This window comes from Hordeum vulgare, chromosome 2H (assembly GCF_904849725.1).
Source record: "Hordeum vulgare subsp. vulgare chromosome 2H, MorexV3_pseudomolecules_assembly, whole genome shotgun sequence".
In the NCBI taxonomy this organism is placed as follows: domain Eukaryota; kingdom Viridiplantae; phylum Streptophyta; class Magnoliopsida; order Poales; family Poaceae; genus Hordeum; species Hordeum vulgare.
In genome coordinates this window covers 33143675-33215583 of record NC_058519.1, presented here as the reverse complement: position 1 = coordinate 33215583, position 71909 = coordinate 33143675, and the positions used below count along the sequence as shown (strand labels likewise).

The 71909-nt window shown below is 44.8% G+C and overlaps 2 protein-coding genes and 1 long non-coding RNA gene across 5 annotated transcripts; 1 reads left to right on the top strand and 2 right to left on the bottom strand.

Annotated features, from left to right (window-relative positions):
* Window positions 1-282: 282 nt before the first annotated feature.
* Window positions 283-2080, bottom strand: LOC123425215 (GDSL esterase/lipase At1g09390-like). Its single transcript, XM_045108886.1, has 4 exons — window positions 1699-2080; window positions 1420-1611; window positions 1185-1348; window positions 283-1081 (listed from the first exon to the last, which is right to left on the bottom strand). Exons 1-4 carry the CDS (start codon window positions 2024-2026, stop codon window positions 545-547), a joined length of 1221 nt encoding a protein of 406 aa, XP_044964821.1. The 5' UTR covers window positions 2027-2080; the 3' UTR covers window positions 283-544.
* Window positions 2081-50937: 48857 nt separating this feature from the next.
* Window positions 50938-60776, top strand: LOC123424662. Of its 3 annotated transcripts, none has more exons than XM_045108315.1 (11): window positions 50938-51236; window positions 54388-54563; window positions 54656-54778; window positions 54891-54969; window positions 55070-55166; window positions 55964-56148; window positions 56269-56461; window positions 56586-56745; window positions 57109-57211; window positions 57303-58798; window positions 60383-60776. In XM_045108315.1, exon 10 carries the CDS (start codon window positions 57855-57857, stop codon window positions 58794-58796), a length of 942 nt encoding a protein of 313 aa, XP_044964250.1. In that variant the 5' UTR covers window positions 50938-51236; window positions 54388-54563; window positions 54656-54778; window positions 54891-54969; window positions 55070-55166; window positions 55964-56148; window positions 56269-56461; window positions 56586-56745; window positions 57109-57211; window positions 57303-57854; the 3' UTR covers window positions 58797-58798; window positions 60383-60776. The 3 variants fall into 3 exon arrangements, with proteins under 3 accessions (XP_044964250.1, XP_044964251.1, XP_044964252.1); XM_045108316.1 differs by having other exon boundaries at window positions 55065-55166; XM_045108317.1 differs by lacking the exons at window positions 50938-51236; window positions 54388-54563; window positions 54656-54778; ... (4 more) ...; window positions 56586-56745; window positions 57109-57211 and having other exon boundaries at window positions 57285-58798.
* A 918-nt stretch (window positions 60777-61694) lies between these two features.
* On the bottom strand, window positions 61695-62815 carry LOC123429417. The gene is made up of 3 exons (XR_006622666.1): window positions 62704-62815; window positions 62566-62615; window positions 61695-62474 (listed from the first exon to the last, which is right to left on the bottom strand). It is a non-coding gene; the product is annotated as an uncharacterized LOC123429417 (long non-coding RNA).
* Window positions 62816-71909: the final 9094 nt, after the last annotated feature.

Genomic DNA, 71909 nt, shown 5'->3' with positions numbered 1-71909 from the left:
TCTATCCTCTATCCATCCATCAAAGCATTCATGAGCAAAAATTGTGCTCATGCCCAAATTCATTGGGTATTTAAATACCATGAAGCTCCATGGGCATCGAAAAATGAGAATGAAGTCTTTTCAAAGATCAAATTAACTCATGATCTTTCATTAACTAAGACTAGGTTTAATAATTATGTTAGTGGAGTTGTGGGGGAATAGAGAACATGGCTGGACTTTGACCTTCTGTGACCGCGAGTGACTTGGGGTTAAACATTTTTTCTTAGTTTAGTGTCACTATCATAGAGGACCACGTGTCATACGGGTATCCTTAATTGGATATCCATGAAGCAAAAATTACAACCGTGTCTAATCCGATTTTTCGTGGATATCCAGATCCAAATGCGTTTCATACCCTTGCCTAACCGTATCCAGATCAATTGCCATCCCTATTTCTGCTCCCGTTCATCCGAGAAAAATGACTAATATTTAATAAAAATATGCTATGAAATAAGTACTAGCTCTGTAGGAAGAGGATTTGTGGCTCTCGGATACCCCACGCACCCTAGGTGTCGCCGTCTCCCTCGCACATCGTTTGCAGAGGAAGAGGAGGGGTGTTGTACTCGGCGGACAGTATCTTGTCGGCGACGATCCGGTTCGCCGCCTCGGTGTAGTGCACCCCGTCCCAGCTGATGCGCCTGCCTCCCTCCGGCTCCGAGCAGGCCTTCGCCTTGGCGGTCCCGCACGCGGCGCCCGGCTCGTAGTTGTACGGTGGCCCGCCGGCGCCGCAGCACGCCGTGAGCGGGCTGCTGAAGCGGTGCGCGCTGTGGTTGGCAAAGAGGCCGTACTTGATGGCGTGCATGTCCACGCCGACGCCGGCCGCGGCCGGCAGCTCCGCGGCCAGGTCGTCCCGGAGGCGGCGCAGGCGCGCGTTGAGGGCCTCGGCGACGCCGTTGTGGCCGGCGAGGCACCCCGCGCCATCGAGCTCGTGTCCGCCGCCTCGGCCTGGGCGTGTCCGGTGCTGTGCCAGCGTGCTGGGCAGGCACCCGAACGGCCCCGTGTTGTAGAGCACGAACTTGCGCCCGCCGGCCTCGTACACCGTCTTGGATGGACGACCGATGATGAGGAGAACAGGAGATTACAAGAGATCGTCGTGCCAACGCAATCCATCTGAAGTGTTTGGAGTGGCAGCTCGATTGGCTCACCTTGACGGCGTTTCTGATCCTCGTGGCGATGGCCGGGACGACGCTCCCAAGGATGCCTTCTTGCGTGAGGTTGGCGGTGAAGGCGACGGATATGTCGTTCTGCCCAATGTCGAACGTGTACACGGCGTGTCGGAACTCCTCGTCGGTGATGCCAGACCCGAGCCCTGCATCCAGCATTCCAGACAGATGGCTTTAGTTTTGTTGCGCATGCATGCATATCCATGGACGTACGTACCTAGCGGGAGGAGCTCCGCCGTGCGGGCCTTGAAATGCCGGAACTGGCGCAGCTGCGTCGGTAGGCTGAACTGCCCGGTGTCGGCAGTCTGCGCCGTGGCGGCGCCGGCGGCGGCGAAGTTGGCCCCGTGGCGGAAGGACACGCCGGACGACTCCAGGTACGGGCTCAGGTAGTCCAACCCCAGCCTCTCGCCTGCACGCCACCAAACTGAACTGATGAGCCTTATTTCGTGTGCATAATCCAAGGAGAACACATGCATAGTACATACATTAGACGTACAGAGGAAGTCGATGTAGAGGCGGCCGTCGGAGAACCGGCCGCTGGGCCTGCCGAAGAAGAGGCGGCCATGGGGCCTGTGAAGCCGGAACCCCGCGCCGGCGACGAGCCCTCCGGTGTCGGAGTTGGAGTCTCCGAAGTTGAACATCACGCATCTCCCAGGAGCACGACCATGGCCAGAAGCTGCAGCTTGCCGTCGTGGCAAGAAAGACCAGCTAATGATGGGCAGGAGCTGGCTCGATGTGACCATCATCACGGCTACCACGGCGAGGAACCGGAGCACCGCCGGCCCAAGTCGAGCAGGTGAAGCGTGAGAGCTGGTCAGCTCCATGATTGTCACCTATCACAGCGACTTAATTACTACTGTACTTACCGGAAATAAGCATATAGCTGCACGCTGCATCTATACAAGGGAGTACAGTATAATTATACACTTTGGTAAACGCCTAGCTAGAGCCCTAAACGGTAACGAGCTCTCCTTCTGTTGACCATGCATGGCAGCAAAATATGCCAACTAACTTGATGTAGTTATTGCCTAAGCTGACAGTAAACTACGTACTGATGGCGCATGGTTGGAATGGAATCTATCGATCTGACCATAGAGCGAATTAAAACAGCTGACACCTTCCACAGGTTGGAATCATGCAACATGCGCCTTCAGGGTTATCGATCCATCGTTTGATGATAATTTTGTTTAGTAGCAAGTCAAATGGAACGATATATATTAACAGTTTCATCATCAATCAATTAATATAAGTGATCCTGCTTCTTAACATATTTTTTAATGATTCGGCCACTAATAGAAAACGGGCCTTTGGCCTGGACCATTTAGTCCCGGCCTGCCTCTGGGCCGGGACTAAAGGCCCGGCCACGTCGCCCCAATTCTCAACGCCTCCCTCGAGGCTTTAGTCCCGTCCCGTAAGGAGCCTGTAGTCCCGGTTCGAGTCACAAACCGGGACTAAAGGGCTACGCGGCGGGCAGTGGTGGTGGCAACCGTTCGTATCCCCCTTTAGTCCCGGTTGGTGGCTCAACCCGGGACTAAAGGACTAACACGTGGCATGTCGTGGTTGTGGCGACGGTTGGTATACTTCTTTAGTCCCGGTTGGTGGCTCAACCTGGGACTAAAGGACTAACACGTGGCCTGCCGTAGTGGGGCGACCGTTGTCGTACCTCTTTAGTCCCGGCTGGTGGTTGAACCCGGGACTAAAAGCCTAACACGTGGCCTGCCGTAGTGGTGGCAACCGTTTGGTATACCTCTTTAGTCCCGGTTGGTGGCTCAAATCGGGATTAAAGGCCCAAACGGTTTGCATCACGCGTCGTTTCGGGCGATGAAAAGCACGAACCGAAGCGTACAGTCGCCATTTCTCTGTTCTTCTTCTCTCTCGCGTCGCCCTCTCTGTTCTTCTTCTCTCTCGCGTCGCCCTCTCTGTTCTTCTCCTCTCTTCTTCCCTTCTCTTCTTCCACCATGCCAACTACCTTTCATGAGGTGGTCGAGCATGGCTCGACGAAGCTCCGTGTCGTGTACACGAACCTGAGCACGGAGGTGCCGTTTTTCCTTCAACAGTTGAAGGAACGATGGTTTAACCACGCACCGGTTCATGAGAAGTTCTTCGGGCTGGATCTGGAGTACACGGCCGATCAACGCGGTGTTGCTGTCATCCAAATATGCTTCGCAAGCCATGTCTTGATCTTCCAATGGGCGAGGTAAGTTTTGAGGCTTTCTTTGATCCAAGATAATGACATTGTATAAGTTTATTTGTTTCTATCATAGTTGGTTCCCTTCAAATAGTTGTAGTGCAACAATTTTGATTACTTGAAGGGGAGCACAATCTAATTGGAATAGTGTTTCATAATCTGAAAAATCGTATTAGAATCAACTAGTGTTTAATATGTTCCATTGGAATCATAGTTGGTTCCCTTCAAATAGTTGTAGTGAAACAATTTTGATTAGTTGAAGGGGGGCACAATCTAATTGGAATAGTGTTCCATAATCTGAAAAATCGTATTAGAATCAACTAGTGTTTAATATGTTCCATTGGAATCATAGTTGGTTCCCTTCAAATAGTTGTAGTGCAACAATTTTGATTACTTGAAGGGGAGCACAATCTGATTGGAATAGTCTTCCATAATCTGAAAAATCGTATTAGAATCAACTAGTGTTTAATATGTTCCATTGGAATCATAGTTGGTTCCCTTCAAATAGTTGTAGTGAAACAATTTTGATTAGTTGAAGGGGAACACAATCTGATTGGAATAGTGTTCCATAATCTGAAAAATAGTATTAGAATCAACTAGTGTTTAATATGTTCCATTGGAATCATAGTTGGTTCGCTTCAAATAGTTGTAGTGAAACAATTTTGATTAGTTGAAGGGGAACACGATCTGATTGGAATAGTGTTCCATAATCTGAAAAATCGTATTAGAATGAACTAGTGTTTAATATGTTCCATTGGAATCATAGTTGGTTCGCTTCAAATAGTTGTAGTGATCTCTCTAGGTTCCATTGCATATGTTCTATTTGAATCCTAAAGATAAGTTTCTCTTTAGTTGTAGTGAAACATGTTTCCTTATTGCAGCAGTATGTAACATTTGTTCCATTCTAATTTGTTTCTGTTGCAGGAGTGACAAGCATTGTCCTGGACTCATGGAGTTCCTTCGCAGCGGCGTCACTTTTGCTTCCGTTGACATAAGGAACGACAGGCTGAAGATGAGGCACAGCTTCGGTATTGAGATACCAGCTGGTTGCCTCGTTGATCTCCAAACAATATTCAGGCTTTGACATGACAGGACTTCGATGGCTCATATGGCAGTTGCCTTGATCGACGAGTCATATGGTGATATGAAGACCAGTTTCCCAAAGTATCAGCACAAACTTTGGGAGAAGGACCCACTTGATGATATCAACATTCAGTATGCAGCAAAAGATGCATACGTTTCATACGAGTTGTACCGCAAGATTCGAGTCGTCAACTATGGCCAGCGTCACCTCGAGGAACTTGGACATTCTGATTTAGATGATTCAGACGAGTAGTATTCTGAACGTCTAACACTTGTATATATATATATCTATGGTAGCTATTATTATGTACTGTTTGGGCTAGTATCATGTACTTCTTGGACCAATTTATATATGTCTAGTTTCTGTTTGTGCCATTATAGTTTCCAAATTTGAATGGTTTAGCCCTTCCTAACTTCATTTGCTACTTTTGAATGGTTTAGCCCTTTCTAACTTCATGGTATCATGCATTTCGACCATATATATATACAAAAAGTCTTCAGTTCAAATAAGTTTAGTGCTTTTCAATTTCAGGGTCAACTAGCTCAAAAAAAATAAGTAAATGCACGAAATATACCAAATGAAGTCAGAAATTGTTGAAATTTTGTGATGTGCCTTTGAATGGTGCATTTTGAACACACAAAAAGTATGGAGTTCAAATAAGTTCAAAAAAATGAAATCCCTTTGTAAGAGATGAGTTCTCGTTCGAAATCCTGCTACTTCGAGAGAGATTGACAGTTTTGTACACGAACTGCATCCAGTTTTTGTCGTAGCCCTCTCAACTTTTTAACACATGCTATGTGGGTGAAATGATGATAGCATGCCAACTTTCAACATTTTCAGAGTTCATTTGTAGTGCTTTTCAATTTCAGGGTCAACTAGATCAAAAAAAAGTAAATGCACGAAATATACCAAATGAAGTCAGAAATTGTTGAAATTTTGTGATGTGCCTTTGAATGGTGCATTTTGAACACACAAAAAGTATGGATTTCAAATAAGTTCAAAAAAATGAAATCCCTTTGTAAGATATGAGTTCTCGTTCGAAACCCTGCTACTTAGAGAGAGATTGTCAGTTTTGTACACGAAGTGCATCCAGTTTTTGTCGTAGCCCTCTCAACTTTTTAACACGTGCTATGTGGGTGAAATGATGATAGCATGCCAACTTTCAACATTTTCAGAGTTCATTTGTAGTGCTTTTCAATTTCAGGGTCAACTAGCTCAAAAAAAATAAGTAAATGCACAAAATATACCAAATGAAGTCAGAAATTGTTGAAATTTTGTGATGTGCCTTTGAATGGTGCATTTTGAACACACAAAAAGTATGGAGTTCAAATAAGTTCAAAAAAATGAAATCCCTTTGTAAGAGATGAGTTCTCGTTCGAAACCCTGCTACTTCGAGAGAGATTGTCAGTTTTGTACACGAAGTGCATCCAGTTTTTGTCGTAGCCCTCTCAACTTTTTAACACATGCTATGTGGGTGAAATGATGATAGCATGCCAACTTTCAACATTTTCAGAGTTCATTTGTAGTGCTTTTCAATTTCAAGGTCAACTAGCTCAAAAAAATAAGTAAATGCACGAAATATACCAAATGAAGTCAGAAATTGTTGAAATTTTATGATGTGCCTTTGAATGGTGCATTTTGAACACACAAAAAGTATGGAGTTCAAATAAGTTCAAAAAAATGAAATCCCTTTGTAAGAGATGAGTTCTCGTTCGAAACCGTGCTACTTCGAGAGAGATTGTCAGTTTTGTACACGAAGTGCATCCAGTTTTTGTCGTAGCCCTCTCAACTTTTTAACACATGCTATGTGGGTGAAATGATGATAGCATGCCAACTTTCAACATTTTCAGAGTTCATTTGTAGTGCTTTTCAATTTCAGGGTCAACTAGCTCAAAAAAATAAGTAAATGCACGAAATATACCAAATGAAGTCAGAAATTGTTGAAATTTTGTGATGTGCCTTTGAATGGTGCATTTTGAACACACAAAAAGTATGGAGTTCAAATAAGTTCAAAAAATGAAATCCCTTCGTAAGAGATGAGTTCTCGTTCGAAACCCTGCTACTTCGAGAGAGATTGTCAGTTTTGTACACGAAATGCATCTAGTTTTTGTCATAGCCCTCTCAACTTTTTAACACATGCTATGTGGGTGAAATGGTAATAGCATTCCAACTTTCAACATTTTCAGAGTTCATTTGTAGTGCTTTTCAATTTCAGGGTCAACTAGCTGAAAAAAAATAAGTAAATGCACGAAATATACCAAATGAAGTCAGAAATTGTTGAAATTTTGTGATGTGCCTTTGAATGATGCATTTTGAACACACAAAAAGTATGGAGTTCAAATAAGTTCAAAAAAATGAAATCCCTTTGTAAGAGATGAGTTCTCGTTCGAAACCCTGCTACTTCGAGAGAGATTGTCAGTTTTGTACACGAAGTGCATCCAGTTTTTGTCGTAGCCCTCTCAACTTTTTAACACATGCTATGTGGGTGAAATGATGATAGCATGCCAACTTTCAACATTTTCAGAGTTCATTTGTAGTGCTTTTCAATTTCGGGGTCAACTAGCTCAAAAAAAATAAGTAAATGCACGAAATATACCAAATGAAGTCAGAAATTGTTGAAATTTTGTGATGTTCCTTTGAATGGTGCATTTTGAACACACAAAAAGTATGGAGTTCAAATAAGTTCAAAAAAAATGAAATCCCTTTGTAAGATATGAGTTCTCGTTCGAAACCGTGCTACTTCGAGAGAGATTGTCAGTTTTGTACACGAAGTGCATCCAGTTTTTGTCGTAGCCCTCTCAACTTTTTAACACATGCTATGTGGGTGAAATGATGATAGCATGCCAACTTTCAACATTTTCAGAGTTCATTTGTAGTGCTTTTCAATTTCAGGGTCAACTAGCTCAAAAAAATAAGTAAATGCACGAAATATACCAAATGAAGCTCCGACGAGGCTTATAAATAAGTGTTAGTCCCCCTCGTTGGGCAAGGTGATACTAAACTTATCGTACAACCGAGGAGGGGCTTTAGTCCTGGTTGGAGCCACACCCCGGGACTAAAGACCCCCTTTAGTCCCGGTTGGAGCCACGCCCCGGGACTAAAGACCCCCTGCTTCCCGCCTCTAGGTCTGCCCGAAAAGAGGCCTTTAGTCCCGGGTCGTGGCTCCACCCGGGACTAAAGGGGGTCTTTAGTCCCGGCCCGAGCCACGCACCGGGACTATAGATCCACCTATATAAGCAGGATTTCAAAAATTTCCAACCCAATTCGTCCACTTCTCTTCTTCTTCCTCTCGTTCTCCTGCCCGGCGCGGCACAACGACGAACGTAACCGACGCTGTCAGGCTGCCCGCCGTCCTGCTCGTCGTCGGCCGTCCTCCTCGCCGCCGCGCCGTCCTCCTCGCCGTCGGGCCGTCCTCCTCGCCGCCGCGCCGTCCTCCTCGCCGTCACGTCGTCCTCCTTGCCGCCGCGCCGTCCTCCTCGCCGGCGCGCCGTCCTCCTAGCCGTCGCGCCATCCTCCGCGCCGTCCTCCTCGCCAACACTCCGGCCAGTAAGCCCCCCGCCCCCTCCTCCCCAACACTCCGGCCAGTATAGAAGAAAAGAAGAAAAAGGAGAAGAGAAGAAGAAAAAGGAGAAGAAAGGAAGAAAAAGGAGAAGAAAAAAAGAAAAAGGAGAAGAAAAGAAGAAAAAGAAAAGATTTTTTTGTCATTTAATTCCTATTGTTATTAGGTTTGTGCTAGATTATTAGGGTTAGTAATATTTAGAATTAGGTTAGGGTTACAAGAAGAAGAAATATGAACAAAAATAAGAAAATAAGATTAGGAAAAATGAAAATAAGAAGAGGAGGAGAAGAAAAGAAGAAAAAGTGTATATTGTATAGTGTATATGCTTAAGTGTATAGTGTATATAGTGTATAGTGTATAAGGAGAGGAGGAATTTTGCTATAGTGTATATAGTGTATAGTGTATAAGAAAAGAAGAAAAGAAGAGGAGGAGAAGAGAAGAAAAGAAGAGGAGGAGAAGAGAAGAAAGAAGAGGAGGAGAAGAAAAATGAAAATAAGTGTTAATAGTTTAATTTTGCTATTGTATATGCTTAAGTGTTAATAGTTTATTTTTAGCAAGAAAATTAATAGAACTAGTTTATTTTTTTAGTTCATTTTACGATGCCTATCCCGCATCCTCGTCTTCGACTCAACGGAGGACACCTGCTTGATCAGAGGGGCCCTGTCCGGGACTGGGCTCCGCCCGGCTGGTATTGGGAGGTGCTACCTTCCGGGGGGCGTAGGTTGGTGAGGAGCCAGCCCGTCGTTGACCCGATCCTTGTTTGGTGGCGGTCGCGTGGGCCAGTGAGGGTGCCGAGGCTTCCGGACACCGCGGAGGTGGTACGTCACCGTGTGAGCGAGGAGGATGAGCACGTCCGTCGCTACATGGTTGCGTTGGAGGGCAGGTTCGAGCATACCTGGCAGGTTCTTCGGGGATCTCACTGGAGCTATGATCCTGTGATGGTTCCTTCTCTTTGGGTGTCCACCGCCCGCGCCGATACCCGTCAGGCGCTACGGTTCTATATGTATTAGTGATGCTATATGTATGATAGTATTCGAGGAGTATTAATGATAATATTCGACGATGTACGGACAAAAGTGATGATGTATTAGCTTATAATTGAATGCATGCTAATTTGAATACTACTTTATTTTACGATTTGGTTTTGCTTATTGAATGCTCAAATTGGAAAATTACTCCTACTTTGAATACTATGCATAAATCTAGGAGTCTCAAATTGGAAAAGTACTCATACTTTGGTTTTTGGTACAAAGGTTAAGAGAATCCATTTTTTGCAGAACTATGGATCCACATATCAGGAACCTCGAAGAGGAAGAACTTCTAGAAGATATAATCAAAGACGGCCCCGACGTTGAACCAGTTGAATCTCCGTCGTTATATCTAAACCAGGACGTTGGAATGGAGGTCGAGCAACACGAAGATGAAGCCGATGGGGCAGGAGATAGGTCCAATGACGGAGAAGGTGATAGCTCCACTGATGGAGAAGCCGGTGAAGAGGAGAAGTCCGACGAGGTATACATATGAAGTTCGACAATCACTTGTAATATGTGAAAAATATTGGAGATAGCTCTATATTGTATACATATACATTCATTTGACGAATGTTTCTCCCTCTTAGGCCTCCACATCGAGCAAAACTACGAAACGAGGCCCGACTAGAAAGTTGGATGCACGGACGCATTACACATTTGAGGTGATATTTCCTATGAGCGAACCCAAGCTTCCTAAGAATGCTGCTGACACATTCAAGAAGAAATGCGGAGTTCTCGTTAGGGATCACGTCTCGATCAGCGTTCCAGAGTGGAACAAGCGCAAAGGGGCAGCCGATAGTGACTATGTCGCCGAAAGGTACAAAGATAATCTTCGGAATGAACTCATGTCACATTTCAACCTGCCAGAATGTGAGAATGAAGACGCCGCAGACAAACTGAGGGCCAAAGTCAAGCAGTGGACTCTGAAGAAGATGGCCGAACTGTTCCGTGGCTGGAAGAAGAAGCTATGGAAAAACTATCTGAAGACACAGAAAGTGCCAGTATTCGAGGGGTATCTAGCCAAGCAGGCGAATCACTGGAAGGCATTTCAAGAGTACAAGGAGTCAGAAGATGCCCAGGCATTATCAGAAAAGAACAAGATAAGTGCCGACAAGAAGATATATCACCACAAGCTGGGGCCAGGGTGCTATGAGACTGCCATCCCAAAGTGGGATAAGAAAGAGCAAGATCTTATAGATAAAGGTGTCGTACCTGAACCACTCCGTGATGAGTGGGAATTGAGAGCAAGAAATTGGTTCCTTGCGCATGACGGGTTGTACGACGAAACAACAGGGGACCTCATCTGCAATGACAATCTTAGGATACCGAGGGAGAATTGGAAAAGGATAGTGAAAGAAATTAAGGAGGTTAGAAGAAAGTTCACTGCAGATAGAGAGAAAGATTTGCTCACACTGGTCCTCGGCAATGACGAACATGGAGGACGAACGCGAGGCTTCGGTCCTTCTTACCCGTGGTGGCTTGGGTTTGGCAGAGACCAAGACACTTACAGAAGCCGAGAGAGAGCAAAGAAGCGGCAGCAGGATGAGGAGAATGACAAGTTCAACCAGTTGCTTGCCAGGATTAACGAGCAACAGAAGCAGATTGATGAGCTTAGAGGAGTACCGCGCCAGGAAGATCCTGCAGTTGATATTACCGGCGCCCCATCTAAGCGGAAAAGCAGCGTGGCTGAATCTGAGGCCCCGCCCGACGATGAATGAAGAATGAAAGAGGGCGGTCCCGGCTACCCCGTGGATGGAATCAAGGAGTCAACATCATGTGAACTCCATTAGAAATTCAAGAACATATCCATGAAGGTGGCCGTCGGACAAGCTTTACCTTCTGGCCCTGATGCACGCTGGCATGGCCGTGAGATTCCAGCTGGCTTTGCTAAAGTCGGGGTGGATGAAATCATGACGGGGTTTAATGATATGGAGCTCGACATAGCTGGACCCGAAGATGAGAGGACACTCGAAGAAGTACTGGGTGGAGTCATCCTATGGGACAAGAACTACATCAAGCTTCCAGGCTCGGCCCCAAGGACAACACCGCCTCCAAGTCGTCGCAGGTCTACACCTCCATTACCTCCAAGCCCTCCACATGACGTCGGCCAGCACAACACGAGTCCATCTCGATCACCGCCGCCGGACTTGGGTCGTCCGTCTCCGCCGCCTCCCGCACATGATACTAAGCGGAAGCGTGCCAGCAAGAACGCTTCGTCGATGATTTCTAAGGGACGGAGCTCCCCAAAGCGCAAACTGTCGCCCCTCCCAAAGGTACCTCATGCTAATCTTCCTATCAGACCTTATGATCATACCCCCGAGGAATACGCCAGGATAGCAAAAGAACAACATGAGGCGCAGATGAAAAGGAAGGAACCCGAGCCCCGCCCGAAATACACCGAGAAGAACATAGCATGGGCAAAAGACTTCATAACCACTCCATCACAGTATGACTTACACTATAAGCCTGATGACTATACATGCACATTGCAGAAGGAAGTGAAAAAGAGCAGGTCACATGCAAGTGCAAGTGGGAGCAAATCAAGTTCAACTACAAGCAAGAAAAAATCAGACGTTCCTCAGCTTGGACAACAGGCCAAACAGTCCATCCCACCCCTCAAGGTGTTAACCGAGAATGTTCCCCCTCCGGTGGAGGGGCAAGCTTTTGAAAAAGCAAAGGAGTTGGCGGATGAATGTGGTATCTTGGTTGAAAATTTGCTGGCTTCCCAAGACGACAGGATACCCAAGGCTGTGGTAGCCCCTAAGCCACAATTTGTCATGGGAGAGCCTTTGGTCAGCAAAGATGATCTCCCAACAAATATGCGTTACTTGCATAAATGGTACTTAAGTGAATCAAAGAATGAGAGAACGATGATCGTGCTGAGTGTCCCACAGGAGTACTACGACCGCTCCGAAGAAATCCATATCGACTTTGATGAACTCTTCCAGATGTACAATGGCGACGCCCTCGACAGATCGCTTTGTCTCTAAGTTTTTCAATTCGTTGTCTACATATAACTTGTTTAGTTATTTCAATTCATTGTCTATATATAACTTGTACTCTATTATGCAGAATGAAGATTCTGGAGTGTAAAAGTAAGAGCATCATAAATATTGGGTTTATTGATCCAGATAAAATACATATAGCGACGCTAACTAATTATCCCAAGGAGACGGAGGAAAACCTTTTAAGGTTTCTAAGAGATCAAAATTTCTGTGACCACATACTGTTTCCATACAACTTCAGGTGAGGGTCTTTACTCTGTTGTGTCCATTCACTTATAAGTGTAATTGATAAGTTACTCACACACACACACACACACACACACACATATATATATATATATATATACACATGTGCAGCTTCCATTGGATTCTGTTGGACATTCAAATTGATAAGGGAAGAGTTGATGCCTTCGACCCATTATCGAGACCCTTGAAACAGTTCCAAAGCCTACAGGACATGCTTCAAGGGTAATTTTAATCATTCTTGCGCTCTATCGGTCTCTTTTGATGATTTTCTGATATATCAATTAATGAAAAACTTAGCAAATCATTATCCTTGTCGGGCAGGGTTTGGAATCGGTTCAAGTGCGTGACTCCCGGTAACTTTCCTGAGAAGCTGACCTTTAGAGCGGCTCAGGTAAGTAGTAGTATGATATACTTCTATTAATTTTCAATACATTTATGATGCTAGATTATTATTTTGATTATATATATTCCATTCTTGTAAAGTGCGACGAGCAGCCACGGGGAACGCATCTATGCGGATACTATGTTTGCGAGACCATTCGCACGTTTACCTCTGAGTTCAAGGCGCAAAGATTCGACGTATGAACATTCACACCTCTATTTTTACCCGTCATTCTTTGTTATCATGATTAATATTCATATTCATCTCCTCTTCTTATATAGCACACGGCCATGAGGACGAAGGTCCTACCAGAGCAACGCGCGATTGCTGTTGCAGAGGAGCTTGCGGGATTTCTGAGGACGGAAGCTATAGAAGACAAATGACGATTTAGTGTAGCTAAGGGCCATTACTGATGTTCGTCCATGTAATCGAATAGACGGGCTCTAGTCCCGATAATTCAGATCTCCATATAATTGTATATATATGATCGCTTGTAAGATAAGTTAATCTTATATATATATGCATAACTATTTCTATTTTAAATTATATGAAAACTAATTCCCGAACACAAAACGAGGCATCACGTTAATCTCCTCAACACCTAAACCCTAAAACCCTAAAACCCAAAAATAATTTCATTCAAAAAAAAAACCCAAAAGCCAGCAAAATCTGAAAATCTGTAGTCCCGGACCGTGTAACGAACCGGGACTAAAGGGCCTGCCCCTGGGACGCTACGAGGCGCCCACGTGGAGCACCTTTAGTCCCGACGTGTAAGAGGGCCGGGACGAAAAGGTTAGACCTTTAGTCCCGCCCCTTTAGTCCCGGTTGATGAACCGGGACTAAAGCCCCTTACGGATCGGGGTTATAGGCCCTGTCCCCACTAGTAGGCCCTATATAAATGTGTGCGCGCATGGGGGAACAGGGCGAGAGAGTGAGTAAATGGGCGGGGGGAGAGGAAATATTGAGCAAAAAATGTTCTCTCAGTTTGAACAACTAGCGAACGAATTCAAAAGATGATGTGGTGATCTGGGTGTGCCAGAACAACGTTCGCTTGGAAATCAAAACAAAACTGACGTCGGATATATTACATTTCTCAGAAAAATTGGTGAAGTTTCCAATAAAACCATAGATGGAAAAGACGTGACATATAAACATGTGAAATCCACATAATATAATGTGTGTGTTCTTCCTACATCTCTCAAATGGTTTGAAATTGCATGGTAAATAGAATGAAATGTCTGCCTCTTGTGTTGTTTGAAAATATTTTTTTTTGATATTTCGTGCTCTACATTCCATGCATTTGCAAAACTCAGAATGTAGCATATGAAAATTACCTTCACGCGAAGTTGTCTGTTTTCCCGTCTCCCCCTCGCGTCGGCCCCGCGGGCGACCGAGCAGGGCAACCATAGCCGCCGGCATCTCTCCCCCTCCTTCCCGTCTCCCTCCCTCGCCGCCGTCGGCTAGCACCGCTGGGCAAAGCCCTGCTGGCATTGGTGGCGGCGGGAAGCTTCTCCCCCCTTTGCTCGGCCCGGGGTTGGCGCGGGCCAATCTCGTCGGGCCGGGGCGCCGCGCTCGTGAGGGATCGGTGTCGGGGCGGCAAGCACGGGGTGGTGACGGCGTGTGCGGAGGCGCGGGCGACGACGCCATGCGCGCGGGCTTGCTGTGCGGCGGCTTCACGCGAGGCTCTCTGGCAGTTGCATGAGATGACTCGGGGGCATGGGATCCGGCGCAGGAGGCCGCGGATCTGCATGGCGGCAGCTCGGGGGTGCCTCCCTCGCCGCCGCATGAGGCTGGCGGCGCGTGGCTGTTGTGGCAGCCGGCGGCGCCAGATCTGGGCGCTGTTCTCCGGCCCTGATCTGTGGGCCTCTCTCCCACGGGTTCTTGACGGTGCCGGCAAAGTTGCCGGGGCCCTGACTGCGGGTGAGGCTGGTGGAGGAGATTCGGATTGGGGGAAACCCCTTGGTTGGCCCAGGCCGGCCGCGCCGACGATGACGCTCAAGGGCGCCATTTTTCTTCTTGGAGACGTCGGTTTACATCTGCTCCTCTGCTCCCCTCCTTGCCTCTTGGGTGAAAACCCTAACTCCGGTAGGCGGCGACGGCGTCCTTGACCTCGTGACCTTCCTGAAGGCTTCGCCTTGAGGGTTGAGTGGTGGTGGACATTGTGTGGGTCCTCGACGGTTGCTGGTGGTGGGCACTGCTTCGGGGGAAACCCTAGGATCTGGTCTTCCAGATCAGACGATAGCGATACTGCGGTGCCGTTTCTCTCTTGGGAGCATCGTTTGTGGAGCAGCGCTGGCAGACTGAGGCAGGAGGTGGAGAGGCTTTGCCTTGCACGGAATTTCGGTGGAGCTGTCAAGTCATGTCTGGCCGACAGGTGCTACGCTAAGTCATGCGTGGTTGGCAGGTGCTACGCACGACAGATCTCCTTGAGTTTTCGCATCTGGACGGATGAGCGCAGGGCGGTGGCGCCATTGTGCGCCGTGGTGGCATCGACGGATGTTTGGACTGGCAAGGATGATACGGATCTTTTTCCTAAAGATGGGTCAGTGGTCCGATGATGATGGCGGCTTCTAAAACGTGTGCGTGAGGTGTGCGTTTTAGATGTGCTGCACCGGTTGTTGTTTCCGATACGTTATGTGGATGGATTGGCGACAACACCGGTTTTAGATATGTGAAGTGAGAGCACTCCACATTATCGAGTTTGTAGGTGTGACCGTGTGAGTGGTGGCTTTGGGTGGTTTGATGTATGTTTTTGTGAGACCTTTATAAAATAATTAATAAAAATAACTGCATGCATCGATTAATGCAGAGGCCGGGGTTTAACCTACTTTCCCAAAAAAATATGAAAGTTACCTTCTCATATTGCAACGGATATTGTTGAATAATCAAACTACCATCATGCATTAGCATAGCAATAACAGAGACGAACCATTAAAAATTGCAACGACATAAATGAACTATTGCATCAGCCATCACTATCATGAAAGCCTATTTTATAGCCCGAGGCTTCCTTAGATCCTTATGACCTCAAAGTGGGCTCTCGGCGACAATACCAAATGAAACACAGGTTAATGACTTCAAACACACATTAAACAGTAACAACCCTTACCTCGTATGCAGCCATGGATTTATTCAAAACTAGCTACTTCCTCCTAGGCGGCGTTCGGATTCCCTCCGCTCCGCGACTCCGCGCCGGAGCGGAGTGGAGTTTAGTTAAAAAATTTGGAGCTGGTCCAAACTCGCTCCGCTGGCTCCGCGGAGCGGAGCATTGCCGAACAGTGCTCTAGTATCAAGCAGTAGGGAGAAAAAAATAGCGTCATGTGTCGTGTAAGTGACTAGCAAGATGCCCTTAAACGACTCAACTTTTCAATCTTTCTGGACAAATAGTCTGCCAGCAACTTTGTTCTCACTCAAGGGCGGGAGGCTGCTAATGATTGAAACCGAAGGCCCACTCGCATTCCTCGGCGGCCCGCTCAGGTTGCAGGTCCAAAATGGACCTTGTAATTGTTTTTATGTTAGTTGTCTCAAAAGGATAGGATCGGCTTGGAGAGAAATGGTTTGTGGATGTGGCTAGGCTTGTAGAGAAAGTTCATCTTCCTCGTTCCTCCTTCTCGGCTGTAAGATCGAATTTATCTTATAAGAATCCATGAAAGTTTAGACCGATACACAAAAAGATCACAATCTGGCATCAGAGCCAATCGGTCCAAATAAAATTCCCCATCATAGCCGCCCCATACGGTTCACTCACAAGCAGCGTGCGGCGTCGATGGCACAAATTACGCCGGAGACCAGGGCTGTCTATATGATGTTCCGCCCGATTTCAACGCGGCGGGACAAGAGCTTGCGGGATCGAGCCGACTCCATCGCGCAAGCGATCTTCAAGCTTGACACCAAGATGATTCAGCTTTCCGGGCGCATCGATGAGGTCAAGCACTCCATCGGTGTTGACATTGACAAGATCCACAACGGTTTGGACTCTGTTCATCGTCGACATCATGGTCGAGCATCATATCTTCTATGTTCGAATCATCCGAGGAAGACAACGAGGATGAACTTCAATCCATCTAAAAATGCACTCTGACGTGGGGTAGCTGCTAGCACACTCGACTAGTATTGTGTTGCAATCCCGCACAAGCGGCTACCGTCGTCATGTGCATCGTCGTTGTCTGTAGCTTCGTCGCCCTCGCTATTCCAGCATATGCGCCACATGGTCGCAACACTGGTCGCTGCTAGTTCCAGCGTCAAATGTTGCACTCACGTTGCCCCGTGGTTTTAGCATCCACGCCGTGTGGTCGTAACGCTATGGCTGCCTAGTTCGAGTTATTCGGTTTCAGTTTTCTTATGATTTTTATTTTCTTTTTCATATTTTCTTCGGTTTTCAATTATTCTCTCGTGCTTTGGTTTTCTTTGCCTTTTCAAATTATTAAGTACATGTCTATTTTGTTCAATACACATATTACATTTTTCGTACATATGTGCAAAACAATTCTATACATGTTGACCTTTTTTTAAATACATGTTTCGAATGCTTTTTCAGAAAATATGTTAAATATTTTACGAGCAAAGGTTGAAACATTTTCTGAATATTACGAAATATATTCTTTGTAGTTACACAAACATTATTTATTTTGTAATCTTATTTCTAGACTATATATTTCAACATATTCATATTTTCAATGATACAAAATATTTTAAAATAGTAAAAAATGACAATGTATAAATATTTTTAAAATGTCACACATATGTTTCATATGACTTTTTTAATGTCATAAAAAACCATTTTCATCTTATCAGCCTTTTTAAATACTTCACACTCATTTTTACAATGTATGAACAATTTTATAAATACCACAAAATTATTTTTGAAATCCATGATTTATTTAAGATGTCACCAAACATTTGTTTTTCAAAGATAAAACATCTTGCAGGCATACCGGATTTTTGTACACCAAAAAATATATATATTTAACTGTACACACATTAATTCCAAATTTTTCTGAGGATTTTAAAATTTTCAGTAACATATTTTTAAATAGTAAAATTTTAAAAAATATATTAACATGTTTTTACCTAGATGAACAGTTTTTAAATCCAAGATAAACCCTTTTCAAATCTTAGCCATTGTAATATTTGAATTTTAGCTATTGTAATGTTCGAAATATACATATTAAGAGTATTTCCAAATATGTAAAAAAATAAAAATAAAATGAACAAACGAGCGTAGGAGCACAGTACTGGGCTGGTCCTGCAACACATCTCTTGAGGACTATATCCTGCCTTAACGCGAGAGTTCGTACTGTTTCACTTTCGTAGCTGGCTGTGTGTTGGAATGCTGTTTTCTATGTATTTTCTTACTTCTCTTCGGTATGTTAGTTTCGACTTTCGTTTTCTGTGGTCTTTATTTTTTTACTGGTTTGGTTATTTCCATAATAGGGTTTTCATTTTTTCTATTTTCTTACTTTTTTATTCGTTTCCACTTGTTTTTAATTTCTTTATTTTCTTCTACTTTTTTGGTTTTTTTTTCCATCCTTTTTATTTTTTATCGGTTTTGTTTGTTTTCTCTGTTTCCTCCATGGATTTTACCCTTTATCATTCATTTGTTATGTTTTCTTCAGGTTAATTTTTTTATTTGGTTTCATGTGTTTCTTTTTTGTTTTTCGTCGGGTTTGTTCGTTTTTCTTATTTTATATGAAAAAATGTTGATGACGTATTTTTAAAATGAAACATGTATAAAACAATTACCTGGTGAATACAAAAAATGTTCAACATACATTAAGTAATAGTAGAATTTAGAAAGATTTAATGCAAAAAGTTACTTATGTATTTAGAAAAGTTTGAACATGTATATAAAATATTCATGATATATATGAAAAACAGAAATTGTCTCTGAAGAAATGATTATTGCAGTTAAAAAACAGCTCAACACATGATCAGCCTTTTTTAAACATATTTAAATATTTTTAAATAAAGAATCATCATTTTTATACACATTTAACATATTTTGAATACGTCATCGACATTCTTTTCATACAAAATGTATATTTTCTATATATGAAAAAAGAATTCCTATAAACATTTAACATTTGATATATGGAAAAAGAATTCCTATTCTCCTTCTCCGCGGTGCTTGGCGAAACCCTGCTGGAGAGCCACATACTCCATCGCCACCACGTCATCGTGCTGCCGGAGTTCTTCCTCAACTTCTTCTCCCTCCTTGCTGGATCAAGAAGAAGGAGACGTCCGCGGGCTGTAGGTGTGTTGAACGCGGAGACACCATACGTTTGGTGTTCGGATTGGATCTTCCGTGATTTGAATCGCCGCGGGTACGACTCCATCAACCGCGTTCATAGTAACGTTTCCGCTATGCGAACTTCAACGGTATGAAGATGCTCTACCTCACTCGTTGCTCGTCTCTCATAGATGATCTTGGTATGACATAGAATTTTTTTTGAAATATTACTACGATCCCCAACAATCCGTTCTTCGGAACAATGGAGCGCGCAAGTGGCTGATACGTCTCCAACGTATCTATAATTTTTTATGGTTTCATGTTATTATCTTGTCAAACTTTGGATGTTTTGTATGTCTTTTATATCTTTTCTGGGACTAACTTATTAACTCAGTGCCAAGTGTCAGTTCCTGTTTTTTCCGTGTTTTTGACCCTTTTCATAGGAGGATTTTAAACGGAGTTCAAACGGAACGAAACTTTCAAAAATATTTTTTTCGAAACAGAAGATGATCGGGAAGCTTGAGAACCAAGGTAGGGGGTCTCCAGGGACCCCACAAGCCCCCTAGCCGTGGCCAGGGGGCCGCGCCTCACAAGCTTGTGGGCTCCTTGGGCCTCCCCTGCCCTAGGTCTTTCGCCTATATATTCCCATAAATTCCAGAAAAAATCAGGAGATCATCGAAAGTACTTTTTCGCCGCCGCAAGCTTCTGTCTCCGCAAGATCCCATCTGGGGCACATTCTGGTGCCCTGCCAGAGGGGGATTCAGATACGGAGGGCTTCGTCATCAACACCATGACCTCTCCGATGATGCATGAGTAGTTCACCATAGACCTACGGGTCCATAGCTAGTAGCTAGATGGCTTCTCCTCTCTCTTGGATCTGCAATACAAAGTTCTCTATGATCTTCATGGAGATCTATCCGATGTAATCTTCTTTTGCAGTGTGTTTGTCGAGATCCGATGAATTGTGGATTTATGATTAGATTATCTATGAATCTTATTTGAATTTCTTCTGATCTCTCTTATGCATGATTTCATATCCTTGTAATTCTCTTCGAGTTGTGGGTTTTGTTTGGCCAGCTTGATCTATGATTCTTGCAATGGGAGAAGTGCTTGGTTTTGGGTTCATACCGTGCGGTGACCTCACCCAGTGACACAAGGGGTAGCGAGGCACGCATCGTGTTGTTGCCATCAAGGGTAAAAAGATAGGGTTTTCATCAGTGGTTTGTGATATGTCCATTTTGCATCATGTTTTCATGTTGATATTTATCGTTTTTTGGGATGTTATTACACTTCATGGTACAATTCTCATGCCTTTTCTCTCTTATTTTGCAAGGTTTACATGAAGAGGGAGAATGCCGGCAGTTGGAATTCTAGCCTGAAAGTGGAGCAAAGTTGAGATACCTATTCTGCGCAACTCCAAACGCCGTAAAAATCAATGAGGATTTTTTTCTGGATTTATAAAAAAAATACTGGGCTGAAGAAGCGCCAGAGGGGCGCCAGGAGGTGGCCATAAGCCTGCTTGGCGCGGTCACCCCCCTGGCCGCGCCAAGGGGGCTTGTGGGCAGCCTGCTGGCCCACTGCCCCCCTCTTCTGCTATATGAAGGGTTTCATCCAAGAAAAAATCAAGGAGGAGCTTTTTCATGGATTCGCCGCCGCCACGAGGCGGAACTTGAGCAGAACCAATCTAGAGCTCCGGCAGGACGATCCTGCCGGGGAAACTTCCCTCTCGAAGGGGGAAATCATCGCCATCGTCATCACCAACACTCCTCTCATCGGAGGGGACTCGTCACCATCAACATCTTCATCAGCGCCATCTCATCTCCAAACCCTAGTTCATCACTTGTAACCAATCTCCGTCTCGCGACTCCGATTGGTACTTGTAAGGTTGCTAGTAGTGTTGATTACTCTTTGTAGTTGATGCTAGTTGGATTATTTGGTGGAAGAGTTTATGTTCAGATCCTTGATGCTACTCATTACCTCTCTGGTCATGAATATGATTATGCTTTGTGAGTAGTTACTTTTGTTCCTGAGGACATGGGATAAGTCATGCTAATAGTAGTCATGTTAATTTGGTATTCGTTCGATATTTTGATGTGTTGTATGTTGTTTTTCCTCTAGTGGTGTTATGTGAACGTCGACTACATAACACTTCACAGTCGACGTTCACATAACACCACTAGAGGAAAAACAACATACAACACATCAAAATATCGAACGAATACCAAATTAACATGACTATTATTAACATGACTTATCCCATGTCCTCAAGAACAAAAGTAACTACTCACAAGACATAATCATAATCATGACCAGAGGTGTAATGAATAGCATCAAAGATCTGAACATAAACTCCTCCACCAAGTAATCCAACTAGCATCAACTACAAAGAGTAATCAACACTACTAGCAACCTTACAAGTACCAATCAGAGTTGCGAGAAGAAGATTGGTTACAAGAGATGAACTAGGGATTGGAGAGGAGATGGTGCTGATGAAGATGTTGATGAAGATGCCTCCCCTCCGACTAGAGGAGTGTTGGTGATGACGATGGCGATGATTTCCCCCTCCGGGAGGGAAGTTTCCCCGGCAGGATCGTCCTGCCGAAGCTCTAGATTGGATGTGCTCAAGTTCCGCCTCGTGGCGGCGGCGAAACCATGAAAAATCTCCCTCTTGATTTTTTCCAGACCAGGACGCTTCATATAGAAAAAGAGGGGGGCTAGTGGGCCTTCAGGCAGCCCACAAGCTTGCCCACCGCCACCAGGGGGTGGTGGCGGAGTGGGGGCTTGTGGGGCCCTGGTGGCTGATACGTCTCCAACGTATCTATAATTTTTTATGGTTCCATGCTATTATCTTGTCAAATTTGGATGTTTTATATGCATAACTATGATATTTTATATCTTTTTTTGGGACTAACCTATTAACTCAGTGTCAAGTGCTAGTTTCTGTTTTTTCGTGTTTTTCGCCCATTTTCAGACAGAGTCCAAATGGAATGAAACTTTACGATGATTTTTTTGGACCAAAAGAGACCCCCGAAGCTTTGGAAGAAGGCCAGATGGGCCACGAGGGAGTCACAAGCCATCACACCGCCACCCCCCCGGTGGTGGCGAGCAGGCTTGTGACCTCCTCGTGGGCCCAACCGACGTAATTCCACCGCCATAAATTCCTATAAATTCAGAAACCTCCAGAAAGAAACCTAGATCGCGAGTTCCGCCGCCGCAAGCCTCTGTAGCCACCAAAAACCAATATGGAGCCCGTTCTGGCACCCTGCCGGAGGGGGAATCCATCTCCGGTGGCCATCTTCATCATCCCGGCGATCTCCATGACGAGGAGGGAGTAGTTCTCCCTCGGGGCTGAGGGTATGTACCAGTAGCTATGTGTTTGATCTCTCTCTCTCTCTCGTGTTCTTGAGATGTCTTGATCTCGATGTACCATGGGCTTTGCTACTATAGTTGGATCTTATGATGTTCTTCCCCTCTCCTTCTTGTAATGAATTGAGTTTCTCCTTTGGAGTTATCTTATCGGATTGAGTCTTTGAGAACACTTGATGTATGTCTTGCACGTGTCTATCTGCTGTGATCAACTTGCGGGTTTGTGACAATTGGGAACCTATGCATATGGGTTGGCACACGTGGATTCAGGTGAGTACTTGATGTATGTTTTGGTGATCAACTTGTGGGTTCGTGACATTGGGAACCTATGCACAGGGGTTGGCACACGTTTTGACTCTCTGGTAGAAACTTTGAGGCACTCTTTGAAATTCTATGTGTTGGTTGAATAGATGATTATGAGATTGTGTGATGCATATCGTATAATCATACCCACGGATACTTGAGGTGAAAATGGAGTATCTAGGTGACATTAGGGTCTTGGTTGATATGTATCTTAAGGTGTTATTCTAGTACAAACTCTATGATGGATCGAACGGAAAGAATAGCTTCGTGTTATTTTACTACAGACTCTTGAATAGATCGATCAGAAAGAATAAGTTTGTGGTGGTTTCATACCCGAAAATAATCTCTTCGTTCGTTCCCCGCTATTAGTGACTTTGGAGTGACTCTTTGTTGCATGTTGAGGGCTAGTTATATGATCCAATTATGTTATCATTGTTGAGAGAACTTCACTAGTGAAAGTATGAACCCTAGGCCTTGTTTCCACGCATTGCAATACCGTTCATGCTCACTTTTACCATTTGTTACCTTGCTGTTTTTGTAATTTAAGATTACAAAAACCTTTATCTACCATCCATATTGCACTTGTATCACCATCTCTTCGCCGAACTAGTGCACCTATACAACTTACCATTGTATTAGGTGTGTTGGGGACACAAGAGACTCTTTGTTATTTGGTTGCAGGGTTGCTTGAGAGAGACCATCTTCATCCTACGCCTCCCGCAGATTGATAAACCTTAGGTCACCCACTTGAGGGAAAATTGCTACTGTCCTACAAACCTCTGCACTTGGAGGCCCAACAACGTCTACAAGGAGAAGGTTGCGTAGTAGACATCAGTGGGCCCCCTCCGGTAGTTCTTTCGCCCAGTATTTTTAATATATTCCAGAAAAAATCCACGTAAATTTTCAAGGCATTTGGGGATGTGCAGAATAGTGGACTAGGATTTGCTCCTTTTCCAGTCCATAATTCCAGCTGCCTAAATTCTCCCTCTTCAAATAATCCTTGCAAAATAAGAGAGAAAAGGCATAAATATGGTACCACAAGTAATATAACAACCCAAAAAGCAATAAATATCAACATGAAAGCATGATGCAAAATGGACGTATCAACTCCCCCAAGCTTAGACCTTGCTTGTCCTCAAGCGAAAACCAAGTTCATAAACATGTCCACATGTTGAGGGACGAAGGTGTCGATAAAACATAATACGGACATGAGGGGATCATGATCACACATAGAACATCAATATATCATAAAGATTCTTATGGGAAAGTGACAATTCCTTCACAAAGCAAAGCATGAAGCAAAAACCTTACCGAGAAGTAACCAACAATAGTCCATAGTCATTGAAGCAATTGCAATTTATCACAACATCAAAAAGAGTCAAATAAGAGCTTGTAAGGCAAACCCACATACTCAATCATCTCTTTTGTTTTCCACAATTGTTATAACTCACTCGGTACTCATGGTGTCAAAGTTTCAGCTGGACACAGAGGAAGATAGGGGCTTATAGTTTTGCCTCCCAACGATTTACCTCAAGGGTAAAGTCAACAACAATAAAGCATGAGTACTCAACTCCAAGTTGATATATGAATATAGATCTTTCCCAAGCATGTGACGGTAGCCAAGACAAAGGCAAAAAGGGAATTGGTGATGATCACCATGACTCTTACAAGGGTAAAAAGTAAAGGTACAAGATAGGCCCTTCGCAGAGGGAAGCAGAGGTTGTCATGCACTTTTGATGTTTGAATGTGTGTCCTCTTAGTGCGGAGGAACGTCACTTTATATTGCCTCCTGTGATAAAGAACTTTATTATGCAGTCTGTCGCTTTTATGTCTTCCTCACCACAAGTTCGTACAAAGCTTATTTTCCACACACTAATAGATCATACATATTAGAGAGCAATTTTTTATCGCTTGCACCGATGACAACTTACTTGAAGGATCTTATTCAATCCATAGGTAGGTATGGTGGACTCTCATGGCAAAACTGGGTTGGAGGTTTATGGATGCACAAGTAGTATCTCTCCTTGGTGCGGGAGTTTTGGCTAATATGAGGTGGAAGCAAGCGTCACATGCTAAGGGATCTCTAATCATATAACATTGTTTGGAACCAAGCAAACACAATTCATTATGTTGTCTTCCTTGTCCAACATCTACTACTAGGCATGTACGTAATAGTTTGGTGAGTGCTCACAATTGTAAAAAGTGTCTAAGATGATATATTTATATGTGAACCTCTTTTTCCTTATTACTTCTTATTAATTGCAACAATGACTGAGGTCTATGTTGATTTATTCTCAACAAGTTTCAATCATCATACGTGTCATAAGTGAAGTTATCACTTTCCATAAGATCGTCTCATGATTTTTCATGCTATCGTTCTTTTCATAATTTTGATCATGGAACAAAGCAAAGCCCTTGACTAAGACACTCTTTATTATATAGCTCGTAAGATCGAATACATCGGGGGAGAGACAAAAGCAAAAGACTCAAACTAAAAACTAAAGACTTATTCCTCTAAAAGAAGAAATAAAAACTGAAAAGGAAAGAACTAAAACAAAGGTAAAAGCAAAAGATATAAAGGTGATATGATACCAGGGCAACTCCCCCAAGCTTGGCAGAAACCAAGGGGATTGCCCATACCAATGCTTAGTTGTCTTCCTTTGGTGGTGATGGTGGTGATGTTGTCGCCTTTGATTCCAAGAGAGCTATCAATCTTTGATTTATACCTTTGAGATCTGTGACATGGTTTTCCAGCAAAACAACTTCACGAGAAAGAGAAATATTGCGAGCACGAGTTGTTTCGCAAAACCTCAAGAGTTCAATCAAGGATGGAGAGAGCATGTGGAGGAAGGGTTGGAGAAAATCTACTCCTTCAACGTCTTCAATGTTGAACATAGGTTGAACTTCCTGCCTAGCTTGGGTTTTCTCCTTAGCTTTGTCCCTGGCTTCCGTGACTTCTACTCTTTTCAGATCAACATCTACTTCCTCATGAACTTGGTGAAGATCATTCTCCCCAACAGATTCCTGAGACATCTTTGCTCTAAATCTGCGGCAGACAACAAGCTCGAAACGAAAACAGAGGAAAACTGCGCGACATGGAGATCAAAACCTTCGGGCGACTATATATTGATTTTTTCTAGGCCGGAAGGAGTCCTCCGCAAGAAAACAGAGTCCGGGAGGCACACGAGGTGCCCACAAGCTTGCCCACCGCCACCAAGGGAGTGGTGACGGAGTGGGCCCTTGTGGCTGCCTCGTTCGCTCTCCGGACTGCTTTTTATTTTTCTAATTTTCCAAAAATTCCAAAACGGAGGAAATTTCCTATTGGAAAAGTATCAGAGTCCAATTTCTTGCCGAAATAGATACATCTTCGTTTTCAAGGTCTGAAATAGGCTGATAAACATCCCTTATGTACTCCTGTGGAGTTATGACATTGATGATATTGGTCTCAACATTTATGGGAGTACCATTTACCACTCTAGGAAAATTGCCTTCCGTGTTATTGATTTTGATGGCACTGGAACGATATACTTCCTTGATAACATAGGGACCTTCCCATTTAGAGAGAAGCTTGCCTGCAAAGAATCTCAAACAAGAATTGTATAACAAGACATAATCACCTACATTTAACTCTCGTTTCTGTATTCGTTTGTCGTGCCATCTCTTAACCTTTTCCTTGAACAACCTGGCATTCTCATATGCCTGGGCTTTCCATTCATCTAACGAGCTGATATCAATCAGCCGCTTCTCACCGGCAAGTTTGAAATCAAAGTTGAGCTCTTTGATTGCCCAATAAGCTTTGTGTTCCAGCTCAAGAGGTAAATGACAGGCCTTACCGTAAACCATTTTATACGGTGACATGTCCATGGGATTCTTATAAGCAGTCCTATAAGCCCATAGTGCATCGTCAAGTTTGCTAGACCAGTTCTTTTGAGATCTATTGACGGTCTTTTGTAAGATCAACTTGATCTGCCTATTACTCAACTCCACTTGACCACTAGACTGTGGATGATAAGGAGATGCAACTCTATGGTTGACATCATACTTAGCTAGCATCTTGCGGAAAACACCATGAATGAAATGTGAACCGCCATCAGTCATCAAGTATCTAGGGACTCCAAATCTTGGGAATATAACTTCTTTAAGCATCTTAATAGAGGTGTGGTGATCAGCATTTTTAGTGGGGATAGCTTCTACCCACTTAGTAACATAATCCACAGCAACTAAGATGTGAGTGTACCCATTGGAACTCGGGAAGGGTCCCATATAATCAAAGCCCCAGACATCAAATGGTTCAATGACAAGTGAATTGTTCATAGGCATCTCTTGACGCTTACTGATGTTCCCTATCCTTTGGCATTCGTCACAAGACAAGACAAACTTACGGGTATCCTTGAAGAGAGTAGGCCAATAGAAACCTGATTGCAATACCTTATGGGCAGTTCTATCTCCAGCATGGTGTCCTCCGTAGGCTTCAGAATGACACTTCTGCAGGATCTGTCCCTGTTCATGTTCAGGCACACAACGTCTAATAACACCATCTACTCCTTCCTTATAAAGGTGAGGATCATCCTAAAAGTAGTGTCTCAAATCAAAGAAGAATTTCTTCTTTTGTTGATAGGTGAAACTGGGTGGTATGTATTTGGCTACGATATAGTTTGCATAATCGGCATACCACGGTGCACTAAGTGAAGTGTGGATGACATTTAGTTGCTCATCAGGAAAGCTGTCATCAATAGGTAGTGGGTCATCAAGGACATTCTCTAGCCTAGACAAGTTATCTGCTACAGGGTTATCAGCACCCTTTTGGTCAACGACGTGCAAATCAAATTCCTGTAGCAGGAGAACCCATCTGATCAGCCTAGGCTTAGCGTCCTTCTTCTCCATGAGGTACTTAATAGCAGCATGATCAGAGTGAATAGTGACTTTGGAGTCAACTATATAAGATCTGAACTTTTCACATGCAAACACGACTGACAAAAATTCCTTTTCAGTAGTGGCATAGTTTCTTTGGGCACTGTCTATAGTTTTACTAGCGTCGTGAATGACATTCAACTTCTTGTCAACTCTTTGTCCTAGAACAACACCAACAGCATAATCACTAGCGTCACACATGATTTCAAAGGGCAAGTTCCACTCAGGTGGTTGAACAATAGGTGCGGTTATCAAAGCCTTCTTAAGTATTTTGAAGGCTTCCTCACAATCCTCATAAAAAACAAAAGGAACATCCTTCTGCAATAGGTTGGTAAGAGGCCTAGAAATCTTAGAGAAGTCATTAATGAACCTTCTATAGAAACCAGCATGACCTAGGAAACTTTGTATACCTCTGATATCTGTGGGGCAAGGCATTTTCTCAGTTGCATCAACCTTAGCCTTATCAACTTCAATGCCTCTCTCAGAATTTTTGTGTCCTAAGACGATACCTTCATTAACCATAAAGTGGTACTTCTCCCAATTCAAGACGAGGTTGGTTTCTTCGCATCTCTGTAAGACTCGATCAAGGTTGACGAGGCAATCATCAAAGGAAGACCCGTAAACGCAGAATTCATCCATGAAAACCTCGACAATCTTTTCACAGAAGTCAGAGAATATAGCCATCATACATCTTTAGAAGGTGGCAGGTGCATTACATAAGCCAAAAGGCATACGTCTATAGGCAAAGGTACCGAAAGGGCATGTGAAAGTGGTTTTCTCTTGATCAGATCGTGCAACACGTATTTGCGAGAAACCTGAATAACCGTCTAGAAAGCAGAAGTGTGTGTGCTTTGATAGCCTTTCTAGCATTTGGTCGATGAACGACAAATGATAATGATCTTTCCTGGTTGCCTTGTTCAGTTTCCGGAAGTCTATCACCATTCTATAGCCGGTAATAATCCTTTGTGGGATTAATTCATCCTTATCATTAGGAACGACGGTGATACCTCCCTTCTTAGGTACACAATGTACAGGACTTACCCAATCATTATGAGCAACAAGATAAATGATTCGTGCTTCCAGAAGCTTTAATATTTCTTTTCTAACGACCTCTTTATCTTAGGATTTAATATCCTTTGATGATCAGCAACTGGTTTAAAGTCAGGATCGGTTTTAATCTTGTGCTGACATAGAGTAGGACTAATACACTTAAGATCATCAAGAGTATATCCAATAGCAGCGCGTTGCTTCCTTAGAGTTTTTAGTAACTTCTTCTCTTCGCGCTCTGAGAGGAGAGCACTAATAATGACAGGATATATCTCCTTCTCATCAAGATATGCATACTTAAGAGTATCAGGCAACTATTTAAGCTCGAACACAGGATCACCCTTTGGTGAGGGAGGATCCCCAAGCAGTTCAACATGCAAATTATTCTTGAGAATAGGATATTGTTCTAAGACAATTTTATCTATCTCATCTCTCTCCTCCATATGAATATCATTTTCATGCTCAAGCAGATATTGCTCTAAAGGATCCGTAGGAGGTACGACAATAGAGGCAAGAGCAATGATTTCATCCCTATCAGACGACTCTCTTTCATGGGGTTGTCTTCCAAACTTGGAGAAGTTAAATTCATGAGACACACCCTCGAAACTTACTGTGACAGTCTACTTAATGCAATCAATGTGAGCATTGACAGTGTTGAGAAAGGGTCTACCGAATATGATGGGACAAAAGCTATCTTGTGCAGTGCCAAGGACGAGGAAATCAGTAGGATACTTCGTCCTACCACACAGGACTTCTACGTCTCTCACAATTCCCAGAGGGCAGATAGTGTCTCTATTAGCTAGTGTAATAGTGACATCAATGGGTTCTAACTCAGCAGGTGCAATCTCATCTTTGATTTCATCATAGAGAGAACGGGGTATTGCACTAACACTAGCTCCCATATCACATAAACCATGGTAACAGTGATCTCCTATCTTAACAGAAACAATGGGCAGGCCAACTACAGGTCCGTGTTTGTCTTTTGCGTGAGGTTTAGCAATTCTAGCGGAGTCCTCACAGAATTTGATAACATGCCCATCTATGTCTTAGGCTAAGAGATCTTTGATAATAGCAACACTAGGTTCAACTCTAATCTCCTCAGGGGGTGCAAGTGGTCTAATGTAACCCCTACGTATCACACTTGGAGCTTTAGAATAATCCTTTATCCTAGCAGGGTATGGTGGTTTCTCAGAGTAAGCACAAGGAACAACAGGATCACTAAAAGCTATGGTTTTCTCCTCAACTAGATTGATTTTGGCTATGTTGCTTTCTACAGGAGGATGATATTTAAACCACTTCTCTTTGGGAAGATCAACATGAGCAGCAAAAGATTCACATAGAGAAGCTACTATCTGAGAGTCAAGTCCATGCTTAGCTCTAAAATCTCTAGAAGTGTTTGTCTCAACAAAAGGTTTAACGCAATCAAACTGGAAATTCATACGTGACTCCATACCTTCCTCCAGCTCCCAATCTTCAGAGTTGCGTTTGATTCTTTCCAATAAATTCCACTTGTGATCAATATCCTTCTTCATAAAAGAACCGGCACAAGAAGTGTCAAGCATGGTACGATCTTCATGAGAAAGCCGAGCATAAAAGTTTTGAGTGATGATTTCTCTCGAAAACTCATGATTGGGGCATGAATATAGCATTGATTTAAGCCTCCCCCAAGCTTGAGCTATGCTTTCCCTGTCACGAGGCCAAACGTTATAAATAAAGTTCCGATCACGATGTACTAAATGCATAGGATAGAACTTTTGATGAAATTCCAATTTCAACCGATTGTAGCCCCATGATCCAGCATCATCACATAGCCTATACCATGTCAACGCCTTATCCTTAAAAGATAAAGGAAAGACTTTGTTCTTTACCTCATCCTCAGGAAAACCTGCAAGATTAAATAAACCACAAACTTCATCTACATAGATTAGATGAAAGTCTGGATGTGAACATCCATCTTGTGTGAAAGGATTAGCCAGTAGTTTCTCAAGCATACCCAAAGGAATTTCATAAAAGATATTTTCAGTAGGTACCTCAGGTTGAGGAGCAACTCCTCGTGCTTCTGTTCGTGGTGAAGATACCCCGAACAAACTCCTCAAAGGAAGAGTTTCCATAGTGACAAGTGACAATAAATTTCAGCACAGTATATAAATGTTTCCTTACCAATTTCCACTTACCAAAGGCGCTTCACTCCCCGGCAACGGCGCCAGAAAAGAGTCTTGATGACCCACAAGTATAGGGAAACAATCGTAGTCCTTTCGATAAGTAAGAGTGTCGAACCCAACGAGGAGCAGAAGGCTTTGATAAACGCAGTTCAGCAAGGTAATAACTACAAGCACTGAAAGTAGCGGTAACAAGTGATTGTGTAACGAGGTGAAACGTAGCAAGCAAAAAGTGACAAGTAACAAGTAGTAGCAACGGTGCAGCAAGTGGCCCAATCCCTTTTGTAGCAAGGGACAAGCCTGAACAAAGTCTTATAGGAGGAAAAACGCTCCCGAGGACACACGGGAATTTCTGTCATGCTAGTTTCATCATGTTCATATGATTCGCGTTCGTTACTTTGATAGTTTGATATGTGGGTGGACCCGCGCTTGGGTACTGCCCTTACTTGGACAATCATCCCACTTATGATTAACCTCGCTCGCAAGCATCCGCAACTACAAAAGAAGAATTAAGACAAAGTCTAACCATAGCATTAAACTAGTGGATCCAAATCAGCCCCTCACGAAGCAACGCATAGACTGGGGTTTAAGCTTCTGTCACTCCAGCAACCCATCATCTACTTACTACTTCCCAATGCCTTCCTATAGGCCCAAATATGGTGAAGTGTTATGTAGTCGACGTTCACATAACACCACTAGAGAAAAAACAACATACATCATATCAAAATACCGAACGAATATCAAATTCACATGACTATTATTAACATGACTTATCCCATGTCCTCAGGAACAAAAGTAACTACTCACACGACATAATCATAATCATGACCAGAGGTGTAATGAATAGCATCAAAGATCTGAACATAAACTCTTCCACCAAGTAATCCAACTAGCATCAACTACAAAGAGTAATCAACACTACTAGCAACCTTACAAGTACCAATCGGAGTTGCGAGACGAAGATTGGTTACAAGAGATGAACTAGGGATTGGAGAGGAGATGGTGTTGATGAAGATGCCTCCCCTCCGACGAGAGGAGTGTTGGTGATGACGATGGCGACGATTTCCCCCTCCGGGAGGGAAGTTTCCCCGACAGGATCGTCGTGCCGGAGCTCTAGATTGGCGGCGGCGAAACCATGAAAAAGATCCCTCCTGATTTTTTCCAGACCAGGACGCTTCATATAGAAAAAGAGGGGGGCTAGTGGGCCTTCAAGCAGCCCACAAGCTTCCCCACCGCCACCAGGGGGTGGTGGCGGAGTGGGGGCTTGTGGGGCCCTGGTGGCCCCCCTCCGGTAGTTCTTTCGCCCAGTATTTTTAATATATTCCAGAAAAAATCCACGTAAATTTTTAGGGCATTTGGAGATGTGCAGAATAGTGGACTAGGATTTGCTCCTTTTCCAGTCCAGAATTCGAGCTGCCTGAATTCTCCCTCTTCAAATAATCCTTGCAAAATAAGAGAGAAAAGGCATAAATATGGTACCACAAGTAATATAACAGCCCAAAAAGCAATAAATATCAACACGAAAGCATGATGCAAAATGGACGTATCAGTGGGTCATCAAGACTCTTTTCTGGCGCCGTTGTCGGGGAGTGAAGCGCCTTTGGTAAGTGGAATTTGGTAAGGAAACATTCATATAGTGTGCTGAAATTTATTGTCACTTGTCACTATGGATACTAATCCTTTGAGGGGCTTGTTCGGGGTATCTTCACCTCGAACGGAAGCACAAAGAGTTGCTCCTCAACCTGCTGCACCTACTGAAAATATTTGCTTTGAATTTCCTTCGGGTATGCTTGAGAAACTGCTGGCTAATCCTTTTACAGGAGATGGAACATCACGTCGAGACTTGCATCTAATCTATGTAGATGAAGTTTGTGGTTTATTTAAGCTTGCAGGTTTGCCCGAGGATGAGGTCAATAAGAAGGTCTTTCCTTTATCTTTGAAGGATAAGGCATTGACATGGTATAGGCTATGTGATAATACTGGATCATGGGACTACAATCGGTTGAAATTGGAATTTCATCAAAAGTTTTATCCTATGCATTTAGTACATCGTGATCGGAATTATATTTATAATTTTTGGCCTTGTGACAGAGAAAGCATCGCTCAAGCTTGGGGGAGGCTTAAATCAATGCTATATTCATGCCCCAATCATGAGCTCTCGAGAGAAATTATCATTCATAACTTCTATGCTCGGCTTTCTCATGATGATCGCACCATGCTTGACACTTCTTGTACCGGTTCTTTTATAAAGAGAGATATTGACTTCAAATGGAATTTATTAGAGAGAATTAAACGCAACTCTGAAGATTGGGAGCTTGAAGAAGGTAAGGAGTCAGGTATGAATTTCACGTTTGATTGCGTTAAATCCTTTGTTGAGACAAATACTTTTTGTGAATTTAGCGCTAAGTATGGACTTGACTCTGAGATCGTAGCTTCATTGTGTGAGTCTTTTGCTGCTCATATTGATCTGCCCAAAGAGAAGTGGTTTAAATATCATCCTCCTTTAGAAGTCAATGTAGTTAAACCCACTCCACTTGAAAAGAAAGGCATTGCCTATAATGATCATGTGGTTCCGAGTGCTTACATTGAGAAACCACCTTTCCCTGTTAGGATAAAGGATCATTCTAAAGCTTCAACTGTGATACGTAGAGGCTATATTAGAACACCTACACCCCCTGAGCAAATTAGAGTTGAACCTAGCATTGCTATTATCTCTGTCCAACGATGTTGAGGGACATAATATTCACTTCTGTGAAGATGTAGCTAGAATTGCTAAACCTCACGCTAGAGACAAACATAGGCCTGTTGTTGGCACGCGTGTGGTTTCTGTTAAGATAGGAGATCGTTGTTATCATGGTTTATGTGACGTGGGTGCTAGTGTTAGTGCAATACCTGAATCCTTATACGATGAAATCAAAGACGAGATTGCACCTGTTGAGATAGAGCCTATTGATGTCACTATTCAGCTTGCCAATAGAGATACTATCTGCCCTGTGGGAATTGTTAGGGACGATGAAGTCTTGTGTGGTAAAACGAAGTATCCTGCTGATTTCCTTGTTCTTGCTACTGCACAAGATAGCTTTTGTCCCATCATATTTGGCAGACCTTTTCTCAATACCGTCAATGCTCATATTGACTGTGAGAAGCAAACTGTCACTGTTGGCTTTGAAGGTGTGTCACATGAGTTCAACTGCTCCAAGTTTGGTAGACAACCTCATGAAAAGGAGTTGCCTAGTAAGGATGAAACTATTGCCTTAGCTTCTATTGCCGTGCCTCCTACTGATCCCTTAGAGTAATACTTGCTTGAGCATGAAAATGATATGCATATGGATGAAAGGGATGAGATAGATAGAGTTGTCTTAGAACAATATCCTATCCTTAAGAATAACTTGCATGTTGAACTGCTTGGAGATCCACCCCCACCAAAGGTGATCCTGTGTTCGAGCTTAAACAGTTGCCAGATACTCTTAAGTATGCTTATCTGGATGAAAAAGAGATATATCCTGTTATTATTAGTGCTAGCCTCTCAGAGCTTGAAGAAAAGAAGTTACTAAAAACTCGGAGGAAGCACCGTGCTGCTATTGGATATACTCTTGATGATCTAAAGGGCATTAGTCCCACTCTATGCCAGCACAAGATTAAAACTGATCCTGACTTCAAACTAGTTGCTGATCATCAAAGGAGATTAAATCCTAAGATGAAAGAAGTAGTAAGAAAAGAAATACTAAAGCTCTTGGAAGCGGGTATTATCTATCCTGTTGCTCATAGCGATTGGGTGAGTCCGGTGCATTGCATCCCTAAGAAGGGAGGCATTACCGTTGTCCCTAATGATAAGGATGAATTGATCCCATAGAGGATTATAACTGGCTATAGGATGGTGATCGATTTTAGGAAATTGAATAAAGCCACTAGGAAAGATCATTACCCTTTGCCTTTTATCAACCAAATGCTAGAAAGGCTGTCTAAACACACACACTTTTGCTTTCTAGACGGTTATCTGATGTCAGTTGTGCTTCCCTTGTAACGGTGCCAGGAATAGTCATGTCGACGGCACCAGAAATCCTTCTGCTGCGGCTACGCCTTAAGGATTCCCCCGTGGCCTTGGAGCCTTGCGTTGGTGTTCCCTCGAAGCGGAAAGGGTGATGTAGCACAACAGTGGCAAGTATTTTTCCCTCAGTTTGAGAACCAAGGTATCAATCCAGTGGAGGAGTATCACAAGATCCTGCACAAACACAAAAGCTTGCTCCCAACACTATGAAGGGGTTGTCAATCCCTTATAGATTGTTTGCCAAGTGAGAACTGAAAGCAACAAAGTAACAAAGCAAAGTAAAAGCGGAGGTGTAAGCGATGGATGTGAACAGACCCGGGGGTCGTAGTGTTTACTAGTGGCTTCTCTCATGAAAGCAAGTTGACGGTGGGTGAACAAATTACTGTCGAGAAATTGATAGAACCGCGCAAAGTCTTGACGATATCTATGGCAATGATTATATCTATAGGCATCACGTCCAAAACAAGTAGACCGATACTTTCTGCATCTACTACTATTACTCCACACGTCGACCGCTATCCATCATGCATCTAGTGTATTAAGTCCAAAAGAACAGAGTAGCGCCTTAAGCAAGATGACATGATGTAGACGAACAATCTCATATCAACGCCAGAGCCCATCTTGTTACCCTTGATGGCAACTACTTAATGTGTGCCTTGCTGCCCCTACTGTCACTGGGAAAGGTCACCACATGGTAGAACCCAAAACCAAGCACTTCTCCCATTGCAAGAATCATAGATCTAGTTGGCCAAACAAAAGCCAAGACTCGGAGAGACTTACAAGGATATCAAATCATGCATAAAAGAAATAAGCAAAGACTCAAATATATATCATAGATAATCTGATCACAAATCCACAATTCATCGGATCTCGACAAACACACCGCCAAAGAAGATTACATCAGATAGATCTCCATGAAGATCATGGAGAACTTTGTATTGAAGATCCAAGAGAGAGAAGAAGCCATCTAGCTACTAACTACGGACCCGTAGGTCTGAAGTGAACTACTCACGAGTCATTGGAGGGGCGATGATGATGATGAAGAAGCCCTCCAACTCCAAAATCCCCTCCGGCAGGGCGCCGGGAAGGGTCTCCAGATGAGATCTCGCGGAAACAGAAGCTTGCGGCGGCGGAAAAGTATTTTCGATGCTCCCCTGATTTTTTGTTGTATTTTAGGGAATATATAGGCCAAAGATCTAGATCAGGGGGCGGCCAGGGAGGCCACAAGCCCTGCCACCGCTGCCTCCCCCTGGTGGCAGAGTGGGAGCTTGTGGGCTCCCTGGAGCCCACCTGGCATGGCCCACAGGCCCCCTAATCTTCTTCCGTTCGGGAAAAAATCATTTCGGGGATTTTATTCCGTTTGTACTCCGTTCCAAAATTAGATCTGAAAAGAGCCAAAAACACAGAAAAAACATGAACTGGCACTTGGCCCTGAATTAATAAGTTAGTCCCAAAAAAGATATAAAAGGTACATAAAACATCCAAAGATGACAAGATAACAGCGTGAAACCATAAAAAATTATAGATACGTTTGTGACGTATCATTATCCTGGTTTCTCCCAAATACCAGTTGCACAATCTGATCAGGAGAAAACCACTTTCACGTGCCCTTTCGGTGCCTTTGCTTATAGACGTATGCCTTTTGGCTTATGTAATGCACCTGCCACCTTTCAAAGATGTATGATGGCTATATTCTCTGACTTTTGTGAAAAGATTGCCGAGGTTTTCATGGATGACTTTTCCGTTTACGGGTCTTCTTTTGATGATTGCCTCAGCAACCTTGATCGAGTCTTACAGAGATGTAAAGACACCAATCTTGTCTTGAATTGGGAGAAGTGCCACTCTATGGTTAATGAAGGCATCGTCTTAGGACATAAAATTTCCAAAAGAGGTATTGAAGTCGATAAGGCTAAGGTTGATGCAATCGAGAAAATGCCATACCCCACAGATATCAAAGGTATAAGAAGTTTCCTTGGTCATGCTGGTTTCTATAGAAGGTTCATTGAAGACTTCTCTAAGATTTCTAGGCCTCTTACCAATCTCTTGCGAAAGGATATTCCTTTTGTTTTTGACGCTGATTGTGAGGAAGCCTTCGAAATACTTAAGAGGGCTTTGATAACTGCACCTATTGTTCAACCACCTGATTGGAACTTGCCTTTTGAAATCATGTGTGATGCTAGTGATTATGTTGTTGGTGTTGTCCTAGGGCAAAGGTTGATAGGAAGTTGAATGTTATTCACTATGCTAGTAAAACTCTAGACAGTGCCCATGGAAACTATGCTACTACGGAGAAGGAATTTTTAGCAGTCGTGTTTGCATGTGAAAAGTTCAGGTCTTACATAGTTGATTCCAAAGTCACTATTCACACTGATCATGCTGCTATTAAGTACCTCATGGAGAAGAAAGACACTAAACCTAGACTTATCAGATGGGTTCTCTTGCTACAAGAATTTGATTTGCACGTTGTCGACAGAAAGGGTGCTGACAACCCAGTAGCAGATAACTTGTCTAGGTTGGAGAACGTTCTTGATGACCCACAACCTATTGATGACAACTTTCCCAATGAGCAACTGAATGTCATCAATGCTTCACGTAGTGCACCGTGGTATGCTGATTATGCAAACTATATCGTTGCCAAATATATACCACCTAGTTTCACGTACCAGCAAAAGAAGAAATTCTTCTTTGACTTGAGACATTACTTTTGGGATGATCCTCACCTTTATAAGGAAGGAGTAGATGGTGTTATTAGACGTTGTGTACCTGAACATGAACAGGGACAGATCCTACAAAAGTGTCACTCCGAGGCCTACGGAGGACACCATGCGGGAGATAGAACTGCACACAAGGTATTGCAATCAGGTTTCTATTGGCCCACTCTCTTCAAGGATGCCCGTAAGTTTGTTTTGTCTTGTGACGATTGTCAAAGAATAGGTAATATCAGTAAACGTCAGGAAATGCCTATGAACTATTCACTTGTCATTGAACCATTTGATGTTTGGGGCTTTGATTATATGGGACCTTTTCCAAAATGCAACGGGTATACTCATATCCTAGTTGCTGTTGATTACGACACTAAGTGGGTAGAAGCTATCCCCACTAGTAGTGCTGATCACAACACTTCTATCAGGATGCTTAAAGAAGTTATCTTCCCTAGATTTGGAGTCCCTAGATAACTAATGACCGACGGTAGTTCACACTTCATTCATGGAGCTTTCCATCAAACGCTTGCTAAGTACGATGTCAACCATAGAATTGTGTCCCCCTACCATCCTCAGTCCAGTGGTCAAGTAGAGCTAAGCAACAGAGAGATTAAACTAATTCTGCAAAAGACTGTCAACAGGTCTAGAAAGAATTGGTCTAAGAAGCTCGATGATGCACTGTGGGCTTATAGAACTGCCTATAAGAATCCCATGGCATGTCTCCGTACAAAATGGTGTACGGTAAAGCATGTCATTTACCTCTTGAGCTAGAGCATAAAGATTATTGGGCAATCAAAGAGCTCAACTTTGATTTCAAACTTGCCGGTGAGAAGAGGTTATTTAACATTAGCTCGCTTGATGAATGGAGAACTCAGGCATATGAGAATGCCAAGTTGTTCAAAGAAAAGGTTAAGAGGTGGCATGATAAGAGGATACAAAAGCATGAGTTCAATGTAGGTGATTATGTCTTGCTATATAACTCTTGTTTAAGATTCTTTGCAGGCAAGCTTCTCTCTAAATGGGAAGGTCCCTATGTTGTTGACGAAGTATATCGTTCCGGTGCTATCAAGATCAACAACACGAAAGGTAATTGTCTTAGAGTTGTAAATGGACACAGAATCAAGCATTATATCTCATGTACTCCCATAAATGTTGAAAGCAATATTATCAATACCATAACTCCAGAAGAATACCCAAGGGATATTTATCAGCCTGTTTCAGACTCCGAAAATGAAGAGGTATGTGATTCGGTAAAAAAAACAGAGTCCAAAACTTTTCTAGTAGGAAATTTTCTCCGTTTTGGAATATTTGAAAAATACAAAAATTGGAAGTAGTCCGGAAAGTGCGCGAGGAGGCGACAAGCCTGCACGGCGTGGGCCCACCCCCTGGTCGCACCGGGAGGGCTTGTGGCCACCTCGTGCGCCTCCCGGACTCCGTTTTTGTGCGGGGTACTCCCTCTGGTCTGAAAAAAATCATTATATATACTCCCGTTTGGTCTGATCCCTGCATCACGCAGATTTCCTCTATTTTTTGTTTCGAGCCTGTTTCTGTTGCAGATCTAGGTCGCTATGACTTCCCCAAAAGCTCCGAAGGACAAGATCTTCGAGAAGGTCATCAATCCCTACCTCACGGGAGTGCTGCAACACCCTCAATCTATCGAGATGCATGAGGGGATGTTGCACATCCGTGATGTTGAGGGGCCCAAGAAGACCAGAAGCGTGGAGACGAGGCTCGAAGCAATGGAGCAACAAGTCTTCAAGTGCTAAGGGATGGTGGAGCGTGGACTCAACGCCAACCACATGATGATCACGAAGTTCACCAGCAAGCACATGATTGATGCCAATGACATTGGGAAGCACCTCTCTAGGCTCTATGACAGGATTGATCAACTCCAGGCCCGGATCTATGACTTGCAGAACCAAAACTGTGAGTATGAGTATAGATTTAAATCAATACGGTTGGCTGCAGACTTGAGGATTTCGGAGACTCGTTCATCTTTTCATGATGGAGCACCTATGCCTTGGAAGACGGAGGATCAAGCCCATGTTGCAACAACTCCTCCACCATCACCACCAAAGGAAGACAACTAAACATGGGTATGGGCAATCCCCTTGGCTTGTGCCAAGCTTGGGGGAGTTGCCCCGGTATCGTATCACCATCACATATTTTGCCTTTACCTTTGTTTTAGTTTTCCTTTTTCAGTTTTCTCTTTCTCTAGTAGATTTAAAAGTCTTAGTGTTTTAGTCTTGAGTTTTTCTTTGTGTCACCCCCGATGTATTCGAGCTCGTGAGCCATATAATAAAGAGTGTCTTAGTTGAAGGGCTTTGCCTCTTGAAATGATCAAAAGAGTGAGAATAGAACAAAAGCATGAAAGATCATGTAATGATCTTACGGGAAGTGATGGCTTCACATATAAAAAGAATGAGGATTGAAACTTGTTGAGGGTAGGCAAACGTAGACCTTGGTCATGGTTGCAATTAATAGGAAGTGATAAAGAAGGAGAGGTTCACATATAAATATATCATCTCTGACACCATCTATGATTGTGAACACTCACTAAACTATTGCATGCCTAGAAGTAGGTGTTGGACAAGGAAGACAACATAATGAATTGTGTTTGCTTGGCTTCGAACAATGTTATATGATCAAAGATCCCTTAGCATGTGACGATTGCTTCCACCTCACTTTAGCCAAACCTCCCGCACTAAGTAGAGATACTACTTGTGCATCCATAAACCATCAACCCAATTTTGCCACGTGAGTCCACCATACCTACCTATGGATTGAATAAGATCCCTCAAGTAAGTTGTCATGGGTGCAAGCAATAAAAAATGCTCTCTAATATGTATGATCTATTAGTGTGTAAAAAATAAGCTTTGTACGAACCTGTGACGAGTAAGACATAAAAGCGACATAACTGCATAATAAAGTTCTTTATCACAGGAGGCAATATAAAGTGGCGTTCCTCCGCACTAAGAGGACACGCATCCAAACCTCAAAAGCGCATGACAACCTCTGCTTCCCTCTGCGAAGGGCCTATCTTGTACCTTTATTTTTTGCCCTTGAAAGAGTCATGGTGATCTTCACCAATTCCTTATTTCGCCTTTATCTTGGCTAACGTCATATGCTTGGGAAAGATCTATATTCATATGTCAACTTGGAAGTAAGTATTCACGAATTATTATTGTTGACATTTCCCTTAAGGTAAGTAGTTGGGAGGCAAAACTATAAGCCCCTATCTTTCTCTGTGTCCAGCTGAAACTTTGATCTCATGGGTACCATGTGAGTTGTAGCAATTGTACAGAATGAAAGAATGATTGAGTATGTGGATTTGCTTTACAAGCTCTTATTTGACTCTTTCTGATGTTGTGATAAATTGCAATTGTTTCAATGACTAAAGGCTATCGGTTGTTACTTCTCGGTAAGGTTCTTGATCCATGCTTTACTTTGTGAAGGAATTATCACTTTAGCATGAGATATTATATGTTGGTATTGCTGTTCTAATCATGATCATGATGCATGCATGTTCGTATCTTGTTTTGTCGACACCTCTCTCCCTAAACATGTGGACATATTTATTGAGCTAGGCTTTCGCTTGAGGACAAGCGAGGTCTAAGCTTGGGGGAGTTGATACATCCATTTTGCATCATGTTTTCATGTTGATATTTCTCACTTCTTGGGCTGTTATTTCACTTCACGGTACAATTCTTATGCCTTTTCTCTCTTATTTTGCAAGGTTTACATGAAGAGGGAGAATGTCGGCAGCTAGAATTCTGGCCTGAAAATGGAGCAAAGTTGAGATATCTATTCTGCACGACTCCAAACGCCGTAAAAATCAACGAGGATTTTTTTCCGGATTTATAAAAAATACTGGGCCGAAGAAGCGTCAGAGGGGCGCCAGCAGGTGGCCACAAGCCTGCTTGGCGCGGCCACCCCCTGGCCGCGCCAAGGGGGCTTGTGGGCAGCCTGCTGGCCCATTACCCCCCCCTCTTCTGCTATATGAAGGGCTTCGTCCAGGAAAAAAAATCAAGGAGGAGCTTTTTCATGGATTCGCCGCCGCCACGAGGAGGAACTTGAGCAGAACCAATCTAGAGCTCCGGCAGGACGATCCTGCCGGGGAAACTTCCCTCCCGGAGGGAGAAATCGTCGCCATCATCATCACCAACACTCCTCTCATCGGAGGGGACTCGTCACCATCAACATCTTCATCAGCACCATCTCATCTCCAAACCCTAGTTGATCACTTGTAACCAATCTCCGTCTCGCGACTCCGATTGGTACTTGTAAGGTTTCTAGTAGTGTTGATTACTCTTTGTAGTTGATGCTAGTTGGATTATTTGGTGGAAGAGTTTATGTTCAGATCCTTGATGCTACTCATTACCTCTCTGGTCATGAATATGATTATGCTTTGTGAGTAGTTACTTTTGTTCCTGAGGACATGGGATAAGTCATGCTAATAGTAGTCATGTGAATTTGGTATTCGTTCGATATTTTGATGTGTTGTATGTTATTTTTCCTCTAGTGGTGTTATGTGAACGTCGACTATATAACACTTCACCATTATTTGGGCCTAGAGGAAGGCATTGGGAAGTAGTAAGTAGATGATGGGTTGCTAGAGTGACAGAAGCTTAAACCCTAGTTTATGCGTTGCTTCGTAAGGGGCTGATTTGGATCCACTAGTTTAATGCTATCGTTAGACTTTGTCTTAATTCTTCTTTCATAGTTGCAGATGCTTGCGAGAGGGGTTAATCATTAGTGGGAAGCTTGTCCAAGTAAGGGCAGTACCCAAGCGCCGTTCCACCCACATATCAAACTATCAAAGTAACGAACGTGAATCATATGAACATGATGAAAACTAGCATGACAGAAATTCCCGTGTGTCCTCGGGAGCGTTTTTCCTCCTATAAGACTTTGTCTAGGCTTGTCCCTTGCTACAAAAGGGATTGGGCCACTTTGCTGCACCGTTGCTACTTTTGTTACTTGTTGCTTGCTACGAATCATCTCACCACACAATCACTTGTTACCGACAATTTCAGTGCGTGCAGATTTTACCTTACTGAAAACCACTTGTCAGATCCTTCTGCTCCTCGTTGGGTTCGACACTCTTACTTATCGAAAGGACTACGATTGATCCCCTATACTTGTGGGTCATCAGTCTGAGATTATCCATCTACATCATGTCATCTTGCTTAAGGCGTTACTCTGTTCGTCATGAACTCAATACACTAGATGCATGCTGGAAAGCGGTCGATGTGTGGAGTAATAGTAGCAGATGCAGAAAGTATCGGTCTACTTGTCTCAGACGTGATGCCTATATGTATGATCATTGCCTTAGATATCGTCATGACTTTGCGCGGTTCTATCAATTGCTCGACAGTAATTTGTTCACCCACCGTAATATTTGATATTTTGAGAGAAGCCTCTAGTGAACACTATGGCCCCCGGGTCTACTCCACACCATATTTTCAGCCTTACTCTTTTACTTCGTTGCACTTTCTGCCTTCAGATCTCACTTTGCAATCAATCTTGAAGGGATTGACAACCCCTTTATAGCGTTGGGTGCAAGCTCGTTTGTGTTTGCGCAGGTACTCTGGACTTGACGCGATTCTCCTACTGGATTAATACCTTTGTTCTCAAGTGAGGGAAATACTTACTGCTCCTGTGTTGCATCGCCCTTTCGTCTTCAAGGGAAAAACCAACGCAAGCTCAAGGGGTGACAGAAAGGTTTATGTCACCGTAGCAGTGGCTTATTGGAAATCATACATAGTGATGTGTGTGGTCTTATGAGCATTGAGGCGCGTTGTGGATAGCATTATTTTCACACCTTCACCGATGACTTAAGCAGATATGGGTATATCTACTTAATGAAACACAAGTCTGAAACGTTTGAAAAGTTCAAGCAATTTCAGAGTGAAGTTGAGAACCATCGAAACAAGAAGATTAAATTCCTACGATCTGATCTAGGACGAGAATATCTGAGTTATGAGTTTGGCACTCACTTAAGACAATGTGGAATTGTTTCACAGTTGACACCGCTTGGAACACCACAACGTAATGGTGTGTCTCAACGTCGTAATCGTACTTTATTGGATATGGTGCGTTCTATCATGTCTCTTGCTGATTTGCCATTATTGTTTTGGGGTTATGCATTAGAGGCAGCTGATTCACTTTAAATAGGGCACCATCAAAATCCGTTGAGACGACGCCGTATGAACCGTGGTTTGGCAAGAAACCAAAGTTGTCGTTTCTTAAAGTTTAGGGATGCGATGCTTATGTCAAAAAGTTTCAGCCTGAAAAGCTGGAACCCCAAGCGGAGAAATGCGTCTTCATAGGATACCCAAAAGAGATAGTTGAGTATACCTTCTATCTCAGATCCGAAGGCAAAGTGTTTGTCGCTAAAAACAGAACTTTTCTTAAGAAAGAGTTTCTCTCAAAAGAATTGAGTGGGAGGAAGATAGAACTTGATGAGGTTGTAGAACCTTTACTTCAACCAGAGAGTAGCGCAGCGAGAAAGATGTTTATGTGGAGCCTACATCAGTTGAAGAGGAAGCTGATGATGATCATCATGTAGCTTCGGATCAAGTTTCTATCGAACCTCGTAGGTCGACAAGGGCACGTACTGCTCCTGAGTGGTACGGTAACCCTGTCTTATCAGTCATGTTGTTAGACAACGATGAACCTGTGAGCTATGGAGAAGCGATGGTGGGCCCAGATTCCAACAAATGGTTAGAGGCCATGAAATCCGAGATAGGATCCATGTATGAAAACAAAGTGTAGACTTTGGAAGTATTACCTAAAGGGCAAAAGGCCATTATGAATAAATGGATCTTTAAGAAGAAGACGGACGCGGCCGGTAATGTCACTGTCTATAAGGCTTGACTTGTGGCAAAGGGTTTTTCACAAGTTCAAGGAGTTGAATACGATGAGACTTTCTCACCCGTAGCGATTCTTAAGTCCGTCAGAATCATGTTAGCACTAGCTGCATTTTTTTATTATGAAATTTGACAGATGGATGTCAAAACAACGTTCATTAACGGTTTCCTTAAGGAAGAGTTTTATATGATGCAACTGGAAGGTTTTGTCGATCCAGAGAATGCTGACAAAGTATGCAAACTCCAATGATCCATTTATGGACTGTTGCAAGCATCTCGGAGTTGGAATCAGCGCTTTGATGAGGTGATCAAGGCATTTGGGTTTATACAATTTTATGAAGAAGCTTGTATTTACAAGAAAGTGAGTGGGAGCTCTATAGCGTTTCTAATATTATATGTGGATGGCATATTGTTGATTGGAAACAATATACAACTTTTGGGAAGTGTAAAGGATTATTTGAATACGAGTTTTTCGATGAAGGACCTAGGAGAAGCTGCTTACATATTAGGCATCAAGATCTATAGAGATAGATCAAGATGTTGAATAGGACTTTCACAGAGCACATACCTTGACAAAGCTTCAAAGAAGTTCAAAATGGAATAGTCCAAGAAAGGTTTCTTGCCTGTATTGCAAGGTGTGAAGTTGAGTAAGACTCAATGACAAGTGACTGCAGAAGATAGAGAAAAGATGAGTGTCTTCCCCTATGATCTATCATGTATGCAATGTTGTGCACAAGACCTGATGTCAGCCTTGCCATAAGTATGGCGGAAAGGTTTCAAAGTGATCCAGGAATGGAACACTGGACAACGGTCAGGAACATTCTGAAGTACCTGAAAAGGACTAAAGAAATCTTTCTCGTGTATGGAGGTGATCAAGAGCTCATCGTAAAGGGTTACATCGATGCAAGCTTTAACACTGATCTGGATGTCTCTAAGTCTCAAACTGGATACATATTTATTCTCAATGGGGGTGCGATAAGCTGGTGTAGTTCCAAGCAAAGCATGGTAGCTGATTCTACATGCAAAACGGAGTACATAGCTCCCTCGAAGGCGGCTAAAGAAGGTGTCTGGATGAAGGAGTTCATGACAGATCTTGAAGTTGTGCCCAATGCACTCGATCCAATGACTCTGTTCTATGACAACACTGGTGCCATTGCTCTAGCCAAGGAACCAAGGTTTCACAAGAGGACCAGACACATAAAGCGATGCTTCAATTCCATCTGTGATTATATCAAGGAGGAGGACATAAGTATTTGCAAAGTGCACACGGATCTGAATGTAGCAGACCTGTTGACTAAGCCTCTTCCACGAGCGAAACATGATCAACACCAGAACTATATGGGTGTTAGATTCGTTACAATGTAAATCACATAGTGATGTGAGCTAGATTATTGACTCTAGTGCAAGTGGGAGACTATTGTAAATATGCCCTAGAGGCAATAAGAAAGTGGTTATTGTTATATTTCCTTGTTCATGATAATCGTTTATTATCCATGTAAGAATTGTATTGATTGGAAACTCAAATACATGTGTGGATACATAGATAACACACTGTCCCTAGTGAGCCTTGATGACCCACAAGTATAGGGAATCAATAGTAGTCCTTTCGATAAGTAAGAGTGTCGAACCCAACGAGGAGGAGAAGGCTCTGATAAACGGTTTTCAGCAAGGTAGTAACTGCAAGCACTGAAAGTAGCGGTAACAAGTGATGGTGTAGTGAGGTGAAACGTAGCAAGCGAAAAGTAACAAGTAACAAGTAGTAGCAACGGTGCAGCAAGTGGCCCAATCCCTTTTGTAGCAAGGGACAATCCTGAACAAAGTCTTATAAGAGGAAAAGCGCTTCCGAGGACACACGGGAATTTCTGTCATGCTAGTTTCATCATGTTCATATGATTCGCGTTCGTTACTTTGATAGTTTGATATATGGGTGGACCGGCGCTTGGGTGCTGCCCTTACTTGGACAAGTATCCCACTTATGATTAACCCCTCTCGCAAGCATCCGCAACTACGAAAGAAGAATTAAGACAACGTCTAACCATAGCATTAAACTAGTGGATCCAAATCAGCCCCTTACGAAGCAACGCATAGACTGGGGTTTAAGCTTCTGTCACTCCAGCAACCCATCATCTACTTACTACTCCCCAATGCCTTCCTCTAGGCCCAAATATGGTGAAGTGTTATGTAGTCGACGTTCACATAACACCACTAGAGGAAAAACAACATACATCATATCAAAATACCGAAACGAATACCAAATTCACATGACTATTATTAGCATGACTTATCCCATGTCCTCAGGAACAAAAGTAACTACTCACAAAGCATAATCATAATCATGATCAGAGGTGTAATGAATAGCATCAAGGATCTGAACATAAACTCTTCCACCAAGTAATCCAACTAGCATCAACTACAAAGAGTAATCAACACTACTAGCAACCTTACAAGTACCAATCGGAGCTGCGAGACGGAGATTGGTTACAAGAGATGAACTAGGGATTGGAGAGGAGATGGTGCTGATGAAGATGTTGATGGAGATGCCTCCCCTCCGACGAGAGGAGTGTTGGTGATGACGATGGCGACGATTTCCCCCTCTGGGAGGGAAGTTTCCCCGGCAGGATCATCCTGCCAGAGCTCTAGATTGGATCTGCTCAAGTTCCGCCTCGTGGCAGCGGAGAATCCACGAAAAAGCTCCACCCTGATTTTTTTCCGGACGAAACCCTTCATATAGGAAAAGAGGGGGGGGGGGGCAGTGGGCCACCAGGGTGCCCACAAGCCCTGTTGCCGCGGCCAGGGGGGTAGGCCGCGGCAACCAAGCTTGTGGGCCCCTGGTTGCTCCCCTCTGACACTTCTTTCGCCCAGTATTTTTTATAAATTCCAAAAAAAATCCACGTTGATTTTAAGGGCATTTGGAGTTGCGCAGAATAGAGGACTCAGACTTGCTCCTTTTCCAGTCCAGAATTCCAGCTGCCGGTATTCTCCCTCTTCAAATAAAACTTGCAAAATAAGAGAGAAAAGGCATAAGTAAGGTTCCACAAAGTATAATAACAGTCCATCAAGCGATAAATATCAACATGAAAGCATGCTGCAAAATGGACGTATCAAGCCTCTATAGGACTAACTCGTTGATCAAAGATGGTCAAGGTTTCCTAGCCATAGACAAGAGTTTTCATTTGATAACTGGATCACATCATTAGGAGAATGATGTGATGGACAAGACCCAAACTATGAACGTAGCATGTGATCGTGTCAGTTTATTGCTACTGTTTTGTGCATGTCAAGTATATGTTCCTATGACCATGACATCATGTAACTCAATAACACCGGAGGAGTAACTTGTGTGTATCAAACGTTACAACGTAACTGGGTGACTATAAAGGTGCTCTACAGGTATCTCCGAGGGTGTCTGTTGGGTTGGCGTGGATCGAGACTAGGATTTGTCACCCCGTATGACGGAGAGGTATCTCTAGGCCCACTCGGTAATACAACATCACAGCAAGCTTGCAAGCAATTTTACTAAAGATTTAGTCACGGGATCAGGTATTTCCAAACGATTAAAGAGACTTTCCGGTAACGAGATTGAAGTAGGTATGGAGATACCGACAATCGAATCTCGGGCATACCGATGGACAAAGGGAACAACATACGGGATTAACTGAATCATTGACATAGAGGTTCAATCGATAAAGATCTTTGTAGAATATACAGGAACCAATATGGACATCCAGGTCCCGCTATTGGTTATTGATCGGAGAGTGTCTCGGTCATGTCTGGATAGTTCTCGAACTCGTAGGGTCTGCACGCTTAAGGTTCGGTGACGTTTCGGTATTATTAAGTTATGTATGTTGACAGCCGAAGGTTGTGAGGAGTCCCGGATGAGATTCCGGACATCACGAGGAGCTCCGGAATGGTCCGAAGGTAAATATTAATATATAGGAAAGTGGTATTCGGGTTCCAGAAAAGTTTCGAGGTTTTCCGGTGTTGTATCGGGAGTGCCGAAAGGGTTCCGGGGGTCCACCGGGAGGGGCCCACCCACCCCGAGGGGCACATGGGCCTAGGAGGTGGCGCACCAGCCCCTCGTGGGCTTCAACAGCCAACCCCAAGAGGCCCATGCGCCAAGGCTTGATGGAGGAGGTGGAGGAGGAGTCCTCCCAAGGGTGTCCACCTCCTTTGTGGGAGGTGGACTCTCCCCCCACTTCGGCCGAACCCCTCCTCCTTGGAGGAGAGGAGGGACTAAGGCAAGCCCACCTACCCCTTCCTCCTATATATAGTGGTGGTTTTGAGGGCAGCCATCACGTGAAAAGCCACGTGCCGCCCTCTCCTCCATAGATTGTCTTCTTCATCTAGATTAGTTCGGTAGAGCTCGGTGAAGCCCTGCCGGATTAGTTCACCACCACCGCACCACGCCGTCATGTTGTCGGAGAACTCATCTACCTCTCCGCCCCCTCTTGATGGATCAAGAAGGCGGAGATCGTCATCGAGCTGCAGGTGTGCTGAACGCGGAGGTTCCGTCCGTTTGGCACTAGATCGTGACTGGATCGCGGGACAACTTGCGATTTGGATCACGAAGACATTCAACTACATCAACCACGTTTCTTAACGCTTCCCGCTTAGCGATCTACAAGGGTATGTGGATCCGATCTCTCCTCTCGTAGATGGTCATCACCATGGATATATCTTGTATGTGCATAGGAATTTTTTTTGTTTCCCATGCATCGTTCCCCAACATGATCGACCCCTTCATCCTATGGATGACCATGTCCTGTTGTCGCTTCAACTTGGTGACTCGAGCTGCCTTCTTCGCTTCGTGCTCTGACTGCTCAATAGCAAGATGGATCGTCTTTGCGTTCTTTCGTCGTAGGCGGTGAGCATCCATACCCACCGTCTTCAGCGAACGGCGGTACACCCAAGCGAGGAGCCGCTCGTCCCCATCGGGCTTCGCCGGCAACGCGCGACGACGGCACATGAATTGCTCCCCCGCGTCCCTTTCCCTTGCTCGCTGCCTCTCGCGACCCGTGGTGCGCTTCCGATTCCGGAGTGTGCATGCGGACCGACGACATGTGAACTAGCACCCAACACTGCCCCGTGTGGAGCAGTGGCCGATGGGGCAAGCAGACGACACAGGGATGGAGTAGACTATGTTGCCCTGGGGGAGCTGTGCACGGGCCAAGAGGGGCCAACTATGATGTCCGCGCTGTGCCGACATGGAAGCGACGATGATGCGGATCCGACCTGCCCTCATTTTCCACCTTGGATCGCTTCAAGCCAATGTAGAGGGCAAGCTCCTCGTCGTAGTAGAGGTCGTAGCCGGAGCTCGACTTCTCGCCTAATTCGTTCAAAATCGAAGAGGGGAGAGCAGGGGACGGAGCGAAAGAGAAAAGTGAGCTAGGGTTCAGAAGAGGGGACATGCCGAGGATTTTTTGAAATAACCCTGGGATCGGTGGTGGACCGGGTCTATCTGGTCCGACGTGGCAGACGCGTCTGGACATGCCCGGATCGTCCTTTTATCCGTCCTAGATTTATGCTGGATATGAGGAGTGTAGGATCTGGAAGTTTGAGTCCAATTTAAACGAAGCGAGCTATTTTTTTAGGGGGCTGCTACCAATCCACCGGTGGATATTTACTAAAAATCCATCACCTCCACAACCATTCGATCTCGCCCATAGCCGTCCGATCCGCTCCTGATTTGATTCCTGAAACGACGTTCGAGTTCCAGAAACAATCGCTTTGTTGCAAAAAATAAACTTTGGATCCATTAAATCCTGAAACAACGGTCGAGTTTCAGAAACAATTTGCTTGTTGCAGGATTTTTTCCTTCGTTTTTGCGGGAGAATTTTTTGCAACAAAGATCATGTTTCAGGAATTTTTGCAACAAAGGTCAAGTTGCAGAACCACTACTAGCGAGCAGGGAAACTCTTGGCGGCGGGGCGGGGGCGGCCGGCAAGCTCTAGGCGGCGGGGCGGGGCGGCCGGCGAGCTCTAGGCGGTGGGGCGGGGCGGCCGGCGAGCTCTACGCGGCGGGGCGGCCGACGAGCTCTAGGCGGCGAGGTGGCCGGCGGCGGGGCGGCCGGCGGGGCGGCCGGCGAGCTCTAGGCGGCGGGGCGGGGCGGCCGGCGAGCTCTAGGCGGCGAGGCGGCCGGCGGCGGGGCGGCCGGCGAGCTCTTCCCGTGGAAGCCGTCGTCGCCATGCCTGGATTCCTCGTTCTGCAACTACTCCTAAGTTGCAGGAACAACATCCTGAAACAATGGAGTTGTTTCAGGAAACGGCTCGTCCCGCCCGGCCACGTGGCGAACAAAGGAGACGGTGGACGTGAAAAGCAAAATCCGTCGGTTGAAAGGTAACATTTCCCATTTTTTTATGGCTGGTAAGACCGGTTCATCCGTCCATGGTCCGTTCGGGTGTTTTAGACGGGTTTAGGGCGCCCGGCCTAGATGCTCTCACGTGGTGGGACCAGACCGTGGTGTCCGATCCAATCTGGCCGCGTCCAGCGAAGACCGTATGGATGGATGAGAGTAGGCGTCGAGCAGAGTGTGCTGTTGTCTGAACTCGCCAACTCTCCCCTCCGCTGTTTTTCCTCTTCACCCCCACCCCCCCACCCCCACCCCCACCCCCAAAGGACATCTAGGCCGGCTGTCCTTGCCCCCGCTGCGGATCTTGTTTCCTGGGCGCGCCGGGGTTCCCGCCGACGATACGAGGGAGGCCGGCGCCGTTCAGCGATCCAGGCCGGTCTCCGTTGGTGCGTGCTGCTGGGTTCAGGCCTGCTCGCGCAGGGTGGCTTCGCCCAGACACGACCTCAGCGGAGAGATGTATCCGCCCGCCGCGTGCGTTGACTACACTTGTTGCAGTCACCTCTCCCCGGTTGCTGCCTGCCTTCAGTTCGTGGAGCTAGTCAAGGACCATCAGGTACCCGATCCATGCCTACCCTTGTCGTACGCCCTTCCGAAAATCGAGCTTCAAGACAAAGACAACCCCAGCCCCTCTTCTTACTATGCTATGCCATCCATGGTATTTCTGGTTTTAATAAAAGGTTTCTGATGCATGCTAAAGAGCTTCTCAGCGTCGGGGCCCAATCTAATGTCCATAACTTTGGTGATCCACTCATGTATACATCTATGAGAACACAAAATAGGGCGATATATTTGCACCAGCAATCTTGCCCTACGCTTGAGAAATTAAGTAGAGTCCTAAAGAGTGACCGCCCCATAGTTTAATCGCTGTACGTCCAAGGTCCACTCAAAGAAAAGAGAGAACTGGTGGAGGATGTCCATTTTCACAATCTCCCAACAATGTTGACAAAATTCAATAGGGACATTGTCTGGTCCAGGGGCTTTGTTTGCTTGCATGGAAAATAGGGAATTTTTTTATTGCGGCCGCTACGGATCAGCTGGCCGATCTTAGGGGAAGATCAGCCGCCTGCCTAGCCGTCTGATTAGGTGCGTTAATGCCGTTCGATCAGACCAAACGTAGCTGTCTTCTTCCTCCTTTCTCCCGTATCCACCACGCTGCAAAAAAAAAAAAACAGGTGACTGCATCATCATGACCCCCCGGCGAAGCTCCATTGCAACCCCACCCGACGGCGCAGCGAAGCTCCATTGTAACCTCGTCGACTAGACTCTACGACGCCAGCGAAACTCCATTGCAACCCCACCCGACGGCGCAGCGAAGCTCCATTGTAACCTCGTCGACTAGACTCTACGACGCCAGCGAAACTCCATTGCAACCCCACCCGACGGCGCAGCGAAGCTCCATTGTAACCTCGGCGACAAGACTCTACGACGCTAGCGAAGCTCCATTGCAACCCCCGACGGTGAGACAAAGATGCAACGCAGCACCCACGACGCCGGCGAAGCTCCACTGCAACCCCCGGCGGCTAGACAAAAGCTGCAACGCAGCACCCACGACGCCGGCGAAGCTCCACTGCAACCCCCGGCGGCTAGACAAAAGCTGCAATGCAGCATCGACGGCGCCGGCGAAGCTCCATTGCAGCACCAACGGGGCTCTATGGAGCACAGGCAAAGCTCCATTGCAGCCTAACGACTCCGGCGAGCGCCGACGAGGCTCCATTGCAGCTCCGGCGATGCTTCAATGCAACTCCAGCGGCTTCAGTGCAGCTACGACGACACTCCATTGCAGCGTCGGCGACGCTTCAGTGCAGTTCCGGCGACGCTCCATTGCCGCCCCAGCGGCGCTCCATTGCAACTCCATCGGCACGAAGAAAGCTCCAACACAGCACCGGTCACCTCCTCCTCTTGTGTGCTGCGCTCCATCACCGGCGACGAGCAGCCCAACTTGAGCAGCAGCAGGGGGCAGGCCATGGCGGACGGGGCTTGGACGGGAGGACCTTGAGCAGCAGCAAGTGAAGCTTGGGCATGCCATGGCGGACGGGACTTGAATGGGAGGACCTTGAGCAGCAGCAGACGGAGCTTGGAGGCTGGCCATGGTGGAGAGCAAAAAGACCGAGGAGGAGAATGAGCGGAGGATAGGACGAGTGAAGGAGATAAGGTTGGAGCAGGAAGCGATGGACGAGCTGACGAAATCAGTCGGTAGATTTAAAAGGTTTTCCTTTTTTAATTCCCTAAACTTAAAAACGTTGTGTAAGATCAAGGTTATCACCCACATTCAAGATCTCATTAGTATCCCACAAGCTAGACGACATTTGAAACAAGTTACCAGGGGCTGAACCAAAAAGTTTTTTGTAATGTTCCGTTTCATGTTTCAATAGGTTGCTGGTACCTTCTAGGATATAAACTCTCCTTTGATATGTTTCAGGAGATAAGGGTGCCATGTAAGTTAGATCCCCAACCTTTTAGGTATTTTTTGAACCTCTTCAGTTTGATATTCAAAATATCAATAGAATCCACAGTACTAACATGTTCAGACTGATTTTTTTGCGACCAAGGGATGGAAATTTTCATTTTTGAGCCAGTCCAGATCAAATATAAAACCTCTGTTCCCAGTCCTAACAGGTTGCGCATCACCACTGTTATGGGGGAGTGCATTATGATCAGAGAGCTCTCGAACCAGTTTTTTGACATGTACCATAGGAAACTGTTCCCAAGAAGTTGACATTAGTTTAATATCTCAAGCGTAGGGCAAGATTTGCTTATTAGACCAGGTAAAATTACCCCTCCCCCCTTAGGTTGAGAGTGTGAATGATGGAATTAAACAAATCAGAAGCATGAGAGTTTTTTTCATAGCAGTGTCTCAAAATATTAAAGTCACCTTCCACAATATAGGGAACCTCAATATCATTGCATAGGGAAGCAAATTCGGCTAGGAAGTATAGTTTGTTCTCGCCATGAGCAGCTACATAACAATCACCAGAGTCCAATGAATAAGTTTCTTTTTATCCCGAAAATTCAACATGATGGAATACTGTCCTCTTTTTTCATCTAAAACCTCCACAGTATCTTTTCTCACACCACACAAGATTTTACCCACCCAATAGTAAAATCCAGCAAATAAAGCAAAAACGGAAATACCTCCACAGTATTTACCAATAGATGGGATTCAATCCCATTTTTCTAAAAAACCTTATTTATAGTCTCTCCTCATAGTTTCTTGTAGCCCCAGGAAATCCAAGGAATGGGTATTAATAAGATCCACAATACAGGAAGACATACCTTTCTTCCCTATCCCCCTAGAGTTACAGAACAGTCCTGTTATTAATGTCTATCGGGGTATTTCTTCAGCCTGCCAGATCCGCTAGGAGGAAGAGCGGAACTGACAGTAGCCTTTTGGCTCCTAGTAACAGGTTTGTGAAAAGATGGGGGCAAGGAAATAACTACATTTCTTCAAGAGGTTTCCCCCTTTTTTCCTAGATTGCACAGTAGTGAAAGAATCATTATCCCTATCCCCAGGAGCTAACCAGGTCAAGCATAAAAGTACATCATCCCCATGGTTATCATGAATCACAAGAGAGGGAGGATCAGAAGAAACATGTTTCAGTTATTGCAAGTCTCAGTTATTGCAAATTTTGCTGCATTATCTGTGTACTAGTGTCATTGCAGAGGCACTGGTGCCCAAATAATTCTTGTTAATATGGTCATGGCAGGATACACTCTCTACTCTTTTTTCGTTGTACATTCGAGATCTTGGTCCTGATGTTGAATTTGGAGATACAAACTGGCTTGGAAGACAGGGTATTGCATTACCCTCCACTCAGTTGCAGATGCTTTAAGTTCTAAAGATCTTCCCATTGCCATGACATTTCCTATATCACGTGGCTTGGTAAAATTTCCCCCACTTGTACACGTGCATCTTATAATTTGTATGCCTATAAGTACATTGGATATTTGGTGCCTCTTACCTTTAATTTACAGGCTGATCATAATCTGGACGTTTGCGGTAGAATGATTAATGCTGGCATCCTTATTATTGATAAACATGGAAAGGAAAATGTTCCTTTGCTGCTTCCTATTTTTGAGAGCTACTTGAATAAAAGGGTAAGTTTCTGCGGTACAACATCATAATTTTGTTGATACTGTGTATCATGTATTTTTAATCTACAATGTCCATAATGTACCATTCTCTATTTTTTTTTCTCATATGCTACAGGCATCAAATGAGGAAACATGTGATCTTGTCAGGGAAGGCGTTGTTATATACTGGTGCTCTAGCAAAACATCTATCGAAGGTTAAATACTATGAGTCCGTCTATTCTGTTTGTTTATTTCAAAATATATTGATATATGGTACTAATATAGACCTTCTAACATGATGACCCTAAAGTTCAGTGTTGTTGAGAAGTTGCTAGATGTTCTTAACACCCCATCAGAGGCAGTTCAGAGACCGGTGTCAGACTGTCTGTCTCCACTTATGCTCTCAAAGCAGGTGAGTTGTGTTATTCACATTCAGCAATCAGTCGTCTTTTTTTGTTTGTCTGCTTTATATTGCGATGTGTACTTATCTAAAAATTATGAAGAAGCCCAATCTCTTGTATCTAGACTACTAGTTTAGATGATGAAACGTGAAAGTATGGTGAGGGGCAAGGTGCAGCCTTTGGTCTTGCTGGGATGGTTAAAGTATTTAGAATTACACTTTAATTTTCAAACCCAAGGTTCAAAACTGGTTGAATTACACTTATAATTTTCAATTGCGTTTAAATGTCCCCCTCCTCTGTTTCCAACCTGGTTTTGTCCCACATGGACACATTCTCAGCTCGTGACTTGGCACCAGCTGCCACGTGTGCTACAAGTTACCACCACATCACCCTTTCTACCAATCCCTCTCTTCTCTGTCCCTTCCGGCCATAATTTGAGTTTAAGCATGCTGACAAAACAGTGCCCATGGGGAACGATAATGGCCAAACTGAGTCCAGGATGCCATGTGGTGGAGCGCCACTGTAGTTGTTTGATAGCGTGATGGAGCATCACCGGTGCGGGGCACACAAAGAGGTGGAGCCATGGTCACACAAGTCTGTAATGAGAGTGTGCGCCCAAAACTAATTGCATAGGAACCCACTTGGCTTTTTTTTTTATTCCACACGTGGACATCCAACCTGGATGCCAAAGATGGATAAAGTCGTTAACATGCCCCAGGGAAGGTTCTTGCTCAAGCCGACACGATGTACTTGCACTGTTGAGTCTTTCCTGTCCCATGCTGCGGTTGAGCCATCCAATCTCCTGCAGGTGAGGTTGCTTGCTGCTGCTAGTGCCTGACAGTGACGTCAATGGTCATGATGTAAGATGCTGTGAGGGAAACACGGTGGACTGGGACAGTACACAATGTACACAGTCCACCACTTGTCCCATTTCTTCTGTCTGCTCTGACAGATCCGAATGACCATACAAAACATTCTCTCGACATCCTTCAGGTAAACTTAGATTTGAGATAATGTTCATTCTGGTTTGCATTTCAATTGCTTGCATCACTTTGCTGATAAGGAGGAAGTACTATAATTATCTTTACCTCATATGACCCTTTTTCTTGGCAGACGACTTTCATCAACTCCATAGACTCACAATCACTTGCGTTGCTGGTACCTATTATGCACAGAGGACTGAGGGAGAGAGGTGTTAATACTAAGAAGAAGGCTTCCCAAATTGTTTGGAAACATGTCTTCTTTAGTTACAGGACCAATGGATATGGTCCCATACATAGGATTGCTCCTGCCTAAAGTCAAGAAGGTGATTTTAACTCCAGTCTTGCATACATAGCAGAAATGATTTCTTACTTTCACTTATAATAAGATTTTGATTTTGTTAATTCAACTATATTTGGTTCTAATACTGTGCTTGATGATATTTCTAGGTTCTAGTGGATCCCATACCTGAAGTCCTCGAGCTCTTGGGGTCTCTTATAGCAGGAATGGGTGAACAAATATTCCCAGATCTTGTGCATGGTTGTTAGATAATTGAAATCTGATAATAGTAATGCTGAACGATCTGGAGCTGCCCAGGGACTAAGTGAGGTTGTTTCCCTTTCCATGACTTGCTTCAAGCACTTTTTTTGCAGTATCAGTATGACATCTTCTGGATTAGCAGTGTGTTATCATGGGAACTGCCATGGACATGCAATCTAACATTTGTAGTCATGATAATCCCCGAAGTTAATTCCTGATGATTTGGAATCTTTTGTAACTCTCCTTAACTGACCGAGCTGCTGATTAACTGGCCGATATTTATGATATATAGTGCAGTAGACATGCACTTTCTGCGGGTCATATCTTTGTGGAGTAGTATGCAACAACGTATTGCTCACATTTAAATTTTTAGATGGTCATTTTTTCAGTAATGCTCTTGATATGTGATGCCATTTTCTTTATTTTAAATAGGTCTTTGCCTCTGTTGCTTCCTTCTATTGAGGATGGGATATTCAGTGATAATTGGCGTATCCGGCAGAGTTCGGTGCAACTTTTGGGAGATCTTTTGTTCAAGGTTACTACCTTCTTTATGTAGCACTGTATTCATGTGCTATGTTCGATTGTTTTCTATATGCTCTAAAATCTAGTAATGTTGCCATGTATAGGCAACTGGAACTTGTGGGCAGGCATGAACCTCTCAGGGGTATAACCCAATCATGAACCCTGTGTTCCATTCGCTCCGGATCCGGCTCCATATCAGGTGGCAGGGACCTATACGTGATCATACGGCCTCTCAGGGGTTTTTATACAAAACTTAGCAAGCTCTCCTCTCCCTCGCAATCGCAAACCCCGAGCCGCGCCCGCTCCCCACTCCCAAATCATCCATTCCTCCCGGGCGCGCACCATCCGCCGCGAGCCACCTCGCCCCCTCCACTTCCGGCCGCCGCGACCCTCCACTCCCGGCCGTCGCGACCCTCCTCGGACCATCCACTCCACTCCCGGCCGCCGCGACCCCCTCGCCCCTCTCCACTCCCGGGCGCTCGTCACGGGAACCAACCTCGGGCAGTTCCCCCAGGCGTTCGTCATCGTCCCCGGTGTCTCGACTGCGGCAGGGCTACTGGCGTCCGCAGACCCAGTCCCCTCCATGACCTTCGCCTGAATCTCCCGGAGCACCCGTCCCCTCCCCGTTTTCTCCAAGCGCAGAGGGCACAGAGAAGATGGGGGTGTTCGCTGAGACCGTCACGGCCCTCGTCTGGATGGTCGGCCTGTTTCCCACTGTCGCCCTCGCCGTGTTCACGGTGACCAATATGGCGCCAGTATCCTTGCAGTTTTTTCCACCCTCACCTGCTGGTCTTCCTTCGGCCCCGCTGCCTCCGTATCCTGTGGTTCCTTTGCCCCAGCTTCCTAGCCCTCAATCTCCCGTGCCGCCTTCACCACTGCTGCTTGACTCCAGCATTGTCTGTGCCCCACCTCATGCGGTTATTCCTTCACCTCCAGTCTCTGCCGCTGCCGCTAGCCTGGTGTGCCCAGCGTCACCTGCTCCTTTGACAGATTTGACTGCTGATCAGCTGAAATTTAAGATCGCGTCATGGGGGAGATTGGCATTAATGTTCCTATCCATCACTTTCATCTTGATAGGCATAGTGGGCCCACAAGTGGAAGCGGCTGCCAAGGCTGAGGCAAGGGCTGCATCTGAAGAGGACAAGGCATATAAAGAGGCAAAGGAAGCGTTGATTGAGGCTATGTATGCTGTTGATGCTGCCACCAAAGAAATCGACACTGCAGTTGATAAGTGTATCAGTGACTTGCAGATGCGCGTATCCGATTTGATCACAAATGACCATCTCTTTTCTCTGATGTTTGGCATCAATAAGGTCATTGCGAGGAAGCATAAGGTCCTGGAGAAAGTGAGTATAGCGAAGCCTCAGCTAGGTCTTGCAAGGATGAAGCATGCCCGGGTTTACCGCAGATGTTTTCAGCTGGGGATATGCATGAATTTCGCAACATGGGTCTGTGCAGGAGGCGCTTTTTACCGCTCCATTGAGCTCCAGATGGGGAAACCAGCCAGGGCTGATACTATCACGTGCTTCTCTCTACTTGCCATACTCGCTGCAGGACTGCATGGCTATTATCTCCGCCTCGCCAATTTCGAGGATTGATTGTAAGTTCTCATTTGCAATCTCTCTGTTAGTTGTTTGTACTTATGCCTACCCCAACTTGCTTGGGACTAAAGGCTTTGTTGTTGTTGTACTTGTCTGTACATGCATCTCACTATCGTTTACTTAACTGGATGTTGCAGTGTGGTAATTGCCTGTGCAGTAATAACATATGACTATACTGTTGACAGAGCCTTAATTTTGTTTCTAATTAGCATGACACAGTGGCATTATGTTTAAGTAATGACTACCTTATGATGGCACATTGGCCCTGGTGCATTGCGTGTGAAGTAATAAGATATGGCTACTATTTACACAACCTTAATTTTGTTTGTAATTGGCTGCTTCATCCTTAAATTACTAAGCTCCTAGTGAATTGTGTCCCGTTGGATTTGTGTCCTGATTTTGACTAAGTTGTTGGCTGGGTACTGTGGAGCCAATCAATGCTGGGTGGGTCCCTTGGTAAGTGGTTGGGTGGTGTGGTCTGGGCTTGTCGCCTTGTCGGTAGGGGGAAAGGTTGGGGGTAATACACTTGTGCTCTCGGGTGCGAACACACCCTATATTCAAAAATAATTTGGCAATTGAAGTTTTTTGGAGCAATTTTGTGCTGCTGGGTGCTGATGCTGCTCTCCTGTAACCTCTATTGTGTGCTCTGCTTGGGCAATTTTGTGCAGGGGAAATTACTAGTCCGAGATTTTGTTGGTTCTCACATGTGTTGATGCTGCTCAGGATCCATTCATACCTTGAGACTTGACTTTCGTTTTCCCACGCCTTCATTTTGTAACAAGTAGGATGCCTATGCGTTACTTTCTTTGTAGGTCGATCACAAATGAAGAGAAGCAAGATTTTATCCTGGAGCTTTGTAACTCAGTTAATCTTTTTTTGTTATGCCTAAGTGTTTCATATGCGATCCTCATAATGTCTTCTATTTTTCTTTATGTATTGGTGCACGGAAGGAGTGTCAGTTTCAGAGCTACACACACTTCCACACACACATGGACCAAATGAAATGTGGTCATGGAGGATAGACCGTAGAAGAATACATGTTTATTTCAGCAGTATTCAAATGTTTCCAAATGATTGATTGTATTTTGTTCAGAAAAAAGAATACCATGTATTCCGTACCTTGCATTTTTTATTTAATAGCGCCTACAGGTTAAATCTCAACATAACAGAACCTAATGCCTTCCTGAATATTAGATCCCATACATTCTTACTTAGTATCAATGTATCATGTGTCTTGCATTTGGCTGTGGGTAAGGCTGCCCCCGATATTCTGAACATTTCCCTATGGCTCTGTGTCCTGATTCACCTTATGAACTAGCAATAATTGAATCATTGTATTTATTTGTTGTGATTGAAGCGCATAGCAAGTGCCTTTGATACATTATGTCTGTACACTTAGGACAATTAGTACCAGATGGTGATTCAGAATCCTTTTCACATTTGCAATTTGTCCATGATTGCAGCAGCAGTAAGCTCCTTTGGGAGCCGAGATATAATTCCTTTTCCCTTTTTTTAATCTGAGCAGAAATACAGTTGAAACATAATGCATATGCTATTTTGCTAACTTTGGTTTCATTTGACAGATGGAGAGGCTCAACTCAGCAGGATCGCCGATGGAAGCAGAATCCACAACAGGGTCATGTGGAACTTCATTTGACAGATGGAGAAGCTGGAATAGGATCGCCGATGGAAGCAGAATCCGCACCAGGGTCATGTGGAACTTCATTTGACAGATGGAGAAGCTGGAATAGGATCGCCGATGGAAGCAGAATCCGCACCAGGGTCATATGGAACTGTAACTATGTGCATCATGTATCGTTTTGCATGAAAGAAATCTTTGTTTAGGCGAACACCTTAATTGGTACTCCCATAATGTAAGATCATTTTGCAGGCTTTGCTATGCTGCAGCTGAGATCCTTGTATGGACACCGTATCACTGATCATTTACACTTTTACCAATAACAGTTTAGAAGAAAACTCTGCTCTTTATGAGGCCAGCAAAAACAGAAATACTCCCTCCGTTCCTAAATATAAGTCTTTTTAGAGGTTTCATTATGAATTACGTATGAATGTATATAGACATACTTTAGAGCGCAAATTCACTTATTTTATTCTGTATGTAGTCCTTAGTACAATCTTTAAAAAGACTTGTATTTAGAAATGGAGGGAGTATACACTATTGTGCCCTTTAACAATATGCTACTGGTGTTACCTCTTTTGTCCTGTTAAATATGTGCATGCACCTCAACTCTGATGTGGATGTGTTATGGCCGTGGAAGGCATTTTTTACTTTGAATTGAACCGTTTTTATTCAGCATATCATGTACTCCCTTCGTTTTTAAATATAAGTCTTTTTAAAGATTACACTACCAACTACATATAGATGTGTGTAGACACACTTTAGAGTATGGATTCAAACTACATATAGATGTGTGTAGACACACTTTAGAGTATGGATTCATTTATTTTGCTCTGTACGACTTATGCTCCCTTCTACAACCTCTAAAAAAAGTAGTAGCTTCTGTTTAGACAACACCTACTCCTACAAGTCTGCAACCTCTAAGAGCAAGTACAATAGAATTGGGTTCTGCAACCTCTAAGAGCAAGTACAATAGAATTGGGTCAGCTAGCTATAAGAAATAAACTAGTACTCCCTCTGCCCCAAAATAACTATCTCAAATTTGTACTAGAACTAGTACAAAGTTGTATTAAGCTTAAGACACTTATTTTGGGACGGAGGGAGTATATTTTTGTTTAGTTATAGTAGAGAGAAGAAGAAAGAGAAGGTAAGCGGGTTCTTAGTTAAGAACCAGCTCTAGCACGTGCTCCTAGTTATTTTCTGAGAGTGAAAGGTGGGTCATATAACAAAAAAATAATACTCCTCCGTCCGAAAAAGATTATGCGACACGCAGTGTACTGGCGTTTTTGTAAAAAAGCCCTCAAAATTCGAAAACTGTCTCAAATCGATCTATGCCTCCATCTTCTTCCTCGCTGATACCGCGCGTCGACGGACAGACGCCAGACAACAGATTTCGGCGCCGCCCATCAGCATGAGCCCACCTGCGCCTCTGATTCCGCCGCTGCCCGCGACCTGCGCCTCTGATTCCGCCGCTGCCCGCGACCTGCGCCTCTAATTCCGCCACCGCCACCCACCTGCACCTGCGATTCCACGCATCGCCACGGTTGCCCAGGACATGCACCTGCGGGATTATGCACCTATGCCGCCCAGGACGTGCGCCGTCCAGTAACTGCTCCGCCGCCGTTGAGGAAGCGCGCCAGCGCATTCCTCTCCCACCACGACCACCACCTCTCGTTCCCTAGCCGTCATCCCCTCTGCGCATTCCCCTCCTGCCAAGATCCCATCCGCTCGTCGTCGGAGCCTCCCGCTATGATCTGGTTGAGGTCGTCCTCCTTGAGCTCTGCGCGCTCTTGGGTGACGATCTCCTGGACCAGGAGTGCGTGCTGCTGCTCGCGTCCCAGGACACTTTCTCACGCCTGTGGACGCCGGTGCGGGATTTGGGCAAGTCCCGTGCCGCCGATCCTCTCTCTGGCAGCTTCCGTAGGCAGGGCCACGCGGGTGTGCCCAACGGCGAGACGACCTGGCGCCTGATCGAGCACCGTTCCTCGCCGCCGCTGCCTTTTGCCACCCCACCCCTCGCCGCTGCTGGTGCGCGCCTGTGCCGCAAGAAGTAAAATTTAGTGCTGCTGCCTGTAAAAGTTTAGTGTAAAAATTCAGTGCTGAGCCGAAGATTTGTCTATAATGAACCTATTTGTCGCCTGAATGTTGCATCCATGTCAATGTAGCACTGCTATTTACTGAAATGAAAATGATGAAGACAGTAGCATTGTTCACATTTTGGCTCTGAACAAGAAGATGAATGCAGGATTCTTTCAAGATGCTCACCTGAATGTACATCACCCCAATCACAGCAGGAACATCAATTAGAACAACTTGCCATGTAACCATTAGCATCGTAGATGGGATGTCGAAGTCCAAGATGCACAAATCTGACAAAGCCTGCATAAAATGCATGATCAATGGTGCAAATCTGCAGTAACTCTGATTTTTGACAGTAAGAATAAGAATGAAAATTCAGTGAGTAAATAAGATTACAGAATAAGAATAGGGGCTTAAGATGTTCCAATTAGTGTTCAAGTGAAGAAACGTGAAGAGTAGTAACCAGCTTTGCGACCCCTTATATCTTTTCGACGTTTTCTGCTGTTCCTTCTGTTCGTGTAATCCTGGCCGGTTGATGGCTTCGTTAATTCAAAACCGGGTTAGGTCCGAGCCTACTTTAAACTCGGACTGAGCCTTTTCTCTAAAGAAAAAGTCACACACATACAAGGCAAACGAGACGAATCAAAGGTACGAAAAAGGTTGATAAGGATGAAACAAGTACGAAAGGTGAGGGTCGACAAGGAAGTTGTGACCTGCATTACAGACCCTGGTCTTTTGCCTGACTTCAGAGTGCTTTCTTAAAATGCGTACGCATCCATTCCTGCTCCCTTGCATATCTTACTCTCACAAATGAGTTTTTATTTTTACATGTGGGTTGTTTGTTTGTGTTATGACCTGACCTTGGGGATGATCAGATGTAACACGAGCCAGGGTTCACAAGGAAATGGTAAGGGGAAAAGTTGAGCTGAGGGAGGACGAAGCTTCAGAGAGGAGAGATAATTCAGAGCTCAAAACACAACCTCAATTCAGAAACGCCCAGGCTTATAAGTAGAGTAAAGTTCATCGGCCGTCCTCGAACTTGCGCACCGTACACATGAACTTGTGCAATACGGTCACTTCACTATGATGTGACGTGAAAATACGGTTACTGTGAGTGAGTGTACCCTATTCGTACGCCACATTTTTTTCCTAGTCCACGAGCTTCACGTAGGGGGGCAGAGGATTTATGTTCAACTATCATTTTGCGGGATGGTGTATTTGCAAAAGAGCCGATCGGCTAGAAATCCCCAATCCACCACCGCGGCCACTATTTCTCGCCACCGCCCATCTTCCCTCTTTCCCCGGCCATGTCTCCTGCTAGTTCTGTCCGGTCAGCTCTTCGCGACCGGACAATGGTGGTGTTGCTCATCACATGTCCTCACTGTCTGTTGACGGCGAAGTACTACATTTCAAACATAGAGGATCACGAGGGCTGGGTCTTCTACACATGTCCACTCACTCTGTAAGTAACTACAATTTATTTCCTTCTTCTACTGGATTTGCAATTGTTTTCCCCTCGGTGGTCAATGTTGCAATTTTTTCCCAATTTTTCTCTTGGTTTGCAGCATGGGTGCGACTTCTGGCATTGGGAGATGGAATATGTTACCTAACTTGTTGATGGTCATTACGGGCGTGTTTGGTTCCCAGCATGCAGCCCAACCAGGTCCGCGCGGGATGTGCGTGGCTTGTTTGATTGGCTGGGCTGCACGCGATTCGTGGTCCGCACGAACCTTAAAACAGGCCTGAGCATGGTCGGCAGTTTCTCTCGAGCCTGGCTCGACGCGGCCACGCGTGTGAAGAGGTTGGACGCCTCGGGTAGCGCAGGAGACGTAGGGACGTCTCATAACTCCCCTTCCACTCTTTTGTCACCGCCCTCGCACTGTTCCCACCTCTCTGCCTCACCGCACCTTCCTCTCCTCTCCTTCGATGGCTCCGCCTTGCCCATCGCCGCGCCGTCCACTGACCCCCGTCGACAAGCGCATGGTCACCATCGAGAACCGCTGGGTGGCCGGGGTCCAGAACTCGGGCAGGGACCCGACGTCAGTGCTGCGAGCGCCGTCCCCATCTGCTGCCGGCCACCATGAGGTCCGGCCAATGCGGTGCTGGCCGTTCCTGCTCCGCCACTGGTTCCGAACCTCGTGGTCCTGAGCTCGACGCCGTCGCCGTCCACGGAGCCCGCACTTCTTGGGACCCCATTGGGCAGGGGGGGGGGGTTTCTTGACACCCGTCCAAGAGTTTTCTCGTGTCAGCGGGCCGTCCTTCTCGACCTCTTGCGTGGCCATGAGCACGGGGCCGATGTCGTCAGCCGTCGCCACGGCCGGCTGCTACTCTGCTCCGCCACCTCTCTGTGCGCCGAACGTCGGCGCCTCCGCTTTCAACGCACGTGTAGCCCGGTGACGTATCCAACGCCTTGATCCAACAAGGATGGAGGAGAGGTTGAGGGAGAGCTCCGGCAACACGATGGCATGGTGACGGTGGAGCTACGTGGTACTCCAACAGAGCTTCCCCAAGCACTATGGAGGACGAGGAGGAGGAGGTGTAGGGCTGCGCCGAGAGAGAGAGAATTCTTGTCTCAAATCTGCCCAAAACACCCACTATATATAGGAGGAAAGGGAGGAGGGTGCCCATCCTTAGGGTTTCCCACCCTAAGGGTGCGACAGCCCTAGATGGCCCTTGGGGCGGCGGCCAAGGTGGTGGGGTTGGGCTTTGAGGCCCAAAGTGGCCTCCCACGCCTAGGGTTTGCACCCTCCACCCCTTGTTGCGCCTTGGGCTGCTTGTGGTGGCGCATCGGTCGACATATGGGCTGGTTCCCACCCACTCTTAGCCCATGTAACAACTTGGGGCTGGTGGCCCTTGCCGGTGGACCTTCGGAACCCTTCCGATGGTCCCCGTACATTACCGGTGTCGTCCGAAACAATTCCGGTGACCAAATCCTCACTTCTTATATATAATTCTTTACCTCCGTACCATTCCGGAACTCCTCGTGACGTCCAGGATCTCATTCGAGACTCCGAAAACCTTCGGTAACCATGTACACTATTCCCCTATAACCAGTGGTATATATATCATTTGGTGCTACTTTGTGTTTCCTCAATTGGTATCTTATAACAATCTTCAAATTTTTTGTCTATTTTGAGTTAAAGAGTTGATTTTCATCGCAACCCGGTTTCATCGATCTGGGAAACTCGGTCCAACCGATTTCTCCGAGAGGCCTACTATCATTCTTGGCTCTACCGAACTTGTATGCATCGGTGGCTCCGAAATTTACCACTGCCTAAGATTTACAGATATTTTCTAGACTTTTTCCTTAGGGGGAGAAAGATTTTCAATGATTCCAAGTTCCATTATCTTCTAAGATCTTATTAAACATTCTGGGAAACAAAACTACTTTTAGAAAAAAATTCGAGGGGGAGAAAACCTTAGTGATCCCATACAATATAAGAGGGAGAATCATCTAGGATCCCTAACCTAGGAGGAGATAGTTCAAGGAACTCTTATTCAAATAAAAGGGGGAGAACTCTCAATGAACTCTTACCTACTATGTAAGGAGGAGAAATATCAGTGAACTCTTATTCACACTTAAGGGGGAGAAAAATTCAAGGAACCCTTATTAAAGAGAGAAGAATCCAAGACCCCTTTCTCTCCATGAGCCCTTTGTTGGAAATATGCCCTAGAGGCAATGATCAATAGTTATTGTTATATTTCCTATTTAAAGATAATCGTTTATTATCCATGCTATAATTGTATTGAATGAAAACATAGATACATGTGTGGATACATAGACACAACAATGTCCCTAGCAAGCCTCTAGTTGGCTAGCCAGTTGATCAAGGATAGTCAAGGTTTTCTGGCTATGTGTAAAGTGTTGTTGCTTGATAACTGGATCACATCATTAGGAGAATCATGTGATGGACTAGACCCAAACTATGAATGTAGCATATTGATCGTGTCGTTTTATTGCTATAGTTTTCTGCGCGTCAAGTATTTGTTCCTATGACCATGAGATCATATAACTCACTAGCACCAGAGGAATGCCTTGTGTGTATCAAACGGCACAACGTAACTAGGTGACTATAAAGGTGCTCTACAGGTATCTCCGAAGGTGTCCGTTGAGTTAGTATGGATCAAGACTGGGATTTGTCACTCCGTGTGACGGAGAGGTATCCCAGGGCCCACTCGGTAATACAACATCACACACAAGCCTTGCAAGCAATGTGACTAAGTGTAAGTCACGGGATCTTGTATTACGGAACGAGTAAAGAGACTTGCCGGTAACGAGATTGAAATAGGTATGCGGATACCGACGATCGAATCTCGGACAAGTAACATACCGAAGGACAAAGGGAATGACATACGTGATTATATGAATCCTTGCCATTAAGGTTCAACCGATAAGATCTTCGAAGAATATGTAAGATCCAATATGGGCATTCAGGTCCCGCTATTGGATATTGACCGAGGAGTACCTCGGGGCATGTCTACATAGTTCTCGAATCCGCAGGGTCTGCACACTTAAGGTTCGGCGATGTTTTAGTATTGTTGAGTTATATGTGTGGTTACCGAATGTTGTTCGGGGTCCCGGATGAGATCACGGACGTCACGAGGGTTTCCGGAATGGTCCGGAGACGAAGATTGATATATAGGATGACCTCATTTGATTAGCGGAAGGTTTTCGGGCATTACCGGGAATGTACCGGGAGTGATGAATGGGTTTCGGATGTTCACCGGGAGGGGGCCAACCCACCCGGGGAAGCCCATAGGCCCTAGGGGTGGTGCACCAGCCCTTGGTGGGGTGGTGCACCAGCCCTTGGTGGGCTGGTGGGACAGCCCAAGGGGGCCCTATGCGCCAAGGATAAGAAATCAAAGAGAAAAGAAAAGAAAAAGGAGGTGGGAAGGAGGAGAAGGACTCCACCTTCCAATCCTAGTTGGACTAGGATTGGAGGAGGACTCCTCCTATCCCTAGCCGGCGCACCAAGGGGGCCTTGGCCCTCAAGGCAAGCATCCCCTACCCTCCTCCTATATATAGTGGAGTTTTAGGGCTGATTTGAGACATCTTTTGCCACGGCAGCCCGACCACAAACAACACAGTTTTTCCTCTAGATCGTATTTCTGCGGAGCTCGGGCGGAGCCGTGCAGGAGTAGATCCTTCACCACCACCGGAGCGCCGTCACGCTGCCGGGGAACTCATCTACTTCTCCGTCTTGCTTGCTGGATCAAGAAGGCCGAGATCATCGTCGAGCTGTACGTGTGCTGAACGCGGAGGTGCCGTCCGTTCGGCACTTCAGAGCGGATCATGGGACGGATCGCGGGACGGTTCGTGGGACGGTTCGCGAGGTGGATCGAGGGATGTGAGGACGTTCCACTACATCAACGCGTTTCTTAACGCTTCCTGCTATGCGATCTACAAGGGTACGTAGATCCAAATCTCCTCTCGTAGATGGACATCACCATGATAGGTCTTCGTGTGCGTAGGAAATTTTTTGTTTCCCATGCAACGTTCCCCAATAGTGGCATCATGAGCTAGGTTCATGCGTAGATGTAATCTCGAGTAGAACACAAAGGGTTTTGTGGACGGTGATGTTCGATTTGCTGCCCTCCTTAGTCTTTTCTTGATCCGGTGGTATTGTTGGATTGAAGCGGCTCGGGCCGACATTATTCGTACGCTTACGAAAGACTGGTTTCATCGCTTGACATGCAACCTCGTTGCATAAAGATGACTGGCGGGTGTCGGTTTCTTCAACTTTAGTTCAATTGGTTTTGATCGAGGCGGTCCTTGGAGAGGTTAAATAGCAATTTGCACATCTCCGTTGCGGTATTTGCGTAAGTAATATGCGATATACTAGATACCCATAGCAGCCACGTAAAACATGCAACAACAATTAGAGGACGTCTAACTTGTTTTTGCAGGGTATGCTTGTGATATGATATGGCCAATGACATGATGTGATATATTGGATGTATGAGATGATCATGTTGTAATAGTTAATATCGACTTGCACGTCGATGGTACGGCAACCGGCAGGAGCCATAGGGTTGTCTTTAAACTAACGTTTGTGCTTGCAGATGCGTTTACTATATTGCTAGGATGTAGCTTTAGTAGTAATAGCATGAGTAGCACGACAACCCCGATGGCGACACGTGATGGAGATCATGATGATGGAGATCATGGTGTGGCGCCGGTGACAAGAAGATCGTGCCGGTGCTTTGGTGATGGAGATCAAGAAGCACATGGTGATGGCCATATCATGTCACTTATGAATTGCATGTGATGTTAATCCTTTTATGCACCTTATTTTGCTTAGAACGACGGTAGCATTATGAGGTGATCTCTCACTAAAATTTCAAGACGAAATTGTGTTCTCCCCGATTGTGCACCGTTGCTACAGATCGTCATTTCGATACACCACGTGATGATCGGGTGTGATAGACTCAACGTTCACATACAACGGGTGCAAAACAGTTGCACACGCGGAACACTCGGGTTAAGCTTGACGGGCCTAGCATGTGCAGACATGGCCTCGGAACAGATGAGACCGAAGGTCGAGCATGAATCATATAGTTGATATGATTAGCATAGGGATGATTACCACTGAAACTATCCTCAACTCACGTGATGATCGGACTTGAGCTAGTGGAATTGGATTATGTACCACTCAAATGACTAGAGAGATGTACTTTTTGAGTGGGAGTTTAGCAAGTAATTTTATTAGTTAAACTCTAATTATCTTGGACATAGTCTAAGTCCACTTTGAAAATATTTGTGTTGTAGATCAATGGCTCACGCGACAGTCACCCTGAATTTTAATACGTTCCTAGAGAAAGCTAAGTTGAAAGATGATGGAAGCAACTTTGTAGACTTGGCTCGTAATCTTAAGTTGCTCCTGCAAGCTGGGAAGAAGGATTATTTCCTTAATGCTGCATTAGGAGATGAACCACCCGCCGCGGCTGACCAAGATGCTAAGAACGCTTGGTTAGCACGCAAGGAGGACTACTGAGTAGTTCAATGTGCGGTCTTGTATGGCTTATAGCCGGGACTTCAACGCCGCTTTGAGCGTCATGGAGCATATGATATGTTTCAGGAGTTGAAGTTTATCTTTCAGAAGAACGTCCGGATCGAGAGGTATGAGACCTCCGATAAATTCTATGCTTGCAAGATGGAGGAGAACTCGTGTGTCAGTGAACATGTGCTCAAAATGTCTGGGTACTCAAACCGTCTAGTTGAGCTGGGGATTGAACTCCCGCAAGAGGCTATCACTGACAAAATTCTTCAATCACTGCCACCAAGCTATAAGAGCTTTGTGTTGACTATAACATGCAAGGGATGAACAAGTCACCCGGTGCTACCTCTTGAGCTTGCGTTGTTTTTTTCCCTTGAAGAGGAAAGGGTGATGCAGCACAGTAGCAATAAGTATTTCCCTCAGTTTGAGAACCAAGGTATCAATCCAGTAGGAGTATCAAGGCAAGTAACAAATGTACCTGCGCAAAACAAACAAACTTGCACCCAACGCTATAAAGGGGTTGTCAATCCCTTCACGATTAATTGCAAGGTGAGATCTGAAGGTGGAAAGTGCAACAAAGTAAAACTGTAGAGATGAAAATATGATGTGAAGTAGACCCGGGGCTCATAGTGTTCACTAGAGGCTTCTCTCATGATAGCAAATATTACGGTGGGTGGACAAATTATTGTCGAGCAATTGATAGAATCGCGCAAAGTCATGATGATATCTAAGGAAATGATCATACATATAGGCATCACGCCCGAGACAAGTAGACCGATACTTTCTGCATCTACTACTATTACTCCACACATCGACCGCTATCCAGCATGCATCTAGTGTATTGAGTTCATAACAAACAGAGTAACGCCTTAAGCAAGATGACACGATGTAGAGGAATAAATTCATGCAATAGATATAAGCCCCATCTTTTTACCCTTGATGGCAACAACACGATGTGTGCCTTGATACCCCTTCTGTCACTGGGTGAGGACACCGCACAGTATGAACCCAAAACCAAGCACTTCTCCCATTGCAAGAATTATAGATCAAGTTGGCCAAACAAAACCCACAACTCGAAGAGAATTACAAGGATACGAAATCATGCATATAAGAGATCAGAGGAAACTCAAATAATATTCATAGATAATCTGATCATAAATCACAATTCATCGGATCTCGACAAACACACCGCAAAAGGAGATTACATCGGATAGATCTCCATGAAGATCATGGAGAACTTTGTATTGAAGATCCAAGAGAGAGAATAAGCCATCTAGCTACTATCTATGGACCCGAAGGTCTATGGTGAACAACTCACACATCATCGGAGAGGCGATGGTGTTGATGAAGAAGCCCTCCGTGTCCGAATCCCCCCTCCGGTAGGGCACCAGAATGGTCCCCAGATGGGATCTTGCGGAGACAGAAGCTTGCGGCAGCGGAAAAGTATTTTCGTGGCTCTCTCTGGCAGTTTTGGATTTTTAGGGAATTTATAGGCGGAAGAAGTAGGGCAAAGGAGCCACGGGGGGCCCACAAGCCTGGTAGGCGTGCCCCGAGGCCGCGACTAGTGGGCTTGTAGCCTCCCCCGGGGTCCTTTCCCTTGGTTCTCAAGTTCCCTGCGTATCTTCTGTTATGGAAAAAATCATTCCGAAGGTTTTATTCCATTTGGACTCCGTTTAATATTCTCCTCTGAAAAGGGTCAAAAACACGGAAAAAACAGGAACTAGCACTTGGCACTGAGTTAATAGGTTAGTCCCAAAAAAGATATAAAATATCATATTCATGCATACAAAACATCCAAAGTTGACAAGATAATAACATGGAACCATCTAAAATTATAGATACGTTGGAGACGTATCAAGCATCCCCAAGCTTAACTCCTGCTGGTCCTCGAGTAGGGAAGTGATAAAGACTAGATTTTTGATGTGGAATGCTACCTAACATATTTGTCCTTTGTAACTTCTTTCTTGTGACATGAATTTTCAGATCCGTAAGATTCAAAACAATAGTTTACTATTGACATGAAAACAATAATACTTCAAGCAAACTAGCAAAGTGATCATGAACTTTTGAAATAACAAGGCCAATGAAAGTTATCCCTACAAAATCATATAGTCTGGCTATGTTCCATCATCCCCACACAACGAATTTAAATCATGCACAACCCCGGTATTGGCCAAGTAATTGTTTTCGCACTCTTACTTCTCAAACCTTTTCAACTCTCACACAATACATGAGCGTGAGCCATGGATATAGCACTATAGGTGGAATAGAGTGTGGTGGAGGTTGTGAGGCAAAAAGGAGGAGATGGTCACATCGACTCGGCGTATCAATGGGCTATGGAGATGCCCATCAATAGATATCAATGTGAATGAGTAGGGATTACCATGCAACGGA

What these genes read in the sequence shown, in the direction of transcription:
- LOC123424662 (XM_045108315.1), top strand. Translation starts at nt 57,855, where the DNA reads ATGGGGGTGTTCGCTGAGACCGTCACGGCCCTCGTCTGGATGGTCGGC.
- LOC123425215 (XM_045108886.1), bottom strand. Translation starts at nt 2,026, where the DNA reads ATGGAGCTGACCAGCTCTCACGCTTCACCTGCTCGACTTGGGCCGGCG. An exon ending in GGCGGAGCTCCTCCCGCTAG is followed by an intron (nt 1,349 to 1,419) that starts GTACGTACGTCC and finishes TGCTGGATGCAG; the next exon opens with GGCTCGGGTCTGGCATCACC. An exon ending in GGATCAGAAACGCCGTCAAG is followed by an intron (nt 1,082 to 1,184) that starts GTGAGCCAATCG and finishes CGTCCATCCAAG; the next exon opens with ACGGTGTACGAGGCCGGCGG.